Source organism: Globicephala melas, chromosome 21, assembly GCF_963455315.2.
Source record: "Globicephala melas chromosome 21, mGloMel1.2, whole genome shotgun sequence".
Classification (NCBI taxonomy): Eukaryota; Metazoa; Chordata; class Mammalia; order Artiodactyla; family Delphinidae; genus Globicephala; species Globicephala melas.
In genome coordinates this window covers 18053326-18125414 of record NC_083334.1, presented here as the reverse complement: position 1 = coordinate 18125414, position 72089 = coordinate 18053326, and positions in this window count along the sequence as shown.

The window sequence follows — 72089 nt, the reverse complement described above, 5'->3', positions numbered from 1 at the left end:
TTCCCTGCATCGCCAGGTGGACTCTCAACCACTGCGCCACCAGGGAAGCCCCAAATGCTGTCTCTTTAAATAGTAACGTGATGCAAGGTAGTGTCTTGTAAACCGTTTAAAGTTTATTAATTTATAATCTTCTGGCATACATATTTTTAATAAATTTTAAACATAATTATATCAGAAAATTATAATGAATGAAGAGCAGTATCACCTGTAGTCTTAGCACAAAAAAGTAAAACACTACTTTTTTTACTGTATGATTATACGTAAGATGTTTAAATCAAGAATTTTTTTCACAAGAATGTTAAGAACTCTAGTTTTAAAATAAGCACACATTTCTAAAGTTTAAAGTTTGCAAAGTTCTCACTTTGATTTACTATATGATTTTAGATTAAGTCATTTATAACCTTGCTTTTTAAACTTCTAAAATGTCATATTTAATTTTCCTATTTATTAAAGCAATAAATACTTATTTGGGAAAATACAAAAAAAAACATTAAGAAGCAAACTAAAACCTCCAGTTGTTATTTGATATTCAAGGCTTTGACTGAAAATAATTCTATAAGTATTTTAATAGAAACATCTCCATTTCAATATTCCAAAAGACAAAGAAAATGATGCAGTCAAAATTATTGAATAAAAATCGAGGCATTAAAATCAACAGATGCAGGGCTTCCCTGGTGGCGCAGTGGTTGAGAGTCCGTCTGCCGATGCAGGGGACACGGGTTCGTGCCCCGGTCCGGGAAGATCCCACATGCCGCGGAGCGGCTGGGCCCGTGAGCCATGGCCGCTGAGCCTGCGCGTCTGGAGCCTGTGCTCCGCAACGGGAGAAGCCACAGCAGTGAGAGGCCCGCGTACCGCGAAAAAAAGAAAAAAAATATCAACAGGTGCAAACCTGCAGCTATCACACATGTAAAGATAAACTTTTGGAATGGGAAAAGCAATATTTAAGTCTATCTGGATAGTACTTTCTGTACTATGGTATGTCTTTAATGCATGTCTGAATCTGTTCAATTAGCCTTCTGCTCTACTGTGAGGGGGTGGGAGAGGGAAGCAGATCTTTCGTAGGCAATACTTCATGGCAGATAATGACTTCCCTTATTCTACCTGAATCCATATATTTTTATAAACCAGAAAGATGCCAAGTGTTAACCTGGAATTTCAACTTGTTTCAAAACAGATCCATGGCTGAATTTGTTTCTTAAAGGCTGATAGGTACATATACATATAAAATACATGTGTACATATATGCATACGTACATGCATACATACTGTACAACTTCCTTCAGTAAATCATTCCAATACTGAATTCTTCTATGATTAAGACTTTTATTTTTTCTTATTACAGGTAAAAATTTGCACTCTTCAATTCAGGTATTGTCCTCTGACTTATTTCCCCCATACATAGGTCTTTTATACATTAAGACATGGGTTAGATACAGATAAAACCACAAAGGAAGCATATTTTGTCTTTATCATGTTCCTCCTCATATTTGATTCATTCTTTTTCCTTCAAATCCAAGAGACCCCCCACACACAAGCCTTTTCCTCACAGCCCCACCCAACTAATGAGAGGCACAGGTATCAATCTCAGTGCTTTGAGGTCCTTCTAGCTCCTAAGAGCTATTCTAAGTGCTTTACACACATCTCAAGTGAACCTCACAACAACATTTTGAACTATGTATCAGCTTCAATATACAATTTTTTTAAATGAAGCTTAAAGTATTTTAACTGCCCACGGTCATAAAAATAATTAGTAATAGTGAAGTTCATATTTGAACGCTGGTCTCTGTAACTCCAATATTTCTACCATATTGATTTTATTAAAGAATACTCCATGAAATGCATATCTCCACTCCTATCCCTCTCCTTTTCAAAGCATTCCTTCTGAGTTACATTTTCTTATGCTTTCCTTTGCTAGGAAATTAATGAGTGGCTCTTTCTAATATGGAATTAGTGAATGCTGGAAACCAAGGAAATGTTGTTCCAAGCAGTGAGTTTAATGATAAAAAAAATTAGACACAATGACAATTTATTTAGAAAGGAATAACTGAACATACTTGAAATCATAACACAAGGCCATTGTTTAGCCTGGTTTCATGTAGGTCCAAGTAACAATAACGCTTCCTTCAAAGATGTGTTTCCTCAAATTACTTCATAAGCCAAATGCCTGAGCCAAAGTATTCAAGGTAGTGTTTAAGGCACCAAGAGAGAAGGGCAGAGGGTCAAACTGAAGCAGACCAGAAAAAGTCTAAGAAATACCTCTGTGGATTCAAGTTCGGGAGCCCAGTAGACATATAAAGGACTTACGACGTGGAGGGTCATGCCACTATGACCGGAAAAAGGATTTTTAACTAATACACCCACAGATGCTACCTAAAAATGAATGTCAAAGAAAAGTACTATTTTCAACTCAGAGTGTAGGCAATTACCAAAAGCAAGTGAGACGTTAACCTAAGCTAAAAAGTCAGGATTGGGAACTACTATCATAATGAGAGCAAAGGAATTAAGGGTTTTGAACTCTCCATCTGAGTTTAAGTTTTGAGGAATCGAAAATAACTAGGAGTCAAAGCACAAGGTCAGACAGATGGGCTTGCAGTGGGTGATACGGTATTTGCACTGCATTATTACAGTACTCCACTTCCTCTCAAAATAGAATCCTATCAGTTTTTGCTTCATAACACACCATAGCAAAATGTGGGGACTTCAAACAGCACACATGCGTTACTCCTCACATTCTGTGAGTTCATCTGGAGATTCTTATGGTCCCAGCTGGCTGACTGGGGCTTAAAGGACAAGGATGGCCTCAGTCATTGCTGGGACAGCTGGGGTCTCTCTTCACATGATCTCTCATTCTCTCTGATCACACGGTGGGAAATGGGTTCCTGGCAGCAAGGAAGGGTTAGTGACAAAAGGTCTCAGCTTGCATTGCAGTTGCTAATGTCCCATTGGCCAAAGCAAGTCACTTGTCCAGAATTATAGAGTCAAATGGGATGAGTAGCAAATTCACATTGCAAAAAGATGTACACGCAGGGATGGGAGAGATCTGTGGTCATTTTAGAATCTAACAAAACACTCTAGAACCAAAAGCAAAATTTACTTGGATTTAAGCTATTTTTCCAACTAGAGGATTGAGAAATAGAGACCATAAAGAACACATATTCCATTTATTTCCTCAGTTTCCTTAGGTATTGCAAGAACCTTCTAACATCAGAACCAGTGTCACCACTTGAACATAAAGACAAAAGAAAAACATGATCATCCAGCTAAGAAGGCAGAGAATTTACAGAAATGTTTACCAAAGTCCCCAGATACTCCACAGTTGGAGAATGGCTTCAGACATTAGCATTAGATCAGAAATAATTCCAAATCTGTTTTAACTCATAACACAAATAACTCATAGGGTCAACCGTGAACAAGCACCTCCTCTAGGAAGGGGGTCAATTTATACGCGCTTTTCTGAATTTTTTCCAGAATATACATTTTAATATTTTTAAAAATCCAAAAGTAATCATACAATGCTGCTAAAGATAAAGACCATTGTGGGATATTACTGTCTTAGTATTCACTCAGTTATTTTACTAAATATATTATACAAAGTGATAATGTCTGTAGATATCAGATACTGCCCTTTTCACTTTTAGGGTAATTTTTTGAATCTTGTGTCATCTGATGACTCAACAATTCCTTGCACATAATCAATTGCAATCTCAGCTACCATATCATCTTCATTATTGGTCTGGCCGAGTATATGTCACAGTTTAGCACTTGTTTTAAATTTATATGTAAAATGTTCTGCACTAAAGACTTCCAGCATTCTATAAGAAAATTCAATTTGAATAACAGTCGCTTACAAATGCAATTTTTTTTGCATCACTACAAAGTAAATAACATCATTTGATTTCAATTAAATAAAGTGACACTAAAATCTTTGTAAGCAAAAATGTAACAATAGAAATACATTAGGGTAGAAATTCATAGGCATTGTAATGACTGCCAGCTGCTGCAATTGCATTCATTAAAATGCAGAACAAACTTCACTCACTAAATTCATGACAGAAAGGAATCATGAAAAATTACACTTCTTTACAATGTCTAAGTCCAATATGCTTTCAATTAGATAAGAGTTTGATTCAGATGAGGATTCAAAAAATATATAACACCTGAAAAACAGATACATGCAAGACAGAGGGTATTGTTCTATGAGAATAAAGTGATTAGATCACTAAATTACTCCCATTGTTTAATTCAATTCAATTTAATATATTCTCTAAACACCTCTGGTATTTTCAGTAATTTTCCTTAGTTATTGCAAAAAAAACAGAAAGTCAAGAAAGAGCTATCATACTGGATTGGCTAAATTCTATTTTATTCAGAGTGTTTTAGGAAGTATTTCTATCCCTTACTCAGAATCTGTGCCTCTGTCTTAAAACCCTATGCAGTTCCAAGCCAGGTGCCATATGGTCCAAGAGTCATCTATCCTGACAAGTACTGTCCTTCCTCCCCCCATCAGCATGACTTTGAGGACCTAGACACTCTGGATGAGTCCAAGCTCTGCCTGGGGCCCTGAGGTCTTCCTCTGAGGTTGCCAGTGGTCCCACTTGCCTATATGGCTTTTGTAGGCATTTTTTCTCCAGAAATATTGCTGGCCCTCTGCCTTCTCTGCTGGAAACCAGGGCATGTCCCCTGTGTGCTGAGACCCCCAAAACCACTCCATTTTCACCATCTCCCTTCACACTAGGCTGGAAAAACTATCTAGGTCCCAATCTTTTCCCATCTCTGGAATTTATGAAGATTCACAGGAGTCTTCTGTATTCTCTCTTGTCCCAAAACTCACTCAAAACAACAAACATAAGTCTAACCATGTACTTATATAGAATGGGTTGAGGTGGGAGTGTTCAGAAGAAAACAGAGGGAAAAAACATAATCCCTCAAAATATCACATGACCCACACACCAAGTTTGCAGGACTGTAGTAAGATTTAGAAATGATCCATGTAAAATTTCTGGCATATTCTAGACTTGCTCCGGCTGTTGTTATTATTATTATATAAGAACATGTAAAATTACTTCTTAGATTTCTGATATTCCTGAAACCTTGGAACAATTATTTGAACAAAGACTGATAATATTAACACTGAAATAAGTGTGTGTGTGTGTATACACATACATACATGTATACGTATCAATATATCTACCAGGTGGAACATACTGAAGCCCCAAGATTCAGAGAACTTGATTCAGCAGAAGCAAGCTATTGATACTTTGAAGATGCAATAAAGATTTAAATCCCAAAGACTAAAAATCAAATTTAAATCTAAACAATGATCAAGGTTGCTGACACATTTCTCCAATAAGCAATGTTCCCACATTTCTACTGATGTTTTCTTAAAAGTTTCAATTCTCACTGGGCTATTGACTTATTGAGTGCATAGTGAATATCTATATATTCTTCCAACTAATCCTTAATGGGGCTGTGCTGGTGTTATTCTGACTGCAATATAAATTGGCTTTGCCTTTATCTAGCTGCAATTTTTTCCATAAAAGTTTATGTCATCTATAGATCATGACTCTAGAACATATGTCCAAATATGCCCACTTTCTGAGAGGAAAAGCAAGGAAGGTCAAGATTTCATGGCCTCCATACAATTTGAAAAGGTATTTGAAGAGCATGAGGCACTATGCAATAGTACAAGGAACAGACTCTCCAATACAGGGTTTTATATATTTTAAGAATAAGACCAAAAGGCCCCAACACTAAGGCCATTCGCTGTTTTAACATTATTTGAAGTGAGATCATAGTATGTGTTTTACCACCTAAGTGAGGAGAAAGAGGCTGAGTCACAGGATGTGAACTTCATGGGTTGTGACAGCAACATCCCTATGGCAGCCACACCTGGAGATGAAACCATGAGCAGAATGCACTGCAGAAGAGGCCAACCTTATGCACCCAACTTCAATGCCAAGAGACCAGGCCTCTGGGAGTCTGCATGACTGAGCCTCTAACTTCTTCTGAGCCACAGTTCTCTCCAGGTCAGTAAAGGTCTTAGGGATAGAAAGTAAAAGACAGCCTTGGCCATCCTACCCATCTATGAGTCAGGAGGCCAAGAAAAAATGAATGAAGCCTTTTGCTCACCTTAAATCATAGCACATGATCAACTAATAATGAGACCCCACAGTGGTCAGATTCTAAATCTAAATACATTAGGAATGAATTATCCAGCGGAGTAGGTTAGGAATTGAACATGAATGAACGTGTTTATTCTAGCACTTTTCTCCTCTCTTGTACAGAATCGATTGGAATATAGTAATAGGGAGGAGATAATAAGGTTTACCCCTAAAATGTTGGAAATTAGGCAAATACAGGAGAAATACTGCCCATAATCTCTTGAAGCATCCAACATTTTTGAGAGTGGTAATTCTGAGATCGATTACAGAGGGAAGAGCCAGTGTGAATTGGATCAAGATGGTCATAGTGAGCAGAGAAAGAAGTAGATGAATTCTAAATATTTGGGGGTAGATGACTTTATGATTGATTTGCTAAGATCCTGTGTTGGAAAACAGAGATTGAGGAGCAAACGATCACCTACAGTTTCCAGGATGAGTAGCTAAGTAGATAGTGGGGTCCTTTGCTCAGATGGGAAGCAATGGAAGATCAGAAGGCTGTAGATAATCATCTGCAGTTTGATTAAAGATGTGCCTATAGCTATTTCTACTTATATGTCCCAATGACATTTCAAGTTCAATGTATCTTTAACTTCTGTTATGGACTGAATGTCTGTGTCCCCTCAAAGTTCATATATTGAAGCCCTAACTCCAATGTGATGGTAGTAGGAGATGGGGACTGTGGGAGGTGATTAGGTTCAGATGAGGTCATGAAGGTGGGGCATCTATGATGGGATTTGTGCCCTTATAAGAAGAGGAAGAAACACCAGAACTACCTCTCTCTGCCACTTGAAGATACAGCAAGAAGACAATGATCTTTAAGTCAGGAAGAGGGCTCTCACCAGAATCCAACCATGCTGGCACCCTGATCTCAGACTTCCCAGCCTTCAGAACTGCGAGAAATAAATGTTTGTTGGGGTTTTTTGTTTTTTCTTTTTTTTTTTTTTTGAAGTAAACTAATTAGCAAGTGTTTATTGATCATCAAATATGTGTAAGATATTATGTGAGGTATTTCCAGAGATTAAAATAAGTACAATTCATGGTGCAGTTATGTTGAAAACTTTTGGAATGTGGTGGAGAAACGAGCAACAAACAAATACTTGAAAGATGATTTCTGCTTCCAAGGGGCTCAGCCTTTACACATCTAGGTTTCCCATTAGACTATGAGTTCTTTTGTGACTGAGAACATACCTTACCTAACTTGCATATCCAGAGCTTAGAAACAAATATAAGATATATGAGAAACTTAATTAGTGATGTTTTAAATAATTTTTGATATTTATAAGTATTCATATTAATTTGTTTTGTGAGGGGTTAAAATACAATAGTTGCCAGCAGACATTTTCTTTTAGATCATGGTTTATGGTCAAAAAAGCATAGTCTTAGAGGCAGATTCAAGTTCATGTCCTCACTACATATTGCTTTCTCATTTTTATTTTCCTCCTTTTTCATCTCCGATTCCATGGTCCATGGCATATAACAACTTGCCTGCAAAGAACCTCAACTTCCTAAACCCTTGCATCGGTCCATGGTATTTGCCTGGTAAAACGCCACCCTAGGTAAACCTAAGCACCTCCCTCCTACATGCCTGCACTCCTGAATTATACTGGAGAGAAATCACCCAATCAGTCTTAGTTTTTTTTAACTCTGAATTAATAATTAAAAACTTCAAATGTACACCCAAGATTTTCAGGAATTCTACTGTTTATCAAGTAAACTTGATGTCCCACTCACAATGTTTTGTAACATCTCCTCAATCTGAGAGAAACAATCAGGTGTATTTAGTGCCGTCAAATCTATAATGAAGCAGTACAAAAAAAGCGCAATTCTGAATAACTCAACCACCTCTCCTCACAAATGATCTTCAGGAGGATATGGTAGGAGAAAAATTCTTCAACTGGAAAATTTTGTCAGCTTCTGCACCCACATCCCCTTCAAAATTCCAGGCCTGTCCATACTTGCAGGCCTCTTGGATGAAATCTCACTACAAATCAATTGGATGAGGGAATTTAATTTCGCTGTTAAAATGGCCAGCCTCAAAGCATGGCCTTACCTTGTAGCTGATGTGGTCTACCAACTATGTTTCCTGTCTTGATTTACCTACATCATCCTTGAGGATGTCAAAAGGCTTGCATCATCCATTCCTAAAACTGTTTATTGAGTGCCAACTTGGTGCCAGGTATTGTTATAGAAGATGGAGGAACAAAGTGAACAAAAATATAAAGTTCCCACACTTGTGAAGATTATATTCTAGTGGGGAGAGCTACACTTATATACAAGCAAGTATATGAATAGACCATAGATTGACAAGTGCTAGAAAGAAAAACAAAGGAAATATGGGAAATAAAGAGGGCCATGTAGTTGGGACTCTTTTCTATAAGGCTGGTAAGGAAGACCTCATGAATAAAACATTTAAGCAGAGTCCTAAAGAAAGCGATAGTGCAAGCCATGTGACTTAAAAGGGAAAGTCAGAGGAGGGGGGCAGAAATAGTAACACATGGTGTTCATGAATCCAAGACTACCAAGACTTTTACTCCATTGATACTACAGCATTATTTTGTGGCCCCTCATCCCCGTAATGCCCTAATTACTCTCCTTACATGTGGTTAAATATGATAGAGAATCCATTGGATGTTAACAAAACCCCCTTGCCTCTATCACTTTGACATAGCCCTTTGGTTAAACCATAACTCTAGTTAAATTTGGTTCCCCACATACTGTCTGTCTGCTCTCCTGTAGCTGAACGTGGCTGGAAAAAAGCACAAAGCCATGAAAACTAGTCTCTATAAACCCCATCACTAACTTCGGAGAGGTCCGTAATGTTGACACAAAGTCATTCTATATTTCTGAAATCCATCTATCCCTCCACTTCCTTTTCTTTTCAAATGTACAACACCAAAACCCATTCTCTCTATGAGATGGTGTTATTTCACTGAGAACACTGAGCCATCAGAAGAAAACCTCTACAAGATATCACCACCACTTACAGTTTCAGCATCTATACACATATATTTTGCTTTTTTTCTTCTAACTATGGATATACTGCATGTTCTACTACCTAAGGCTAAGCTGTCTACTTGAGTATTAGATCCCAACCTCTTCCCATATATACTTAGGGATGTTCTTCTAGAAATTCTTCCTTTTTCCCTACCATAGTTTTTCATAGTGATTAGTCCCCCCAAAATATTAAATTATTTCTCTTATCTTAGAAATACTGCATTGCGTCTCATTCCTCCTCTAGCTACTCTTCAATTTTTCTTTTAGAATAAAATGTGTACAAATAATCCAATTTTTGTGTCGTGTCTGATTTTAATCCCTCTATTTTCTACCTCCCACTGTAACTGTTTTTATCAATGTCTCTGGCATCACTAAGTCCCATGATCTTTCTCAGCCTTCTCCTCTCTTGACATACAGCAGCATCACACAGCACTTCTCACTCTCAGAACCATTTTCTGCTCCAGGTTACCAGGACTTTACACTAACCTGGTTCTTCTCTTTTGTGCCCCAGTGTTTTCTGATGGTTCTTCTTCCTTCCCCTGATCTCTATTGGGAGTATCCCAGTGTTTAATTCTTGAATCTTTTCTATTTCTTACCTAAACTCAATCAATTTCATGGCTTTGAAAATCATACATAATCTGTCATTTATTAATATATATGTCCTCCCTGAACCCTAGACTCATATATTCGACGCTTAGTCATCCTTAATTTGAATATCCAACAACCATCTTAAGCTCTACATATAGCAAACTAACTCTGAATATTACTTCCCACCAACAACAAAAGCACAAATGTTCTCATAATGTCAGTCATCTCAATAAAGGGCAACTGAGTTTCTCCAAGTATTAAAGCCAAAAGTACCTTGGAGACTTCTTTAACTACTTTTACTTACACGCTACTGCAAACCTCCAGCAAATCCTGCTGGCTCTGCTTTTGACATATAGCCAGAATCCAACTATGTCTCCCTTCTCACTCTACTACTGCTCTGTACCAGGCCACCATTATCTTCTATAGAAATTCTTGCAGTAACTTGCTGCCTGGTCTCCTTCTGCTGGCAGCTACAAAGCTACTAAACTTGTGGCAATTTGTTATACCAGCAAGAGAAAACTAATACACCTTTGTAAAAGTTCAACCCCGTTCCCAACATTCCTTAACCATTTCCTCCTTTTTATCTTCTCCATAGCATTAACTACTTGCTAATATACATTGGATTTTGCTCACTTATCCTGTTATTGCTGTGTCCTCAGTGGAATGCAAGTTCCACGAGGGCAGTATGAACAGGTATTTGGCCTTTTTTGTTCATTGTTTTATCCCCAGCTCCTAAAAGAATGCCTGGAATATGAGAGCTACTAGAAAAAGCTTGAATCAGTACATAAGTTATATATATATATGGGCATACATGTATATAAATTATGTATTCATTCAATGAATTTTGTATATTTATGCATGTATACATATATATGCATATGTATATACATACACATACTAATTAATTATATTGAATTTAGATTTTTCTCCATTGCTTTATTCTGTGCTGTTAAATGGCCTTCCTTTCCTATTAACTAGCCTAGTTATTGAATAATAACTACTTCTAACCTCAAATAAATAATCTTACAGCTGAGTCATCCCTTTCCCACTCCCAATTCACTTGATCCTTGTCACCTGTAATATCAGACAACATTCTGAAGCAAAAACTGGCCTCTAAGTCACCTATGAACCTGGACAGTATTATTAAAAACCAAGGCATTTAGTTACTGTTGATACGTACTTGTGAAACATTGCTAAGCAGTAAACCCAATGCTTATAACGGATTACATGGTGAAACACTTTCATCTTAATTTTAACTGATAAATAACAACAAAACATTCATTTCTAATTACCAGTAAGTGATAAACATAAACTTATACATAAATAAATGATTAATCCTGTTAAGTAGTGACTAAATATGCTGCAGAGGAAAGGCCATATACAGATGTCTTTACTACCTTTTCACTCTAACTATCCATCTTCCTTCTTGCCTAGACATTTTTTTCTTTGCTTTTGATCACTTTTCATACCTCAGTTTGTATTACAATAGTGTGTTCAGTCTCCTATATTATACTTCTTTAAAGCACTAGCTTCTAAGAAAAATAAAATTGAATTTACCTTTGAAATCATTTTTCATATGTATAATATCTATTTTATTCACATTATGCTAGATAGTAGGCCATATCTTTGAGTGGCTGATTGCCCTGTTCATGCTATTCCAAGTAATCTGAAGACAAATGCACTAAGCAAACTGAGTTAAACTTTATCTCCTGAAATTTGATGTTCATTTAATGACTTAGAGAAAAAAAAACAGATTGAATAAAAAGGCACTTTTTTCCATTTAAAAATCCTTATATACTCTGATTGTGATTACATGCAGGTTATTTTTCAAAATGTCAAATACTGCTTTATCAGAATAAGAATGACATAAGATGCACTCTGACTTCTGTGACTTTGAGTCTCAAAATAAGTCACTAAAGTAAATTAAAAAGAGAGATTTGAAGCAGGTTAGGCCTCTTCTCGAATTCTTCCTTGTAGAGTGTCATGATATATTGAACTATCAAGAGCATAAAATACACTCACAACAATTAATATTTCCACTATAATTCAGTGTAGTCCATCCTTAATGCTGAAGGTGAATAATTACAGCATTCAGAACTCATGCTGATTATTATGGTCATTTCTGTTCATAATAACATCTGTAACCTTTCAGTAACATTTGTCTCATACAAATAATGTCTCATATAGAAATGAACAAAACTAGGGAAAAATATGTTAAAGCAAATTGAAATTTTTATTTCCCATAAGTCAAAGAGTTAGAAAGTAAATGACCAAAATTTTAAAATAACATTTGCTCTAATTTTGTACATCATTTTAATTAGTTCTCAAATAGAATCCTAACTATACAACATAACCAATTCATTTACAGTGGTTTTCTAAATATACTTGTGATGATAATTTGTCAATATCAGTTAGCAGAGGCCACTTTCCATTTAATAGTTTATCTGTCTGACCCATGAGATAGCTCAGAAGCTGGGCTTTGGATGTTAATAACCATTTTGCAAACCATTGACTAAATGCTTTCTGTTTTGTTTTCTAATCCACATAATAGCAAAGTCATCATAGGGAGTTTAACAATCAATGTCACCGTTGATCAACCTATAGTGCCACATCATTATTACTCAAAGTCCATAGTTTACATTAGGGTTCACTCTTGGTGTTGTGTATTCTATGGATCTGGACAAATGTATCCACCATTATAGTGTCATACAGAGTGTTTTCACTGCCCTATAAATCCATTATGCTCTACCTATTTATTCCTCCCTTCTCCACCAATCCCTGGCAATAGCTGATCTTTTCACTGTTTTCCATAGTTTTGCCTTTTCCAGAAGGTCATATGCTTGTAACCGTACACTACATAGCCTTTCAGATTGGCATCTTTCTTTTCATAATATACATTTAAAGTTCCTCCATGTCTTTTCATGGCTTGATAGCTCACTTCCCTTTAGCACTGAATAATATTCCATTGCCTGGATGTATCACAGTTTATTAATCCATTCATCTACTGAAGGACATCTTGGTTGCTTCCAAGTTTTGGCAATTATAAATAAAGCTTTTATAAACATCTGAGTGCAGGTTTCTGTATGGACAATAATTTTCAACTCCTTTGGGTGAATAATAAGGAGTGTGAGTGCTGGATCATATTCTAAGACTATGTTTGGTTTTGTAAGAAACTGTCTTCCAAAGCAGCTATACCATTTTTAATTCCCCCAGCTATGAATGAGAGTTCCTATTGCTCCCCATTCTTCCCAGCATTTGGTGTTGTCACTATTCCAGATCTGGGCCATGCTAGTAGATGTATAGTGGTGTCTAGTTATTTGAATTTGCATGTCCCTGATGACATATAATGTGGAACATCTTTTCACATGCTTATTTGCCATCTATATATCTTCTTTGGTGAGGTGTTTGTTAAGCTCTTTGTCCTATTTTTAAATCAACTTTATTTTCTTATTGTTGAATTTTAAGAGTTCTTTGCATATTTTGGATAAGAGGCCTTGTTAGATGTGTCTTTTGGAAATATTTTCTCCCAGTCTGTGGCTTATCTTCTCATTCCCTTGGCACCGTACTTCACAGAACAAGTTTTTAATTTTAATGAAGTCCAGTTTATTCATTATTTCTTTCATGGATTGTGACTTTGGTGTTGTATATAAAAATGTCATTGCCATACCCAAGGTCATCTAGATTTTCTGCTAAATTATCTTCCAGGAGTTGTATAGTTTTTCATGTTACATTTAGGTCTATGATCTATTTTGAGTTAATTTTTGTGAGAGGTGTAAAGTCTGTGTCTACACTGTTGTTTTTTTCCATTAGGAACAACACTCAGATGTTCCAGCACTATTTCATAAAAAGAGTATCTTTGTTCCATTGCCTTGCCTTTGCTCCTTTGTCAAAGATTAGTTGATTATACTTATGTGGGTCTGTTTCTGGGCTCAATGTTCTATTCCATTGACCTATCTGCTTATTCTTTCACTAATACCACATTATCTTTATTACTGTAACTTTATGTTAAGTCTTGAAGTTAGGTATTTTCATTCATCCAACTTTGTTCCTTCTTCTCAATACTGTGTGGGCTATTTTGGGTCTTTTGCCTCTCCATATGAACTTTAAAATCGGTTTGTCAATATCCATAAAATAACTTGTTGGGATTTTGATTGGGACTGAATCTATAGATCAAGATGGGAAGAACTAGCATCTTGACAATATTGAGTCCTGTAGCCAACTTAATTTTTCAACAACCAAAGGTCAGTAGCAAAAATGAAAACTGGGACAATTGATTACACAGGGCTCTACAGAACTTTTTCTTCAAGTAAGGTCCAGCACAATGAGAGAAATGAGACATCTGTTGTTCTGTCAAATAGCTATTCAGAAGAAGAATACTGAGCAGTATCGATCAAGTCTGGTGGCCTCAAAATCATAGGTAGATACACCTGTACTACTTACAGGTGTATCATTTCCCATCTCAGCAATCTATTTTACACAGCTGACTCTTTGTCCCATTATTCACAAAGAGTTTTTCAGAACCTTGAGCCTCTCCTTGTGTTTCAAGTGGAGTCCACTTAATTTAGACTTTCCTAAATTCCCACAAAAACGTATATAGTCTTATGTTCATGACAACTTAAACATATAAACAATCACACACATCACAAAATACTTCAGAAATAAAGATTATTAGCTTTCCTAACATTCCTTTGGCCAGTATCTAGAAGATATTTCTCATATTGTGGAAAATGGAAATAATATTAGTGGACAACACATATTTTGCAGGAAAGGAGAACAAATCTGTGAACCTCTAAGAAAATAGAGTTAGAATTAATCTATTAATTAATCTATTGCAAAGGAGGACAGTATATACAATGTAGAAAAGACAGTCTCTTCGATAAATGGTGCTGGGAAAACTGCACAGCTACATGTAAAAGAATGAAATTAGAACATTTTCTCACACTATATACAAAACTAAACTCAAAATGGATTAAAGATCTAAATGTGACACCAGAAACCATAAAAATTCTAGAAGAAAATATAGGCAGATCATTCACTGACATGAATCATAGCAATATTTTTTCAATCTCCTAAAGTCAAGGAAACAAAAGCAAAAATAAACAAATGGGACCTAATTAAACTTAAAATCTTTTGCACAACAAAGAGAACCATCAACTAAACAAAAAGACAACCTACTGAATGGAAGAAAATATTTACAAGTTATATGACTGATAAGGGGTTAATATCCAACCTTAATAAATAGCTCATACAACTCAATATCCCCCCACCAAAAAAAGCAAACAAACAGACTTTTTAAAAATGGGCAGAAGACCTGAATAGACATTTTTTCCACAAAAGACATACAGCTGGCCGTCAGGGACATGAACAATGCTCAACATCACTAAATCACCAGAGAAATGCAAATCAAAACCATAACGAATTACCACCTCACAGCTTTAAGAATGGCCATCATCAAAAAGATCACAAATAAATGTTGGTATGGATATGGAAAAAAAGGGTACCCTAGTATGCTGTCGGTGGGAATGTAAATCGGTGCAGCCATTTTGGAAAACAGTATGGAAGTTCCTCAAAAAACTAAATATAGAACTATGATATGATCCAGCAATTCCACTCCTTGGTATATATCTGGAAAAAAACAAAAACACTAATTTGAAAAGATACATGTACCCCAATATTCATAGCAGCATTCTTTACCATAGCCAAGACATGGGAAGCAACCTAAATGTCTATCAACAGATGAATGGATAACGAAGATGTGGTATATATACATAATGGAATATTAGCCATAAAAAAAGGATGAAATTTTGCTATTTGCAACAACATGGATGGATCTGAAGGGTATTGTGCTTAGTGAAATAGGCAGATAGAGAAAGACAAATACTGTACCTTATCACTTATATGTGGAATCTTAAAACTAAAACAAATGAATGAATATAACAAAAGAGAAACAGATTCACAGACATAGAGAACAAATTAGTGTTTACCAACTGGAAGAGGGGAGGGGAAGGTGCATGATAGGAGTCACAGATTGAGAGGTACAAACTACTATACATAAAATAAGCCAGAAGTATATATTGTACAGCACAGGGAATATACTAATATTTTATCATAACTGTAAATGCGCATAATCTATAAAATATTGAATCACTATGTTGTACATATATAATATTATATATATTATTAAATATAATATTGTAAATCAACTATACTTCAATAAAAATTTTAAATAAATTTTAAAAACTGGAAGCATGCTTTACAAATCAAAAAATGTCATAGTGTTCTAATAATTAAAAATATGTTACCAGTGTAACAATTGATGGAACAATCATTTTAATAGTAAAATTAAAACAAAAATGTTGCAAACCAGGGTAACTTGATATAATGTTTCTAGTTAGTCATAGAATGCCAAAACCTTTTAAAATATTATGTATCCTAAGAAAATTATCAAAAGTGTGAATAAGGATTCATGTACAACACTGTTAACAGACCATAAAAAGGGTGGGAGTTGCCTCTAAATGTCTGTATATAAATACAAGAAGAGTTTTCAAAGTTTAAAAAGTAAATTAAACGAATTTTACATCTATTTTACCTCTCTTTTTCAGTAATCCCTGACCCACTCTATTTCTTGTCCTCATGCCACATGCTAAATCTAATGATGGACCAGGCACTAGATCTGCCCAGGCTCTTCCCCAGACTATCTCGTCTAGGCTTTCTCCCTCCTCCTAGTTAAATGTAGTCTATTTATTCTTGACCATTTATTTGAATGAATCCTAATCCTTTAACCACTATGACCTTCTGGACCAGTTCTTTAATCTCGATGAAACAATCTATGCGAAATCAAGCTTTCAACTCTTCAAGACCCTCTGTGACCTGCTAGTCTCAGAAATGTCTCCTGTAATCACTTGTTTCAAATAAGGTTTCAAAGACCAAGATAGAGACCGCAGAGACTTCAGGTATGGATTTATACATTGCTTCCTTTTCTGCAATTTTTCTCCCAATGACTGCTAATTAGGAGCTTGGGATTAATATGTACACATTATTATATATAAAATAGATAAACAACAAGGACCTACTGAATAGCACAGGGAACTATATTCAATATATTGTAATAACCTATAACAGAACAGAATCTGAAAAAGAAAAAATATATATATATACACACACATGTGTATGTGTATAACTGATTCACCTTGCTGTATACCTGGAACTAACACAACACTGTAAATCAACTATACTTCAACAACAAAAAGAAAATGGCTCTTACCAAGCTAAGGAGAAAAATACAGAAAATAAGAGAAGATTTTTTGTTTATACTGATATAGTGTTACAATATTTAGAATTATTATTAAATAAAGTAGAACAATCCTGCTAAAAATTTGGTATCTGAATCAAACAAACTGGAGGTTCTGATACAGGCAATTTTGGGGTAAGTAGTGGTGAATCTTTATTTTTAACAAGCTGCTCAAGATATTTTGAGGCTCTCTACAGTATAGGAACCAGTGGTATGGAGCTTGGAGAGAAAATTAGTAAATCCTGAAGGAGTTACGGGAGGTAAGAACATCTCATAAGAATGAGGCCTGATTGCTGCGTTAGGACAACTGTATTTTAATTCGGAACTGAGAAAGAATTGAGACGACACAGTGAAAGGAATGATAAAATATCTGACTCTAGAGTATCTACAAAATCTCTAAGTAGAATCTGCAGATAAAATAATGATTTCTACGTTTTTTCCCTCAAGGATCCTGATTTTTAATTCCTCAAAAGTAGTTTCAGCTGTGCTTGACTGCTCTACTAATTGAATAAAGTTATTAAGTATCCTATTTTTTCTACTCGGAATATTAATCAGATATTATGCCAGGTTGGTCAATCTGGGGAGATCGACAGAGAATAAGTGCAACCACTCTAAATGAATATGATTCCAACTGGAAGCAAATCTAGTAGAAGCTTATTTATCTGGTGCCATCAAGATGTGTAACTGACAGGTTAAAGGGAAAATTTTATTAAATGTGAAGTCTTTAAAAGTTTTTTATATAATATATATATATACACACTATATATACTATTATATATATACTACATATGTATATATGTTTTACATATATATGTGTACATACATAAGCATACACACTCTAAATATTTTACTTTAACCATAAGAATGTCAATTTGACCTTATATGACATTTTGCATAAAGTGGCAAGTTCTTCCCTTTTGAGTTCTATGTTGTTTTTTTTTTTAAATACACCATGGAAATCATAATCTACAGTCTTCAGTGTTGGTTCAGAAGAAAGACTTTTACAGAGCTACTTTCAGTGTAAAATCTTCTAGATTTTTATATGTCCTCCAAAATTTTACAGTTATTTTGCATAAATCCAATTTTGAAATATTTTTTCAGCGATTAGCATTTCTTTTCACAGTCATATTTCAATGGCTTTCCATAACATCTTATTAAGTTGCAAAATTATACTTAAAAGTACCCTTAGAAGGAACACGATTGAGAACAAACAAAACTAGTTCTTGGGAAGAAAATACTCATTTTGTGAAAGCAGAAGCACATAGGCGTAACAAAGAGGAATTAACTAACCTTTAGTTTTTAGAATGAACTAGACAAAAGTCAGCATGTTTCACAGAGAAAATAAAGCACATTCACAGTGAGTTAGTATGGAAAGGTCGGGTAAAAGATCTCGTCCTAGAGCTTCCCTGGTGGCGCAGTGGTTGAGAGTCCGCCTGCCGATTCAGGGAACAGGGGTTCATGCCCTGGTCCGGGAAGATCCCACATGCCACGGAACGGCTGGGCCCGTGAGCCATGGCCGCTGAGCCTGCGCGTCCGGAGCTTGTGCTCCGCAACGGGAGAGGCCACAACAGTGACAGGCCCGCGTACCGCGCAAAAAAAAAAAAAAAAAAAAAAAAGATCTCGTCCTGTAGAAGTAACAGCGAACCTCTGCTAAGGTCTTGTTGTCCTTGCACTGAGCTCCTTATATATGTTACCTTTTAATCTTCAAAGCAAACCTGTGAAATACTATTAGTATTACAAGATACTATTATAATCCCCATTTTACAGATGAATAAATAGGGGTTCAGAGAGGTTAGGCAACTTACTGAAGGTAAGTGCAGAGTCAGGGAAACTGTATCATTTGTTTTCAAAATTTAACTAGTTCCCCCATCCCCAGCCCCACTCTTGTTTTTAAAGTAATATTTGTCATCATTAAAAAAAATAAGGCAATTACAGATAAACTTGAAAGAGACAATAATTATCACCTGAAATGCTACGACCTACGTTGTCAGCGTGATCACGTTTTTCAGCCCAGTTTCACCACCTGAAAGGCACAGACCTTTCCAGCTTCACGTAGTAATTACAGGGAAAGGTAATGATTGGTCTATTTTCAGTTAGATGCTAACACCCAAACCTGTCAATTATAGTGCAAGGTAGAGGGTACTGTAATTGGCTTGATTTCCATAAGATGCCAACTTGTAATCACCATTGACAAAGGTTTATAAAATAAAGAAAATCACATTTAAATCACTGAAGCAGGTAGGAGGTGGATTTTTCAGAAGTGGATAGGATGCTGATTTTATACACACACACACACACACACACACAAACACACACACACACACACGTACAGCCATCATAAAAAGAATGGTTTGTAGAAATGATTAGAAAAAGTTTCTAGGCAGAGGCAGTAGTTCAGTTGGATCTAGAGTGGTTAAAAGTTTCATAGAGGCAAGATTTTTGGAAAAAAATCCAGGTAAAGGATTTATGTTTGCTAAGTCACGGAACGGATCTGTTAAATGACTACAGGTGGAATTTGGGGAGAAGTGAGTTGTATTTGTGACGTATGGTAAAAGGAAAAAAAACTGAAATGGTAAACTGAAACAAAATCACTTTGAGTGATCTAGCACAAGTCAGTATGTTCTCCTTTCATTTAAAGGCTTACTCAAAACTTTGAACAAAAATTTGAACTTTGGGACCATTTAAAATTTGTGAGCAAGACTGAAATGATACCTACAAAATAGTTTCTTGTTATTCAGAAATGTTATAATGCCAATAGCTGAACCTGTCAGAAAAAGAAACAAAAGAATCTATAAGTTGCTTTAGGATTGATTTATTGCCATGTTTAAAGTAGTTTTACCAGATTGAATTGTTTTTGCCTCATCAGTGTGACTGAATCAGTGGGCTGGAAAATAAAAATTTCTGAGTTCCATTTTTACTGTGTGCCAGCTAAGAATCTGAACAAGAATCTTTGCTGAACTCCTTTTATACATATACAAATTAAATTTTTTTTAAGTCTAGCTTCCTCTAATGATTAATGTTTCACTAACTGACCAAATCTACTTGTTAAACATGGAACTTCAATTCACGGAAAACTTGATAAAAGATTGCATATCAGTTTACAACTGCATTTCAACACTGAATCATTTATTTTCATCTATTTTAAGAATTATAGGAACATGGTAGATGAAGTACCATTTCATATGTTTTAGTTTACCAAGGAATACATCAACCATGGTCTCATTGAAGCCTTATGGAACACCTCTGAGTTCATCAGGCACCTCTTTTAAATGTTTTTGATAAACTCACTCTCCTACTCTCTGAGAGATGAAAGGTCTTTTCGAAACTCCAATACTCCTAACTCAGTTGATGACTTCATTTTTACCTTCTATTAAAATGAGAACTTTCACCAGATGGTAGTTTTCTTAACCTCCCACTAATCTATCTGCATTCCACACATCCTCTGTCCTATTGTCCTCTGGGTCCCATCTGCCCCTGACTTCTCAGAGAAATCACTCACTATGGAGAATTCCTTCTTGCCCTCTATCAGCCATCTATTTGTCTTTAGTGGCTACTTCTCATTACCCTTCACACCTATTTGTCCATCATTAAAAATTAAACACATCGTTTTTTCCACTCCACTGCCTCATCAAACTCACACTTACCTGAATCCTTATACCTAACTCATGCCACTCATTTCTGGAAGTCAAATAAGTAAGAGGTGAAAGATTCCAAGCACAATAGGAGTATGGACCCAAGCACTAAAATCTTGGCATGAGTACACACACTGGATGATGGAATATTATTACATTATTTTTCACATCTTCAATTATGAAATGCAGAACGAATCTATATGAAGAGCTTTCAGGATTTTCACCCCAATCTCTCTTCTATTTATGAATAATATCCCTTAATATTATACAAACCATCACCCTTCACAAATACAGAAATATACATATATATATGTAATTAAAGAAAAGATAGAAAGAGAAACTGATTTTGTAGGAAAAAAGATAGTACCCTGGATCCCCAATCCCTGAATATCATGTCTACCACCTGCTCACTCCCATTTAAGAAAAATACTTAAAATAATAATACCATACTATAAAAATCTGTCATATTAATAAAACAGAAAAATGCTATTATTAACTATATTCTTATTACAGAAAGCATTGTAGATAAACTACTCATACAACTATAATATTATAAAGCAAACATTGTATTGAAATATTAGATATAATGCTGTTCTAGATATACACTAAATATAACTGCATTTTAATATTGTAGCATTTATTAAGAATTATAGAAACATAGTAAAAGACATACTGCTTTAATATATCATTTAAAACTTTAATAGTATTTCATTTTAAATGATGGAATCATTACTTATGAGCATAATAATCAGAATTATCTCCAGGAATGTCTTTTAGATAAGTTGTAATGATGCTTTTTAAAAAATTTACTGAATACAGAATAACTTTGTTCTCAGACTTTCAATAATTCATTAGTGATGTAATTTTTCAAGTTTGTTTACTCATAATAAATTCAAGTACATATGCCAGAAAATGCATTTATATGAAATCGCATGATAGAAGAAAATTAGGAATGTGACAAATGTTTGAAATTGCAAGTCTAACCTAGTACATCACAAAATCACTACAATTTTAAAACACAGATCATAGTCTTATGGTATAGGAGATAATAGTAGACATAGTAGGAATTTTTTTCCTGTATTGTATAGTTTTTGATACTTAAAATTTTTGTGATCCCTTTATCTCCAAGATTATTTTTCTTTGTTGATACATAGCATCAAAACAATGGGATTTGCTTGCCATCAAACTGGAACATTTAATTTGTTTTCAGTGCATTTAATGAGTTCACTTATGCTAACATATTTTCATCAATTTTATTGAGGTATAATTTCTATACAATAAATGAATTCTTTTAACTGACAGTTCAATGAATTTTAACGACTGGTCCACCCATGAAATCAATGCCTCAGTCAAGTTACAGAATATTTTCTTCAGATCCCAAAGGTTTTCCTTCCTCCTTACAGTCCGTCTGTGCTGCTACAATCACTTATCAGCTTTCGTCTGTGCTGCTACAATCACTTAGCAGCTTTCTTTCACTACCAATTAATTTGCATATTTTAGAATTGTGTATAAAGGAAATTACATAGTAAGTATTCTTTATGTCTGGTTTAATTATTTTGAGATGGACTGTTTTGTGATTCAATATTTTATTTTACATTTTATCAAAAATATCCCATTGTTATGAATCTACAAAAAAAAATTTACCCATTCTTCTGTTGATAGACATTGACTTACTACCAAATTTTTGCTATTACCAATAAAGACACCATGGATAATCTTGCAGAAGTTTTTCTGTGGACATGAACTTTCATTTTTGTTCAGTAAATACCTATAAGTGAAATCACTGCTTCAAAGCGCAGGTATATGGTAGGTATATGATTAACTGTGTAAAAATATGTCAAACTCTTTCCCAAGTGGCAGTACCCTTTTATTCAATCACCAGCAACATATCTTCACAACATATCTTCAGCAACATTTAATGTTGTCAATATTTCTAATTTTAGTTCTAGTGGTGTAAGAGAATATACAGTTATAACTTAATTTATGTTTCCCTGATAACTGCTAATGTAGCATTCTTTTCCATGTGCTTTTGCCATTTGTGTATCCTCCTTTGTCATAAGTCCCATCCAAAGTCTAAATGGTTGCTCATTTTACACTGGATTACGTGTTAAACTTGCCTCCTCTGAGGAGCAGATACCAAGATGGGATTAGATGCCCAAGAGGTATATTACAGAAACACACTTGTGAAAGATAAAGGAGAGCCGCAAAAGGGAGGGAGACCTGGAGACCACTCTGCTCGTCTGACACTTGTGAAGGAAAGAGGAAGGAAGGAGAATTAATTGGGTAGGAGGAGTCTCAGCTGCATCACACTTTTAAAAAGGCTTAAGGGAGGCCATGGGGAGTCTTCAAAGCAAAGCAACCCATTAAGGAGCCCCCCATCTTACAGGAATGGGCCCGTGTTAGCACCATTGCCATGCTCCATCACTGCTGGGCACAGCCTGTGGGAAGCAATGCCTCAGCTGCAAATGTCAGTATGGTACCAGAAGGACAGCAGCTGTAGCCATTTACTCTTTTACTCTTCAAAGGTTGATGAGAACAGAATGAACTGTGTTTCTTATACAATATAGCATTCATAATATAAAAATATTGCTAAGGTCATTCAAACAGGATAAACGATGAACAATTCAACTGTATTTAATATAAAATCCCAATTTCCCAAAATTCCTGGGAAGATACCCTCTAAAGAACCGATGAGAACTGCTTGGACCTCTCTGCTGTTACATATGGACTTTTAAGTATAGCATTATTTTTCTCTACTGTTACAAATCCATAAGGAAAAAGGGATTTTGAAGAGATTTTGTGTTATCTTTCATGCATTTGATAAGCATAGGCCCCCCATATTCTGTAATACCTTTGTGCTTGTGTCCTTATTTTTATAAACAAGAAATACTACATGCCCATCATGATAAATGCAGAAAATTAAAAACTTGAGGGCAAATAAAGCAGAGGATTATTCTATGAGCCACATGACCATTTGCTGGGATCTTAGAGTATGTAAGTGATTGTTTTTCAAGAAATTAAAAAGCAAAGCTAGACTGTGATAGGCAGCCTCTAAAATGCACCCTTTTGATCCCCACTTCCTAGTATTCCTCTCCCTTGGGTAACATTTTCCCCTTGAATGTGGGCTGACCCTTGTGACTCACATCTAATGAATAGAAAACAGCAAAAATGATGGGACTTCATTTCTTAGATTAGGCTTTTACTGGTATTAGGTGATGTCTTCTTGCTCTCTTTACTGCTCACTCAGAAAGAAGCCAGTTACCATATTTTCAGCTGTCTTATGCAGAGACCCTCATGGCAAGAAATGAACTGAGGAAGGCCTTCAGCTAATAGCCGGCAAAGATCTAACATCTACCGGCAGCCATGTGAGTGAACTTGGAAACAGATTCTCTGAGATCCGCCAGGAAACAGATGAATCATCTTGAAAGTAATCCTCCACCAGTTGGGTCTTGAAATGACTATAGCCCAGGCCACCAACTTGATTTCAGCCTTGTAACAGACCCTGAGACAGAGGCACACAACTAAGCCATCTGCAGATTCCTGACCCACAGATTATGAAATAACAAATGTTTATTTTTTTAAGTTGTGAAGTTTGGGGGTAATTTGTTACACAGCAATAGGTTACTAACATATCTTGGTTCTCCTAAGAAGACATATCACTCCCACCAGATGCATAGTTCCTGAGTGATGGTATCCTATACCAAACTCTATTTCAGTACTAAAAAGACTAAAGCTTCAGCTGTTTCAGCCACTTGTTTTGGAGAACATGGTATTTAAAGCCAATTACTTTTTTTTTTTTGTAAGTCTTAGCTCATTTGCTTTAACTGAGAGTTTAGCTAATGTCAACAGTTTTACAGCAATCTTAATTGTTTTCATATTCTGTCAATAATGTCTTGGTTAATTTCTTGTAAATGTGCAGAGAGAGGCTAAATATTTTTGAGGATTAGTGTGGTTTCTCATAACTGGATAAATTAAATAGACACCTGGAAGATAAGTTAGGAAATTCTGTCTTCTAACTTTATTTTCCTAATCACTTGATCAAAACTGATGATGTGTCAGGGAGAAAACAGAAAAAGAAAAGCAAATACTCATTCCCATATTGGGTGACTGGATATTCTAGTCTATAAAGAATGATTCAGACAAATAACACAAGTACACTGGGAGCTTAGACCCTTTCAAAGGTATTCTCTGCTCCCCTGAGTGTACTTGTTGTCAAGAGTGTTACTTTGTGAATCGCCAAAGTTGCAATGCCCTGCCAGCCTCTTACCACCACACCTGTATTATTTTTAGCAGTTAGGCTTTAGAAGACAAACATGCACACTTAATTCCACTTGAGACTCGATGTAGCATTGGACCTGACCTTAGGAAAGCCGGTTTTTAAAATCCTGTTCATTGTCTTCAGTTTCTACTTTGAGTCATTCTCATATCTTGTCCCCTCTCATCAGCTCTTGCAACCAGTTTCTAACTCATCATTTCTTATTCTGTGCCTACATTCCGTCTTTCCAAACCCTCCTCAATTTGTAAAATGTAGCGCAAATGTGACATGCTTTATATAACTTTATCTCCAATTACACACAAAAAGAATCACTCATTTCTCAGTACCCAGACATGTTTCTAAACTTTACTGTAGCAGTTATAACATTTTTCTTGTTTCGGAGATACTGCTATGAACTGAAAGTTTTTTGCTCCCAAAATTCACATGGTAAAACCATAATCTCTTATACAAAGGGACATGAGAGATCTTGCTTCTCCCTCTTCTCTCTCTCCACTATGTGAGGATACAATGAGAAGACAGCTGTCTGCAACCAGGAAACAAGCCACCATCAGACACCAAATCTGCCAGCACCCTGATCTTGGACTTCCCAGCCTCCAGAACTGTGAGAAATAAATGTCTTTTTTTTTTTAATTGAAGTATAGTTGATTTACAATGTTGTGTTAGCTTCAGGTGTACAGCAAAGTGATTAAGTTATGCATATATATATATAAAAAAATATATATACCTATATGTATTACATATATATACATATATATTCTTTTTCAGATTCTTTTCCATTATAGGTATTACAAGATATTGAGTATAGTTCCCTGTGCTATACAGAGTAGGTCCTTTTTGTTTATCTATTTTATATATAGTAGCATGTATCTGTTAATCCCAAATTTCTAATTTATCCCTCCCCCACCTTTGGTAACCATAAATTTATTTTCTATGTCTGTGAGTCTGTTTCTGTTTCATAAATAAGTTCATTTGTATCATTTTTTTAGACCACATGTAAGTGATCTATGATATTTATCTTTCTCTGTGTGTAAATGTCTGTTGTTTAAGCCACCCAGTCAATGGTATTTTTGTTATAACAGCCCAAACTTACTAAGATACTTCTGTATCTGTGTATGTATGTGTGTGTGTGCATGTGTATCATTCTTTAACTTGTAAACTCTTGAGTTACTTGTAACTTGTGAACATTTTAATGTGCAAAGGCCAGTGATAGAGTTCCCTGTGATCTCTCTTTTCAATTATATTTCTCCCTTTAATCATATTAATAATAATAATCAATCACTGGGCTTCCCTGGTGGCGCAGTGGTTGAGAATCTTCCTGCCAATGCAGGGGACACGGGTTCGAGCCCTGGTCTGGGAAGATCCCACATGCCGCGGAGCAACTAGGCCCGTGAGCCACAACTACTGAGCCTGCGTGTCTGGAGCCTGTGCTCCGCAACGAGAGACCGCGACTGTGAGGCGCCCGCACACCGCGATGAAGAGTGACCCCCACTTGCCACAACTAGAGAACGCCCTCGCACAGAAACGAAGACCCAACACAGCCAAAAATAAATAAATAAATAATTAAGACCACATATTAAAAATAAATAAATAAAATCTTAAAAAAAAATCAATCACTGTATTTCCTTCTACCTTTCTTTTCATTCCTGTGGGTTTTTTCTTTTTAAACAACTTTGTGAGTCTTTGTAGGAACACTTACCCTCTCAATATAGCCTTCTTTTAGCAAGAGACACCAACTTGTACTTTCAGTGCACATAATTGGACACCATTTCATACACATGTTCTGTGCCATCCATGATCCTTCAGTGTCCTATGCCTGGGCCTATATATTAACCACAGATAATTCTGTATCTTTTCCTATCAGCTGCATAAATTGCCTAATTACTGTGCCCAATTCTGTGACTACTGGCCCAAGGCTATGCTGAGAAATACTGCCTTTGTCTGCTTAGCAACTCCCCACTACCAGCTGACTGTCCTTGCTTTGTAGTGATTGTGGTTCCTGGCTTCCCACAGGCACTGAACCTGCACATTTTCCCAAAATTACCTTGCCCAACAGTACGTGCCTCCTTCCACTTTTCCTGGGTTATCTTTCAGAGCAGCAATATGTCATGCACAAAGGGTTAAGTACTGTTGTATATAATTTTTTATAAAGAATAATTGATGTGACACAAAAACATGTTCTAGTTATTTTCAAAATTGGCAAATTATAAATGCCAAGTGCTTTCTGATTCAGCAATTAGGTTATAAAAATTAAATTCTGAACCTTATGTTTTACATCAATTTCATTCTCAATAGGGAATATGAAAGCTGACATTAAGACAAATAGGAAAGAGTACATGCGGCAGCACAGTGAACAGTTTATTAACAAGCACCTTGCATGATATACTCCCCTAATGTTAACTGAAACATAATTTACAAAGATGTATGAAGTGAGGGATCTTACATTCTAGGATAAGTTAACTGAGAAAAAAGACAATGGAATCATACACACACCGTATAAATATATATATGTATATGTGTGCGGCTAGAGAGAGAAAATGGATAGAGAAAGATGCACATCTGTCCCTGTTCTCCAAAGTGGTTAGAAAGTGAATGTGTTAAGTTTCATAAACCTAAAGTAAAGAAAATGTGCCTAGTGAACTCTTGAGATTTGTTCTTGAACAACATCCTGGAGGTGAAACCCCTCCAAATACCATGTTCAACCTTCGAGGGCAGGGAAAGCTGACATGTACAGCATGAGGATGAACAACAAATGGAGTGTGGTGAGAGAAAGGTCACTCTCTGCTCAGATAACCATCTCCAAAGGAAATTCTTGGCTTCCTGAGTCAAATGCAGGCTCAATTGGCTTTGTTTGGGAGCTTGGAGTCCATCATGTTTCTAGGATAAAATGGGCTTAGTGTCTGTGTGAGAGGTAGGACTGGCCTCGGGATTCTCAACATTAACACTCTACAACACTCTCTGGCAATGGCCAAGCAATAGTGAAAACAAGCCATTTCTTGCCCTTCACTGGATTCAAAGAAACCTTCAGATTCCTTCAACATTTGGACTATTGATGCCACTTGAGAGCAGTAACGTGTGTTTCACCCCACAAACCATTCTTGCAATAGTATCGTTTTAATAGTGCACATTTTGAATATTCCTTCTTCTCTGTATGTTGAGTACTTTAGTCACACCTCTACAGTAACACTTACCACATTATTGTAATTTTCTGTGTATATGTCTGTCTCAGGTGAGAGACTGCAAACTCTCAGGCATGGACTACATCTCACTTATTTTTCTATTCCTGACACAAAATCTCTTCCATACCTAGAGTAGGGACCCTATATTTCTGTTAAATAAATGCGTAAATAAATGGCTATAGAATATAGGCAAAAACACCTGTATAGATATTTATGTATACATTTATACACTTTACACATATTAATGTTTGTGCAACTGATAATATTCATATATTTGGTGGTATTTATTTTCAAAAAGTTTTTAAATAGGTGATAGTTTAGATATAATATGATCAATGTAAATATATATAATTGGAGGAGACAAATTATATAGTTATTAAACATTTTCATTTTGAGATCTTATAAATATGAGAGTGATAATAAATTTTTTGCACATTTGCTTAATTGCAAATGACAGCACATTCCATGCCATCAAATCACTGACAAAATGTAGAACTAGAAAGCTTCACAAATTATCTATTAAAGATAATATAAATCTGATCAATTTGAAGAGGACTGTTTTCAAGCCAAAAAAAAAGATAAACAAAGAAAGATGTTATAGGTACCAGCAGTCTTAAATTTATAGGTATATATAAATATTTTTAAAGTTTCAGAAACAGTGTTGCAAATTAGTTAGGAATTTTCAACTGAGTCATTTTTTTTCAGTGTTTAAGATACATTGTGTACGAATTATTCAAAGATAAACTTTTATAATTTGTTATTTCCTTACATTATCGAAATTCCTTACTAGTGTGAACAAATAGTACATTCTCCTTCTTTTCGTACTATATTTCTTTGCTCAAGACATAATTTCTTCTAACAATAATTTGTTCCTAGAGTAGTTATTAATGAGTTTCATTTTAATGTCATAAAGCAAACATGAAACTTTTAATTTTGCATATATGAGTCTAACTATACATATATACACACACACAACAGAAATATGCATTATGCACTTATTTCTAAACAATAAACATGGAAATCACATTAGAAGGAAAACAAAACTTATGAAACTCTCGAAAGGACAGTAAAATGCAGATTAAATGTATATTTAATATATTTTGAAAGAAATAAAAACTATTGCTAGATAGAATATTAAGAAAATATTTCCATTTAGGTTGTACTGTGTCAGTAAAAGGCAAATTTTTCATAATTAATTACTTTTATGGCATTCTAATTTATTAGATGATTTTAAATTATGGGAAATAAATAGTATTAATTACAGAATAATAATGTACTTTCATGTTTTTTGTGCATAGTGTACTTCAAAATCCAAATTTCTTTTTTGCTTAGAATATTTAAATATACTTCAACTCAGAGATGACTGTTACCTAAGACAATGCCATAAACCCAAAGAATCTTTTGATTTTGTTTCAGAAATAATAATAAAAGTAATCTAAGAAAGTGAAAATTAAGGTTTTCTTCTCCCAACCTGGATAGCCCTGCATAGCGCCATTTATTCATAGCCCCATTTGGAAATCTTTTTTTTCTTTCAAGATTCAGCTCACATAGCACCTCTTTCCTGAAGCCTTCTCTAGTTCTTCCTCCATTTCCCCTGATTTTAGTGGTTCCTTCCTCTGCATGCATATACCATTTAATTAGACTTCTACTTAGCATGTTGCTTTCTTCTTTGTAATACGGTTTTATGTTTCTCTTTACCACTAGACTGCAAATTCCAAAATGTTAGGGCCAACTCTTTTCTCTGTTCTCTCACATGTATCACACTGTTACACATAATTTATACAATGAAGACCTGCTGGATTCTTATTGCTATCTTTCTTCTTCCATTCACATTGATGAGGACAATATAAATTGTGCAAATGACTTTGAGTAATACAAAAAAGTAAAACAAAGCCGCTACTTGAGAAGTTTATATACCGTTTATCTTGAGTGAAACAGAGAGGAGATAGAGTTGACAATATCATTACAAAGTTCATTTTAAAACAAAAACAGTATTCTGATGCTAATTACATGTTAATTGAAAAGGCCAGCATACTGAACTCCATCCATGCTATGATTAAAACTATATAATACTTATACGCATTTAAAAGGTTTGTAATATAAAATTGAAAGTTGGACTTCCCTGATGGTGTAGTGGTTAAGAATCCACCTGCCAAAACAGGGGACACGGGTTAGAGTCCTTGTTCGGGAAGATCCCACATGCGTGGAGCAACTAAGCCTGTGTGCCACAACTACTGAAGCCCGCATGCCTAGAGCCCATGTTCCGCATCAAGAGAAGCCATCTCAATGAGAAGCCCACGCACCACAACGAAGAGTAGCCCCGGCTCGCTGCAACTAGAGAAAGCCCACATGCAGCAACAAAGACCCAATACAGCTAAAAATAAATAAATAAATAAATTTAAAATTGAAAGCCAACGAGTCACTATAATAGTTACTGACTTTTTCTTGACTGTTCAAATGTTTATAACACAATTATGTAAAATATTTACACAGTTCATTAAATAAATTTCCAGAGGAGCCTAAGCATCTGTGAAAGCCTACCTCCACAGAGCCTTATCTCTAGACTTAACAATTTGGGAATCTAAGATTCACTTTAAAAGGTGACATAGGAACAACATGGTGATTTCCTGGCATTCTTAGGACTTCACATGTTACAGTGCCAGGACTTTTTTTTTTTTTTCCTGGTTTCAAAACTATTTGTAATGTAGCCAAATCCTTGAAAAACACAGCTAGCATATGATGGATGGAAAACAAGTGTACCATATTCCCTACCAATAAGATCCTAAATTTGATTTTTCCTGTTTGGGTAGATACAAAGTTTCTGGCTTTTAATATAAAACATATGGTATGTGACCAAGGCTTTGTATGATCATCTCTTTATTCCATAATTGTGTTTCAAATATAATGATCTCCAACCATAATCTGACCTCTTGCAGTAAAATAATTAAACCCAATCTCTCAAGTAGTATCCCAAGATAACAATGAAATGTAAATCTCAAAAAATACATGTCTCCTATGGGCATTTAGCTATTAACATTAGAAATGTTTAAAAGAAAAAGGAAAGTAAATTTGGAATGCTAACCACAACTAAAATATGCCACATATAAAATAGGCAAAAGGGGTTGGTGTGATGAATTGGGAGCTTGAGATTGACATATATACACTAATATGTATAAAATGGATAACCAAGAAGAACCTGCTGTATAAAAAAATAAATAAAATTCAGAAATTCAAAAATAAAATACGCAAAAGGCCCAGTAAGTATAACAAAGGAGAGTAACACTATTCACAGATATCAAAATTAACTAAAGTTGGAAGTTCTAAGTCTTAATCTATGGTATAGATTTCTTTATTTAGGAAGGAAGAGCAGCATAAGGGATCAAAAGAAACTTAGTAAAACCAAAATCTTTGGCTGCCTCTACAGTAATGAATTAAGACTGCTGTGTTTTAGCATATGGTTATCTCCAAATGAGTTGGCATTTTATTTTTCCAAAATTGCTATCACAAAACACTGACATGTACCAAGATGCCTTTGGCAGCAGTAGTAGATATACTGCTATTTTCTTCACCACCAGAGTAAAGGTCAAATAATTTAGTGAAAATGATGTAGGGCTCTGTCGTAACTGGTTAATTCACAGGTAAAAGGGGAACAATAAAACATAAATTTATGGGGATATAGTGTCAATTAAGTTGTCATATGGCTGAGTGGGTGACATTCTTTTTTTTAAAAGTACAAAGTTTCAGAACATGCATCTATATCTGGGAAAACACGCTAGCTAAAGAAGTGATTTTTCTCACCTATAAAATGGGAATTATAAAGCTTAGCATATCAGGCTCCATAAGATTACTTCTTGTTTTTTTTTTGTTGTTGTTGTTGTTCAAAATAGGTAATGTGGAAATCAGTATGAACTCTTTTTGAAAACACATTAATCTTGGTAACAGTGTCACAAGGTTGGCTTTAAGCAAAGCCAAACAGAGACCTTTCCATTCAAGGCAGACCATTCTATTAAAAACAGAACATTTTGGTTACTTAAGGCCTTTGAACTCAAATTCTATTACTTGAGGCTTGCTTCTCTTTCCTGGTAAACCTATATATACCTGCCTGATAGCAAAAGTTTTAACCTCCTCTTATTCCCATCAGGCACCCTAATGTTCATCTCTCTCTTTTTCAGCTATGCCAGGGTTCTGATGAATTAAAGCATGAAGCATTCAGAAATTCTCTCAACCTGCAAATATTTATGACTGTTACTTTGTACCAGCCACAACAGCAAACTAAGTCAACTCATGAAGCTTAGAGTCAAGTGTGGAGACAGATTTAAATGATAATAATGAAAAAAAAGGTGATGAGTGTAATCAAATAGTAATGAAGGATGCCATATGTTAGGAGCCCCTACATGGCTGCCTTAAACTTTGATGACTTCCCTGGGCACCCACTTAGCTTTCCTTGAGCATAATCTAGTGGTCATCAACAGAGATAATACTTTCTTCAAAGTGAGTTTAGAAATATGTGAGACAACTTTTGGTTGTCACAATGATTAGAATCTCTAGTTTGTCATTTGGCTGGAAAATCCAGGAATAATATTTTCGTTCCCCACAGGCTCTTGGATCTCCTGAATATAAGCCCCATTGGTTTTCAAAGCCAGACATGTGGGGGCTTATCTCTCCAGCACAGGTCCCAAGGGTTGGGGTGCCTGATACAAGACATGAACCCCTCCTGCAGCTTCAGCCTGGGGGGCAGGCTTCAGGTTCACCACACATCTAGAGGTTACAGAGTAACCCTCAAAGAACATTGGTGGGGCTTCCCTGGTGGAGCAGTGGTTGAGAGTCCACCTGCCGATGCAGGGGACACGGGTTCGTGCCCCGGTCCGGGAAGATCCCACATGCCACAGAGCGGCTGGGCCCGTGAGCCATGGCCACTGAGCCTGCGCGTCCGGAGCCTGTGCTCCGCAACGGGAGAGGCCACAACAGTGAGAGGCCCACGTACTGCAAAAAAAAAAAAAAAAAAAAAGAACATTGGTGGGTGGGCACCATTTATGCATTCTGCCTTGACCTCACTGTACTTCCTAGAAAGGAAATGGCATACCCATCAAGAGTTCTGACTTTTACAGCTATCATCAAGGGGACACCTGCAAATTGCCTGGTCTGGAAGCAAGCAGGGGTGATGATGGTGATCCCAAAGAACTGTATATATTTTTACACTTTAAAAGCTCCTGGCTGAGGGTCTGGTTTCCAATCAGCCTGAAGCTAGGTGCTGACTGAGATCCCTCTGTTTGGAACATCACCTGACACAATCTCATTTGGGGACCTACCAACAATCGATCAGACTGCTTAGACAATCACAAAGGTTTGAGAGACAACCAAGAGCTAGGGCAAGGTTAAACAATAAGCTTCATTGCCTACACAAGGCCACAACTTCAAGACTAGGAGAGGAGGTATTTCACCTAATACAGAAAAACAAACACAAGCAAAACGAGAAAACAGAGAAATGTGTTCCAAATAAAAGAACAAAAGCAACAACAAAAACAGAAAACCTTAATAAAATGAAGATAAGAAATTTAACTGATAAAGAATTCAAAGTAATGGTCATAAGATGCTCATTAAACTCAAAAGAATGGATAACCACAGTGAGATCTTCAACAAAGAGATAGAAAATATAAGAAAGTACCAAACAGAAGTCACAGATCTGAAGAATACAATAACTGAACTAAAAAATACACTAGAGGAGCTCAACAGCAGACAAGATGAAGCAGCAGAGTGGATTAGTGACCTGGAAGACAGGGCAGTGGAACTCACCCAAAAAGAACAGCAAAACCAAGAAAGAATTTTAAAAAGAGAAGATACCCTGAGGGAACTTCAGGACAACACCAAGAAGGATAACATTCCCATTATAGGGGTCACAGAGGAGAAGAGAGACAGAAAGGGGGTGCAAATCTTATTTGAAAAAAAATAATGGCTAAAAATTTCCCTAACCCAGAAAAGGAAGCAGATATTGAGGTCCAGGGAGCACAGAGAATCCCAAACAAGATGAACCCAAAGAGATCCATAACAAGACACATTTTAATTAAAATGTCAAAATTTAAAGATAAAAAGAGAATCTTAAAAGCAGCAAGAGAAAAACAACTTTTGATGAACAAGGGAACCCCTATAAGACTAACAGCTGATTTTTAAGAAGAAACTTTGCAGTCCAGAAGGGAAAGGCATGATATATTCAAAGTGCTGAGAAGAAAACACTTCCAACCCAGAATATTTCTACCCAGTAGGATTGTCATTCAAAACTGAAGAAGAGATGAAGATTTTTCCAGACAAGGAAGCACCAGTAAACTGATTTTACAAGAAATGTTAAAGGGTTGTCTTTAAGCTAAAAAGAAAGGGCATTAATTAGTAACAAGAAAACATAAGAAAGTAAAAATCTTACTGGAAAAGGCAAATATGTAGTAAGGTAGTGGATTATCACTTATAAAGCCAGTAGTAAAGTTAAAACAGAAGCAGTAAAATTAACTATAACTGCAATAATTAGTTAAGCGATACACAAAATAAAAAGATGTCAAATATGACATCAAAAACATAAAACATGGAAAGAAGGAGTAAATGCAAAAAGCTAACCAGCATTTCTAGAGAAAATACACAGATAAGAGCCACATTAAAGTCTTGAAATATTCCATGGCTATCATTCCAGTACATCTCCATTTAATTCCAACAGTTTAGCCCATGCTAAGGAGTCCATGGGTTTAGGAAATTAGCAGTAAATTATTATAATTTGAGTCAGGTGAACTTTAAGTGCAAATGTTTTAGAAGTTTTATGTTTCTTGCAAGATATTAACACAGCCCTTGCAACTGATAGATGAAGCTGTGAATTTGGCACATGCATTTTTGTCCTTTTCAATAAACAGAGACCATGAGAAGCAGTTGACTTTAATTGGTAGAAACAACTATACACCATTAACATCTGACAGCAGGGGGTCATCAGCACTTAGGTTCTGTGTTATAATCTGCAGGGACTTTAATTATCATCATCCCACAAGGCATGCTGTTGATGCACTCTATTGATAGCAACTTCCTTATAGAATCTGGAGAAAAGGAAGTAGAAATCACCCTAAAGGCCTTGATAAGACATACGCATGCCAAGGGTAGGAAATACATTCTCTGAAAATAGAAGAATCTGCCTAATCAATCAAGTTACAACTGAGAATCAATATCCTCAGGATATTTACCTCAAAGTGAGGAAAACTTTTTTCCACCTTGTACTCTAAGGGAGAAGTAACATACTTAGTAAATTCTTTAAAGTTTAAAAGCAACTTAATACCAATTTGGGTCTGCTGCTTCCGCCCAGATGCCAAGACGGCCAGAAAAGAGTTGTAGTGTGATCTAAAAAAATAAAGCAATAGCAGGTCCTGGTTGTGGTATAAGCATCCTATATGTGTTCCAGTCCCCATGACCCTGGATCATATTGCTTAGATATTTTGGTATTCAACAGGACAATTTTCAGCAAGGGACACAATGATGCTTCCACTAGACTGGAAACTGAGATTGCAACGAGGTAAATATTCAGGAAAAGATCTTTTGGTGTTAGAAGTGATTTATTCATACTTATAGGGAAAATAGGATTACTGCTCTAACACTGGGTCTAAGAAGTATACTGAGAGACCCTAGATGTTACCTGCTTGTCCCACCATGCCCAGAGCGGAGGTTTATAACTACTTTTGCAACTCTCTAAAGGCAGGTCTATCTAAAGTTCAGAACACTTCATAGGGAAAAGAACTATATTCAGCTCAATGCTCTGCCGGAGTAAATGGGTAATGTGAAGAGAGTAACATTTAATCATCCATTCAAGGAGATTTAAATTTTTGTAATGTGGTTTCTTTGTAACCAGTGATTTGGTTACATAATCCTAGGTAACCACAGGCACAAGAAAATGGAATTTGGTATGCCAAGATAAAGAAAACTGCAAATTCTGATTCAGTCATTCACAAAAAATAGGATTACATAGCTCTATAAGCTATGAAAAAATACTTCCAAATTCTATCATAATAGAGTTTGGAGATACAGCTCATTGGTTCTCCCATTGCTTAACTATAGTATCTCTATTTTCCATTAAGGCTTAGACAGCTATTGGGAGTGGAAAGATGTTAACACGAGGTAGAGAAAACCTGCTCTTTTCAGACAAAGGTGATTACAGTGACATGATATCAAATCAAAGGGCTATCTATACACTTATCTCCCTATTTCTCTTCTTTGGGACTGGGCTCACACAGCAGGGGAGTACATTGGATAAACCGACGAGAGCAGCAAGGACAAACCTTACTGTGTTTCAAACAAGGAGCACGCCTACATCAAATAAATTAGGTAAGCCAGCATGGTCATGGGCAGTAAGTCAGCCACTGGAGTTAGCTTCCCTGGGCTGTGTTCAGTGCCCTGTGAGAAGGCAGCAAGCTGTTTAACGAGCCAGTGGACCAGCCATGGGCTCTGTCAGAACAACGTGAGGTAGCTCCAGCAGATGCTGGAGCTGGGCTACCAGGTGAGGATAGAATAGAAGATATGCGGACCCCAGTGTCCGCAGTCAGTTGGAGTCAAGATGAAGCCACAGTAGTTTTACAGTAAGGCTAGTAATGGACCAAAAGAAGCATGATCACTAGTTACAAGCTTTAGGACCAGGAATATCCAGAAAAAGAAACTTCACTACAGTCACGGAAACCACCTTGTGCGTTCCCTGCCAGCAGGAGTCCAGGAGTGCTGCCCCTTGCCTCGTTCCCAAGCCGGAAGCATCCATACCCCTTCTTTCCTCACACACTGGAATATCAGGAGAGAAGCAGGGGAAGCAGAGAGATTTGAGCCACTGAGCCTTTTTATCTCAATGGAAGACTAAAAATAATCTTAAGAAACTCCTTTTACTGCAGGTTCAGACTAAACTTAATCTGGTTTGAATTTATCTAATAGTTCTGCTAATCAGAAGTGAGAGCCTACAACAAAAGATTTTTTAAAAACTTATGGTATGAGTTTATTCCTGACCATCCTTTCTCCCTCTTATTTATGTACATACTTCAAATTTCCCTTTGCCTTTCTTTTCCCCACTATTGCATATGGAATATATTTCCACTTAAGTTAACCAGAGTGGATTTCAGTTGCTACAACCAAAAATCCTTAACTAATAAAAACTGTCACATTTTTATTCTTTAAAAAATAGAACTATAGACCTAATTCAGTAACAGGTATAAGTCCTTTTACATATTTTTTTTTTTTTTTTTTTTTTTGCGGTACGCGGGCCTCTCACTGTTGTGGCCTCTCCCGCTGTGGAGCACAGGCTCCGGACGCGCAGGCCCAGCGGCCATGGCTCACGGGCCCAGCCGCTCTGCGGCATGTGGGATCTTCCCGGACCGGGGCACGAACCCGTGTCCCCTGCATCGGCAGGCGGACTCTCAACCACTGCGCCACCAGGGAAGCCCCCCTTTTTACATATTTTTAATGTATTAATCATATGGAATATATGTACTCCTTTCCAATGTCCTTGAATTTCACTCTAGAACATTCATAAAAAATGGAGGATGGATCTACTTATTTATTTAATCAAAAAGCCTTTGAGACCTGAATTATTGGTATAGTTACATTGGTATTTCTCCCACCATGATTCTTTTTAAGAATTTTAATCACTCATACTTTTGCCTGTTTAAATGAAATATTTCACTTTAAAAAATCCACATTTTTCTTCTATTATCTGAACTGTATTCTAAGATAACACAGGTACTTCAGCCTATTTTTTACAGAAGACAACCATATACATATTAATTACTATAAGGATTAATTTATTGCAATATATCAATAATTTTATTATTTTAAGTCTAGAACTTTTTTATAAGAGCAATCTATTAAAATTATGGATAAAATATAAAGTAACAAGAGTGAAACATTTTTAATTTGAAACTAAATTTTAGAAAAGGTCCTAAAGACAAATAGCTTTAATATTCTGAACTGATTTTCTTACAAAGAGTTTTGTATTTGTTTGTTTATTTTTATTAAATCCTATATCTTGCCAGAAATCTGCAATCAAAGCTACTTTTGGAGATAATATAGTACTGAGTTCAGAGCACCTTTATAGTCTCCTAAACGTAAGCTACAAAAATAACCTAAAATTTGTCTTGAGAAAGAACATGTTCTTTAGACTCTTTTCAAGATATGAGAAAACCAAATTTTTAGTAGTTTACTGTCACAGGGGGAAAAATAGCTAAATATCTAAAAGAGCCCTACATTAAAATCTAGCAACCTTTAATTATGTAGACGGCCATTTTTAAAGAGTCAATATGTTGGAGGAAAAAGATAATAGGCTTCAGAATTATATGGATCTGAGTTTAAATTGTGGGTCTAACCCTTACTGTCCTTCATATATTATACAACGCACATTTTTTTCACATTTTACAGAAAACAATCAACAGTTGCTGTCTATCAGTCTTAATGTAGTTGTCACTGCTTGCATATGAGCAAGCATCAAAAGTTTCAGAGTCAAAAGTGGTAGAACTTGTGGCTTGCAAGGCAAACGTGGATAAAATAGTAGAATACATTTTAACTCTAGGAGAAATGATTGTGAGGAAGAGGTAGGATCAGTGGTGACTTGATACGTTTAGTAACAGTCATAGAGAAGAACAGTTCTTGCAAAGCCAGCTTTAGAGTACAGTACAAAAAGCTTTGATTTCCTTTACGGATTCCTTAAATGCTGTTTAACTTTCTGGTGTAACAAAGTATTATAGAGCTACAGAAAAGCATAATGTGTGCATAACCATGGACACAGTTTATTCTGCATTAAAAAAATTAATTCAGGAGTCAGACTTACTATTTTACTTTCATATATGTAAAACATAAATATATGAACATTTATATGTCAAATTAAGCCTAAAAGAGATCCTTCAGTAAGTGTACAATTCCAAGAAAGTATCGTGTCACAGCAAAATTAACAGCATCATTTTCAGTAGTGGGTAAGATAATGGTACATCTTCCAATTAATGCACCTTAGATTGGATGAAACACAGTATTTGCTTTTTTACCTTAGTCAAAAATTTGATTTTGTCCTGCCTAAGCTTCAGGTTTCTTATTCATAGTATTTATGGGAAAATTAGAAGTACTATATCTTTTTAAAAAAGCCTATCATATGATATATCTTCAACATAGCTATTACTATTATTATCATTGATCAAAATGCCCATATTTCCCATTAAAAAATTAGCTGGTACCCAAGAAACAGTGAAAAAACAGATGATTACTTTTTCTCTTTTACTATTGCATAAATACATTGCTTATTGTCCCTAGGATAGTCTCTCATATTAAAAACCCTGGTGAACAGATGCTAAAATGGTTCCTATTCTTGTGTGATCGAATATTTCTACTTCAAGAAAAATGATAGTAGTATCAAGAACTACCTATAAGTAGTCACATTTTTGGTGGATAAATTATAATTTTTATGTCAACATTTTAAAAAGTATTAAGGCATATTTTTGTCTTTTCTTTAAACTAATAGTACTTTTTTTGAATTGTTACTTATTTCACATATTCAATAGGTAGTATCGATTATAATCTAGCTATTTCTTGCAATAAGCTATTTCAATATTTTATTTATTTCAACCTTTGGACTTCTTTTAGCTGCAAATTTCATTTTTTTGTTCTAAACTTAGATAATCAAATTTCAGTGATCAAGTATGAATTTAGAAAAACTTATTTATTGTTGAAAACAAATATATTATTGTCACCAAACAACATTCATAAAAGATGACAACTGGTAATATGACGACATAACATCACAGATGAAAACACCCTTTAAAAATGACAAATTCCTCCTAGAAAAATTAGCTATCAAAAATAGAAAGGATAGGGCTTCCCTGGTGGCACAGTGGCTGAGAGGCCGCCTGCCAATGCAGGGGACACGGGTTCGTGCCCCGGTCCGGGAAGATCCCACATGCCGCTGAGTGGCTGGGCCCGTGAGCCATGGCCGCTGAGCCTGCGCGTCCAGAGCCTGTGCTCCGCAACGGGAGAGGCCCCAACAGTGAGAGGCCTGCGTACCGCAAAAAAAAAAAAAAAAAAAAAAATAGGATAATTATGAATTATAGAATTGTCTAGGAAGAATTCATAATTCTATTTTCCATTCTTGCTAGCTGATCTAACTAGTGAAGGATGGAAAAGAGGCAATCATATTTATGACACAATAAAGGGTAACCCATTAATATTTTGTATTAATATATAGGTTAACATTGTATTCTCATATATTTTCCAAGAGTTCTTCAATTGGGCCACACACATGTCACTGGGGCACATCTTGGAGATGCTCAGAATCCTTTGAAGACTACAGGTTGAATGGTCAAGTTTTCACTTAGTATAGGTGTAAGTCAGTAATATTGAGAATATTATTGCTAATATTATATCATTTATACTCACTGGCTGGTAAATCTGGATGAAATTCAAATCATGCATGTATCATAAGACTCTGAATTGTCAAACTTTACACAGTTGAAGTAATTTTAACAATCATGAGCAGTTGCAGCAGCAACCTGTCTCTGGTGAAAAGCAATGCCTGTCACCCCTCGCCCCCAATTCCCCTGTGTAAATACGAATCTATGTTCCCGTTGTGCCAGCTGGCAGAGAATATGAAAATAACCCGGGTGGCCTTTGATACATTTCAAGTTAGAAAAGAGAGCATGTTGCCGTGGTAAAGAAGAGATGGAAAGAAATTAATACAGATTTTTTTAACTAGCATATTCACACCATGCTTTTATTTTCCTTTTTAAATTGATTCTTATAGTTTCTCTATAGAAAAATCAAATGCATAATAGAAAAAAATGGTAAAATAGAGAAGAACCAAAAACCACCACCTGCACATTATGTATTTTATAATCTTTTTCATTTATTATTCTTTCTAAAGCTAGAAGACATTACAGGATGAATTCTATTTTATATCTTATTTTTAACTTAATACTTATATCAAAGAATTTTTCATGTTTTCATCTTCCTGTTTTCAGTTTATAAGTGATATTATGATAATGCCTATACAAGACTTGGTATTTTCAAATTTTCACTCTTTACTAAACAAAAAGAATCACACTACTATTTTATTTTGTGTAATAAGATTCTAAGTGAGACTGAATTTGACAAATGTCAACAGGGGAGGGCTATGTCTTCACTATTGTTACCAAACTGTAGATTTGGGCAAGTTACTGAATCTCCCTTAGTTTCCATCTCTTTACCAATTAGATGGACATGTATTCCTAGTTCAGATGGTCTTTATGAAGCTTAACTTAGACTATGTACAGACCCCTATATCAAGAAGCTGATCCATCTCCTTTTCTTTTTGTTTCTCCTTTTAGAGTGTGCTCTCTTTGAGAATTGACTGATCATAAAGAAATGTTTTATTTATTTCTGAGATGTTACATCTAATAATGACACTAATTACATGTTACATCTTTGACAATTGTCTTTCAGTGTTAAACTTTTTATGTTTCTGAATGTAGACTGCTTGAAAGACAGATATTTAATTTTCTATAATAACTTCAGATGGTAGAAAATATTCCTCACTTGAAAGTTTTAATAAAAATTTGCTTTAATCTTCTTAATTTTTGCAAAGACTTAAAAATATAATCCTTTGACCTTTATAAAATTTAAATAAGTTTATAATGTCAAGGTGAGAATTTAAATTGCTCTGAGCAGTTTTTTTGTCACTTGGTTAACAGGTATCCTAGAGAATTTACTGAATAAGGATGCTCTTCTCTAATGACTTATGACGCTTTCTTTGAGTGATTCCAGGCTTTCTTTGGATCCACCTCTTTCATTTTGCACCAGTAGCAACTGCCTTTACCACAGCATTGTAAAAAGACCAGTCTTGCTTCACCAACATGAGAACAGTTTTTCGTTATTTCTATGATAGGTTTTATTTACTGTTGATTCATCATATATGGATCAGTGAAGGATAAACATAAAACCAGGCATCCCATTAAGAGTCACCTCAACTCATAGCAGTGGTGGCTGAATTGTTAGTCAGGAATTTTAGGAAGAACATTCCTCAGAGATTAGGGTGAAAGTTTTTATATTACCAAAGCCAAGACTGGATCATTGCTGGTCTTCCATAACAACAAGCTGATGTTTGTTAAGGATTTATTATGGTCAGACCAAGTAGTATTCTAAGTGCTTAATGTGTATTCTCATTTCTTCCCTCAAAACAATCTTGTAATTATCTCCTAATGACCTTTGAGGGTGCTCAAAGAGCCAGAGGATACCATGAACAAAGAGCTAAAGGACCAGGAGAGCAATGTCTCAAAAAAAAAGGCAATGTGAATAAAGAGCTAGAAAATACAAAAAGGAATCAAATAGAAATTTTGGAGCTGAAAAGGTACCATAACTGGAATATCCCATGAGGAAACTGATGTACAGAGAGTCAGGATCACATATCTGGTAGGAGACAGAGCCAGAACTGGAACCTACGTGAAGTTCATTGTCCACCGTCTTGTCTACCTGACTACAAAACTTCCCAGTGGGCATCAGGTTCCCTCTATTCCTTTCACTTGCACTGGCCAGCCCCATAGCCAGACATTTACATTGTGTAAGAATCTTCCTTTAGGACTTCCCTGGTGGCGCAGTGGTTAAGAATCCACCTGCCAATGCAGGGGACATGGGTTCAAGTCCTGGTCCAGGAAGATCCCATGTGCCATGGAGTAACTAAGCCCATGCGCCACAACTACTGAGCCTGCACTCTACAGCCCATGAGCCAGAACTACTGAAGCCCATGTATCCTAGAGCCCGTGCTACGCAACAAGAGAAGCCACTGTAATGAGAAACTGGCACACGACAACGAAGTAGCCCCCACTCGGCGTAATTAGAGAAAGCCCACGCACAGCAACGAAGATCCAACACAACCTACATAAATAAATAAGAATCTTCCTTTAAAGCCCTTGACCTGAAAATGACAGTTAAACAATCATCCTAGCAAAGAATTTTAATAGTTACTTAAGATATGGGAAAAGACTTAGACTACAAACAGATAAATGAAACTTAGTATAAGATATCATTTTGCCTAAAATATTTTGATATTTGTAAAAAATTTTACGACCCAATATTAGCAGAATACAGGGCTACAAATCTCTCAAGACCCTGATTTTGGGAATCTAAGAATATTCTGAAAAGCCATACGACAGTGCGTACTCTACCCACTGAAAACTCTTAGATGCATTCACCTGAACATATTCCAGTTCAACAAATCTATCATTTAAGAAATCAGAACTATGGATCAAGATATATAGACAAATAGCTTTGAACTTTGTAAATTTTACCAACCTCAGTTAAGGAAACGAGTGACCAAATGATTATGATGTAAGTTCCAATAAAAAAAAAGATTTTTATATTCAACAAATTTCAAATACTATAATTATAAATGTATTTTACTGAAAAAATACATCAAATGTTAAAAGTGCTAAACTCGGGGTGGTAACACTGTAATTAATGGTTCTTTTCTTCTTTACACTTGTGGATATTTTAAATGTTTCCACAAGAAGCATTTAATAATTTTATATATATTCAAAATATAATGGAAAATAGAAAAAACAGACAGCAAAACACATACTCAGTACTATGGTAATTTGGAGGACAAAATGTGAGCCTAGAAATATTAAGATTAGATGAATTATTTGTTCATATTCCTTTCCTTTGGCCTGCACATCTTCATGTTCTCTTGTTTTTATAATCAAAATAAATTATAGAATATTACAATCTTTATAATGACCAAAAAATTACCAAGATGTTCTTGAAAAGGAAATGTGATGTGAAGATGTGTTATTTTCTTTCTCATTATAAAACTAATTCTTGGCAACACCAAAATTGGGTGCTGATTGCTCCAGATCTCTGAGTATCAGGCAGGCTTTTGTCCCTCTCAGCTACTGAGTATTTCCAACACACAGCACACTGTTACAGAGAAGCTAGAACTTCAAAATTATTTGTTAAATTAATTCCAATACTCTGTCTACACCAATAGAAGGTCAAGTCCTGACTGGTTAGCAGAAACTCACTCATGTGATATTAGAGATCCTTCCCCTTCAGGCAAGCACAGACTCCAAATAAAATGGGGATTTTTCCATTAACTTCAATACTTATTCTTCTTACCTCTAACTTGATAGTATATAACCTTGGGAAAACTACTTAAACATTTTATTATTTCTCCCACTGTCAAAATGAAGACAGCATTATCTAATTTTTAGGATTACACTATTAAGTAGGTAAATGTTAATATAACATTATATGAACTGCAGGTTAGTTATATTAACATTTACCTACTTAACATAGTAATCCTAAAACTTCATCTGAATATATGATGAAACAAATTGAGTTCAACCATATTGTACACTTTTGTAACTCATTGACTTTTTTTTATATGACTGCATGTCTTAAATTTTAAAGGAGTAATCTTGTTTTATATTTTTATCTTGAGGAATTTGAAATAACAATACCTCATTCTTTTTTTGCGGGTTATTTTGGTGAATCACTCAGTGAAATCATACAAAATTTTTTTACACCATGTCCATTTAATTATCTTCTTGGCAGAAACTGTTAACAAGATTGTGAAATGCAATAGATTTTTAATAGCTAAATAAATTAAAATGCTGCAATCAAGGCCCTTCAATACATCTAGTTTCCATTGTAAAACAGAATTTTAATTAATATGCTATATATTTTCTCTAATTGTAGCACTGAATATGAATTGTAATAGGGATTTTAATTTCTATCACTATCATGAGGAAATAAAGAGATATGGGTTACTGTATATTTGTTTTCTTAATAGATCTTTTAAAAAAATGAAGAATATTTTATGAAATACTAATGTATAAACAGAAAATTGAGACTTCCTGTGATGAAAGAATTTATCAAGGCTTTCAAATGGTGATAAATTAAGTTGAAAAAGACAAAAGGAGCCAAAAAAACACTTTAATTTTAAATAGTGTGCATAGATATTACACACAAATAGAAACTTGTATAAGTGCATTGGGAATCAGCCTTATAGTCTGAGTCATAAAGCATGTCTCAAAAAAATTTCAACAGGTTGAATTTACATAGAGTATGTTCTATGACAACAAAGGAATAAGCTGGAAATCATAACAAAAAGATACCTAGAATACACTCAAATACTTGGAAAATAAATGACGTATGTGTAAATAATCCATGGGTCACGAAAAAAGAATTTCAAAGAAGAATAGAAAGTATTTTGTACTGAGTAACGACAATATGACATATCAAAACCAGTGTAATATAGCTAACATTGATTATTTGAAAATAAATCACAAAAAGTTAAGAACAAAAACTTTTAAATGAAAGAAGAAAAAAATGATAAAGAAAAGAGCAGAAATTATGAGGGGAAAAACACCAAATTAGGCAAAATATCTGAAGTCAGAGTTGATTCTATGAGAAGAGCAATAAAATTGATAAAACTCAATGAACAAAAAGCAGTTGCATTTCCACAAACTAACAATGAGCAATTTAATAAGGATATTAAGAAAATAATTTCTTTTACAATAGCACCAAAAATAATAAAATACTTAGGAATAAACTTAACCAAGGAAATGAAAGACTTATACACTGAAAACTACATAACAATGCTGAAACACTGACAAAAATAAATGGAAAGATATTTTGTGTTCATGGACTGGAAGAATTAATACTGTTAAAATACCCATACTATCCAAAATAATCTACAGATTCAATGCAATACCTATCAAAACCCAATGACATTTTTTGCAGAAATAGAAAAAATAAAATCTAAAATTCATCTGGAATCAAAAAGAACCCCAAGTAGCCAAAACAATCTTCAGAAAGAATAACAAAGTGGTTGTGTCACACTTCCTGATTTGAAAACACTGTACACCTAAAGTAATCAAAACAGTATGGCACTGGCATAAAAACAGACATACACATGAATGCAATAGAAAAGAGATCCTAGAAAGAAACCTGCACATATATGGTCAAATCATCTTTGCCAAGGGTGTCTAGTCTACATATAGAAAATGGATAGTCTTTTCAACAAATGTTGCTGAGAAAACTGTATATACACTTGCAAAGGAATGATTTTGAACTCTTACCTTATACCATATACAAAAATTAACTCAAAACGAATCAAAGACCTGAACATGAGACCTGAAACTATCAAACTCCTAGAAGAAAATATAGAGGAAAATCTGTGTGACACTGGATTTGGCAATAATTTCTTGTATAAAACCAAAAGCACAGGCAACAAACACAAAATAGGTAAATAGAACTACATCAAACTTAAAAACTGTACACAGCAAAGGAAACAACAGAGTAAAAAAAGCAACCTATGGAATGGGAGAAAATATTTGCAAACCACATATCTGGTAAGGGGTTTTATATCTAGAATATATAAAGAACTCCTATAACTGAACAACAACAACCAAGAAACTCAAATAACCCAAGTAAAAATTAGGTAAAGAACTTGAACACACATTACTCCAAAGAAGATATATAAATGGCCATCAAGCACATGAAAAAATGCTCAATATCACTAATTTCCAGAGAAATGCAAGTCAAAACCACAAACAGATATCACCTCACACCCTTTAGGATGGTCACTGTCAAAAAAACAGAAAATAACAAGCATTGGCAATGCAGTGGAGAATTTGGAACCACTGTTGGGAGTATATAAAACAATGCAACTGCTATGGAAAACAGTATGGAGTTTCCTCAAAAAATTAAAGATAGAATTACTACATGATTCAGCAATTCCTTTTTTGGGTATATATCTAAAAGAATTGAAAACAGGATCTCAAAGAGATATTTGCATATATGTGTTCACTGCAGCCTTATTCACAATAGCCAAAAGGTGGAAGCAACCCAAGGGTCTGCCGACAGATGAATGGATAAATAAAATGTGGTATATGTGTACAATAAAGTATTATTCATCCTTAAAGGAGAAGGAGATCTCTCATATACTATAACATGGATGAAACTTGAGGACATTATGCTAAGTTAAATAAGCTAACCACAATAAAACAAATACTGCATGATTCCATTTATACTGAGGAATGTGAAATGGTCAAACTCTTAGAAATGGATAGTAGAATGGTATTTGCCAGGAGCTATGGGGGAAGGGAGAAAAGAAAAGTCGCTGTTCAAAAGATAAAAAGTTTCAGTTTTTCAAGATGAAAAATTTATAGAAATCTGTTGCACAACAATGTACATAGATCAGTTAACACTACTGTTCACTTAACATGGCTAAAATGGTAATTTTGTTATGTGTTTTTACCACAATAAAATAAAAAATCTGTAAGGTTTTACCAAAGACCATAGACAGTAAAAGGCCAGAAAAAGAAATAAAGGATAGAATAATTGAAAATAAAGATTAGATTTTTCATTATTAGATATTAAAGATTTTTCATTATTAGATGCAGTCTTCTTTAACAAAAAATAGTCTCTTTGCTACCTAGAAACAATCCTAAGAAAGTTGGACAAGAACTTCCTGCCTAAAAATGATGAAATTTTGCATAATATACTAAAACACATTATAATAACTGAAGAGGTAGTCTGTGTGAAGAAACTGTAATAAATATGTTAGTTCAACCCAAATTGACTTACACTTTTAATGCAATTCCAATAAAAATTCCAATACAATTCTTTAGTTATTTGAAATTATGATTTGAAAATTTATTTGGGCGACCCCATGGTCAATAATTACCAACATACTCCATTAAGAATTGTTATGAAGGTTTACTACATAGCTATAGTAATTGTATAGAACCCCTGAACTTATATGGAAACTTGATATATAACATGTTGCAGATAATAGAGAAAGGAAGAAGGTTTCAATAATTAATGCTGAGACAGCTGGCTATCTACATGGGACAATGATGATGGTAATTGAACCCTATCTCACAGCACACAGTAGAATGGAAAAGTATACAAGAAATGTGTGGAATTTTTGGAATGTTTTCATGGGCTTGGCACAGGGAAGGATTTCATAAACATATAAAAATAATTATATTAACAATGCTTAAAAATTCACCGTGAAATTTAAAAAAGAAATTTGTTCATTAAAGTACACCTTTTAAAAGTGAAAACAAAAATCACAAATCGGGGAAAGATACTTGCAAATTAAATATCAACAAATAATTAATAGTAAGAAAATATGAAGTTCCCCATCAAATCAATAAACAGAAGACCACCCAATAGAAAGACTGGGCAAGAGACATGAATAAGAATTTTCACAAAAAAGGAAATACAAATTGTCAGTAAGCATATACAGATATGTTCAACCTATCACTAATTAGAGAAATGCAAGTTAAAACCAAAATGAGATATAATTTTACACTGAACAGAATAGCAAAAATGTAAATATCAAAGTTGGATAATATCAAATATTGGTGGGAATAGGGAGCACAATGAAAACTTTCATACACAGTTTGTGGCCATGTAGATGTACACAGCAACTGTGTATGCAGTTGGGTGGATCTGTACTGTCAACTTAGCTACCCTGGAGTTATGTTTCCCAGCACCTTCTTGTATAGTCGTGAGTTAACGCAGCCAAAAGGATCATTTGTGCAAGAGCTGGTAGGCAGATGAAAAGCAGCAGCTACAATCTTTTTATGTTTGAAAGATCAATTCAGAATACCTACCACCAATACAGTTTACACATACTGTCATGCTCCCTTACCTGCTGGCTCACCAGGGAGGTGTGGGACACCAGCTGGCCTGCAGTTTCTATGGCTCCTGTGGCTCTTGCAGGATCCTTACTGGGCCAAGTGCTTGGTTAGCCCTGTGCCGAAGGACACCATGTTCTCCTGGAAGATATTCTCATCACGAAAGGTGAGGTCCTGGAGATAAAGAGGAGGTTTCAGTTCATCCTCTGCTCTACTTAACATCACCTTCCCTTCCTGACTGCCTGCCCTGCTGGCTTTAGACTCTGATAGCAGACACAAAACAAGAGCTTTATAAAGACTGTTTAACCAGTTCCCACAAGTGCATAAGGTCAAATTCTTAAAATAAATCTCTTATTGTATATATTATATCACTTGTATGGTTCTGCTTGAGTTAAACTTGATTGTTTCAGCTGATTATGAAATGGAGATAATAATACAAGTTATATCAAGAATGGCTTAATATATCACTATTAATGAAAAATACCAACTTTGTCTTTTTTTCCTACTACATCTATTTAAGGACAAAAAATACACAAAATTCACCATTTATTTATAACTTATGCTTAATGTCTATATGCTGTCTTTCTACTGAACTTTACTCAGGTCAAATTTATCATTGGCAGGAAGCATAATTCTTAGTAATGCTAGGTTCTTCCTCCCAGAAAAGTGGATGCCACCAACAGGGGTGAAGTATCCAGGGAACCTGGGCCAATTTAGCTGTCACCTGATAGCCATAGAGCATTTGTGCAGATACCAAAGGATTCATCTTAGAAGCAGCATCCTACGAAGAAATCAAAGCCAGGCAGAGAATCTAATACCCAAAGGCAATCTAAAGGAGTTAAACAGATAAGAACACAAGTGAGACAAAAAGATTTAAGAGGAGGAGCAAGGAAAGAAAAAGAGAGTGTAAATTTGAAGGTGAGAGGTAAGCCTGGAGGAATCCTCTGAGGAAAGGGAGCCAGCTGTAGCCAGTAAGGGCAAGAGAAAAAGCCACAGCTGTGATTTTCCATTTTTACATTTTTTCATAAAGCGCCTCTACTCCTTACAGGTATCACAGAAGATTTTTGGGGATCCTAAGGACATGTTGACCTGAGGAAAGCATTACAAATATGCTACTTGTAAACTTAAGTGATAGATCAGTTAAACAATTAATAATGACCTACATAAACCTCATAAATGTGGATTTCAGTATTTTGATCAATGTATTGATTTTCCTAGTATTCTGGCATTATGCTATAGACAGACATCCATTAAAAAATAAGTGGAATTCCCTGGTGGTGCAGTGGTTAAGACACGGGTTCGATCTCTGGTCCGGGAAGATCCCATATGCCATGGAGCAACTAAGCCCGTGCGCCACAACTACTGAGCCTGCGCACCACAACTACTGAAGCCCATGCTCCCTAGAGCCTACGTGCCACAACTACTGAGCCCATGTGCTACAACTATGGAAGCCTGCGCCTACAGCCTGTGCTCTGCAACAAGAGAAGCCACCGCAATGAGAAGCCCTCTCTCCGCACCTGGAGAAAGCCCATGCACAACAATGAAGATCCAATGCAGCCAAAAATAAAAATATTTTTTTTAATTAAAAAAAAAAAGCAATTACTTATAATGTTGCAAGGTATGAAAATATTGTTTCACACTGGTAAGATGAGTTGTAACAATATGAATGTTTAATTCCAATAAATTTTGAAATATTTCTAAAGAAACACAAGTAAATACTATGATTCCAACTCTGACAAAAATACTATGTAGACTGTAACCAATACAAAAATGTCTTTACCCTGTATTTAGAATAAAATTTTTTTTTTAATTTTCAACTTTTTCTTTCAAATTTTTGTTTCCATATTCATTGTACTTTCTGTTTTGATGCAAAAATCTGTTTCTTAAAATTAAGTGCTACAGATAATCAGAATTCTGCATTGTATTTTCAATTTAATCTAGAGCTACTTTTTTTTTTTTTTAAACAGAAAGCCTTCATGTTTCTTATTTTAAGGACTCTGCACAGACCCATACTAGACTATTAGAGCTAGGATAGCAAAATGATAATTAGTGAGTTATCACAAATTTTTGTGATTAAACAACTTTAATGGCAGGTATTAAAATGTATGTAAACAATTTTCTATAAGAATCATTCCAAAAAATGTTGTCTCTAATGATGAACTTTTACATCCTCCAGTTTATAATTCCACAGTCATTACTAAACAAACCTTAGAATATTAAACAAAGGCCCACTGTACATTCTGGTGAACAGACTTAACCAGAAACTCAATTTCAGAATACGATTTAAGTATAAATTTTTTTAAGTACTAAGGGGAAAGAATTTTCTGTAACTGGGAAGTAAATACCTGCTAACCTTTTTTGTGTGTCTAAACAATGATAACCTAGACCTTTGCATTTTCAAAAGTATTTGTGACTCAGCTTCTCATAATCCCAAAAGTTCTCTAATAAAAATTTGTGAGTCTGGCTTCTACTATAACTTAATCAAGATTAAATAAATGATCTATGGTTTATAATAAATCAGACCCAGCGTCTACAACCTTCTTTTCTAAATAGTTCATCAATTAGGTTTTACACTGGATTAAATTCCTGGCTTTCAGAGCAAAAATTCTCAAGTATTAACCCCTGCAATTTATATAACAAAAATCAATACAAGTGCTCTTGTTAATGGTCTCAAAATGAGAAAACCAGAATATCTGGAACAGGAGACACAGGAATACCAGGTTCAAGGGTACTGATCTTTGGTTTCCAACATCTTAGGCCTTCTGAATTATAATTGATCTCACACCACCCTCTCATAAACTGCAGTATCTATTGGATTAGAACCCTGTGCATTGCAGAAATGTTTCTTTAACTCCCTAACTTTTTCACACAAGAACTGAAACCCCACAAGACAGTGCAACTAATACAATTCCATAGCTATAAATATTACTATAATTCAAGTAGTATAAATGTTAGAGAATTTCATAGATAGGTGAAATAAATAATCTATTTAAGCCCTCTGACCTTTTCATGAGGTAATTAAAGACCCAAAATGTAAAGTGGGCCTTAAGTCATGGACCTATATTAAAAATTTGAACTATGGGGCTTCCCTGGTGGTGCAGTGGTTGAGAGTCTGCTTGCCAATGCAGGGGACAAGGGTTCGTGCCCCGGTCCGGGAAGATCCCACATGCCGCGGAGCAGCTGGGCCCGTGAGCCATGGCCGCTGAGCCTGCGCGTCCGGAGCCTGTGCTCCGCAACGGGAGAGGCCACAACAGTGAGAGGCCCGCGTACCGCAAAAAAAAAAAAAAAAATTGTCCTATGACAAAGACACATGATTCCAGGCTTAGATTATTGAGCAGTTGGTCCTATAAGCATAGAATTTTAGAGCAGGAAATCATCTAATTCAATCCCTTAATTTTATAGATGCGCAAACAAGGCTACAGGAGTTCCTAGGTTTGCTTAATTAAGACTATTCACAGAGTTTGTCAAATAGTCTCTGAAATCCTGAAAACATTTTCTGTGCTGCCACATATAAGTAGAAAGCACTGCCTTAATCTATATTCCTTGATGAATCTTTTTTCTGGCAGTAGTTATTACTTTTCTATACTCTGAAGCCCAGATAATAAACTCATAGCTTTGTTTCAAAACAAGGTATATTTTCAAAAGCAATTTTCTAGTATCAAAATAGTAACTCAGTCAGCCAAAACCTACTTATTGAACCAGGCACTTTGTACTTGGTGTTCTTCTAGGGTCAAGAATAAGGCAAAGACTGAAAGCAGTTTTCATTCTAGAAAGGGAGACAGGTGAGCCAAAACCTAACTACCAAGCAAAGCAAGCGAAATACACACGATTAATCCAAGTAGTCATAAACGCTCTAAAATTCTAAACTCAAAATTTGAGTCAGATTTCTTTCTAATCTGGATGACTTAACAACTAAAAAGCAATCACTGGGCTTCCCTGGTAGCACAGTGGTTCGGAGTCCGCCTGCCGATGCGGGGGATACGGGTTCGTGTCTCCGTCCTGGAAGATCCCGCATGCCGCGGAGCGGCTGGGCCCGTGAGCCAAGGCCGCTGGGCCTGCGCGTCCGGAGCCTCTGCTCCGCGGCGGGAGGGGCCGCGGCGGTGAGAGGCCCGCGTACCGCAAAAAAAAAAAAAAAAAAGCAATCACTAGTAAGTGGCCCAATAAACAGGGAGTTTTGGGAAGAATGATTTCTGTAGCAAATCATTTAGACTACCAATAATTGCTAGAGGGGCTGTATGGGTTTTTTTTGGTAATAAACTGTTTATTTTCCATCGATCCTTATTTTCATTTTCTGTTAAAAGAGTCTACAGAAGAACAGCTTAAGACTCCTCAGTGGAAGTTCCTACCCGTCAGAGCTGCAGACCAGGCTTCAGTAGGAAATTGCTGCACAGGCACAGAGGGGACCAGCAGGCCTTCAGGCCCGTCTGCAACCTCGGGCTGGAGAGCAGTAAACTTGAAAGCTGCAGCAGTCCGTCCAGCCTGAAATTCCTCCTTGGGCGCAGCCGTTCAGCAGCGGCCTACTCTTCCTTTTCAATCTCTTCCGGTTTTTCTGCGGAAGCAGAGATTAGGCTGACCGCCTGAGGGAGGTCACGTGAGACGGTGCCCCGGCGCATGCGTGGAAACTCCGAGGCCGGCATCGCAACGTGGGACCAACTGGGTGGGCTCCTTTTCTGTTGCACTGGTGGCAGTGACCACAGAGCACAGAGGAGAGTATTACACAGAATGGTGACAAGACGCTTCTGTGAGCGGCTGGTTGTCAGCTCCGGGATCAGTAACCACCAGAAGTCTCGGTTCTCGGAAAGCTGCCTGGATCTGGTTACTGAAGGTTCCGGGAGAGTAGCGGCCGGGAATGGGAGCAGATCCCGTGGCAGCAGCAAACTTCAGCCCAGCTCACTGACCAGTGTTCCTGAAAGACATGGCCGTGACGTAAGCTGGGTCTTCAGTGGCAACCACGGCACGAGCTGGCAGAAGTTTCTCCAGGTTCTCCTCAGATTTATTATGTAAATGCCATCACGTTTCCCTTTGTAGATGTACTGTTTCATTTGGAAGTCACGGTTGGTGCCACCTAAGTAAATCCCCACTGCAAGGAATTTAAGGACATTCTCCTCCTTCATTTGCAGAACATCACGGGCTGCAGATATTATGAAAGTTTCCCTTTAAGTTATCACAGGAAACCAAGACACTGCCTGTAGAGACCCCTCTCTGGGTAGCGCAGAAAGGTGAGTCCATTTTTTTTAAGCACCAAAGAGTTACCAGCATCAGGAGAGCCAATTAAATGAAAACAGAAAAAAAAGTCCCTTGAATTTGAAACTTTGAAACAAAACATTCTCCCTCCCCCCACACACACACATACACACACACACACACACACACACACACACACACATTAATGAGCAAATAAGAAAACAAAAGCAAATATAAGGAAAGTGAGTAACCTCATCCCACAAGAAATGCTATAAGAAATCTTGAGTTCATTGAATCAGTGACTAAGGAGAATATCTGATTCCAAAGAAAATACTTTTGAGTATTTTAGTAGTATTCCTCCAAGATATTAGGTATATTGCACCATTTTTATTTTTCCTAATTTCTAGGCACTTTAAAAATTTAAATCTACAAATTATTTTAATTTAAAACATTCTATTTTCCTATTAAAATTAATATAGGTCTTTTTAGAAATACTTTGTATTAACCTATATTTTAACACTGTATTCTCATATATTTTCCAAGAGTTCTTCAATTGGGTCACACACGTCACTGGGGTACACCTTGGAGACGCTCAGAATCATTTGAAGACTACAGGTTGAATGGTCAAATTTTCACTTAGTATAGGTGTAAGTCAGTAAAATTGAGAATGGAATTGTTAATAGTATATCATTTATACTCACTGACTGGTAAATCCTGATGCAATTCAAATTATGCATGTATTAGAAGACTCTGAATTGTCAAACTCTACACAGTTGGAGTAATTTTAACAATCATGAGCAGTAGAAGCAGCATACTTCTCTGCTGAAAACAACACCTGTCACCCCTCGCCCCCAATTCCCCTGTGTAAATATGAATCTATGTTCCCGTTGTGCCAGCTGGCAGAGAATAGGAAAATTCTGTGGTGGCCTTTGATACATTTCAACTTAGAAAAGGGAGCATGTTGCCGTGGTAAAGAAGAGATGGAAAGAAATTAATTGTACCCCCTAGAGATACCCTATAATTTTTATAATCTATAAAAAGAAATTATGCCATATAGACAGCTATAGAAATCTTCACAGCTATATATTGAATTATCAGTATTTTATAATTTTAATATTCTGGCAACAAGGCCAACTGCAAATTATATCCCGATGGTTTTAACTGGCATCATACTGTCATCAAGAGTATAAACGAAATGGAGAAATTACTTTCTAGTCAATTGTAAACAATTTTGTAATTCATTATCATTCAAAACAATGAGACGAAGACCCAGGAAACCCCGGGAAATACTAGTGAGGATGGATAGAGGGTAATGGAAGAGAAATAAACATACAAATGTTAAAGAAAAAAAAATCAACTCTAAGACAAAAATAAACCAGTTATTAGGAGCAAGGTATGTTGAAATCAGTTTAACTAGAGCAATGGATAAAATTGAGACAAGTAGTGATACAGCAGGAACATACCCAATACATCCAGTAATCAAGACGACGCTGAAATGAGGCAACAGTGCCTTGGCAGAAAGGCTTACCTTTAAAGGGCATGACCGGCTCAGAATCATGTTTGAAGTAGAGGAACTAACACACTGGGATATCGTGGGTTAAATCCTATCTCCCTATATTCTGTAGAGCTATCTATTTAAAACTGGGCATGACATAAACAATTTGAGAAAACAATAATTACAAAATAAAAATATATATATGAAAAACAAAGTGTAATAACTGCTTACGGTTTACTGGTATCTTAGGGAATTTAGACAAGCACAGATAAAAATGCTTCAATTCTAAATTTGCAAATGTGCTGATGATTATTTCATTGAATTTAATTAATGCATTGTCATTAAACCAAAAGCAAATCTAACTGTATCATTTATGATTCTACCTCCTTGAGAACTGGGAAAAAGTTCATATTTAAATCTCATGCAGTATATCAGCCATTAGCTACAAAGTTAACCCCCAAATCACCTACTATTTGCATCGCAGTTTGACTATGCATTTACTCTTTGTTCCATATGCTTTAACATTTGTGAAAAAATGTTAATTTTTTAAAAAAGAAGTCAGCTCCCACTGTTGATGACTGAAACAAGGGAAAAGTTAAGGCATCTAAGAAAGTGATAATCTTTAGGCAGAAAACATTTTTTTGGTTAAAATAAAACAATGAAATTTTAAATTCTGCAGTGGCTCCAGTTAATATCCTAAATGGACTTGTCATTCTTTCTGATCTGTACAGAGACAAATCAGAAATTTTGTGAAATATCAAACGCTTGTGTCAATACTTTTTGGTAAGAACTATGTTATACGTGGTATCTTTTTTTTTTTTAACATCTTTATTGGAGTATATTTGCTTTACAATATTGTGTTAGTTTCTGCTGTATAACAAAGTGAATCAACTATATGTATACATATATCCCCAAATTACCTCCCTCTTGCATCCCCCTCCCACCCTCTCTATCTCACCCCTCTAGGTGGTCACAAACCACCGAGCTGATCTCGCTGTGCTATGTGGCTGCTTCCCACTAGCTATCTATTTTACATCTGGTAGTGTATATATGTCCATGCCACTCTCTCACTTCTTCCCAGCTTACCCTTTCCCCTCCCCGTGTCCTCAAGTCCATTCTCTATGTCTGCGTCTTTATTCCTGTCCTGCCTCTAGGTTCTTCAAAACATTATTTTCTTTTTTTTTTTTTTTTTGTAGATTCCATATATATGTGTTAGCATACGGTATTTGTTTTTCTCTTCCTGACTTACTTCACTCTGTATGACTGACTCTAGGTCCATCCACCTCACTACCAATAACTCAATTTCGTTTCTTTTTATGGCTGAGTAATATTCCACTGTATATATGTACCACATTTTCTTTATCCATTCATCTGTTGATGGACACTTAGGTTGCTTCCATGTCCTGGCTATAGTAAATAGTGCTGCAATAAACATTGTGTTACATGACTCTTTTTGAATTATGGTTTTCTCAGGGTATATGACCAGTAGTGGGATTTCTGGGTCATATGGTAGTTCTATTTTTAGTTTTTTAAGGAACTGCCGTACTGTTCTCTATAGAAGCTGTATCAATTTACATTCCCACCAACAGTGCAAGAGGGTTCCCTTTTCTCCACACCCTCTCCAGCATTTTTTTTTTTTTGTAGACTTTTTGATGATGGCCATTCTGACCCATGGGAGGTGATAGCTCATTGTAGTTTTGATTTGCATTTCTCTAATGATTAGTGATGTTGAGCATCCTTTCATGTGTTTGTTGGCAATCTGTATATCTTCTTTGGAGAAATGTCTATTTAGGTCTTCTGCCCATTTTTGGATTGGGTTGTTTGTTGTTTTGATATTGAGCTGCATGAGCTGCTTGTATATTTTGGAGATTAAGCCATTGTCAGTTTCTTCATTTGCAAATATTTTCTATCATTCTGAGGGTTGTCTTTTCACCTTGTTTATGGTTTCCTTTGCTGTGCAAAAGCTTTGAAGTTTCATTAGGTCCCATTTGTTTACTTTTGTTTTTATTTCCATTTCTCTAGGAGGTGGGTCAAAAAGGATCTTGCTGTGATTGATGTCAGAGAGTGTTCTGCCTATGTTTTCCACTAAGAGTTTTATAGTGTCCGGTCTTACATTTAGGTCTCTAATCCATTTTGAGTTTATTTTTGTGTATGGTGTTAGGGAGTGTTCTAACTTCATTCTTTTACATGTAGTTGTCCAGTTTTCCCAGCACCACTTATTGAAGAGGCTGTCTTTTCTCCAATGTATGTTCTTGCCTCCTTTATCAAAGATAAGGTGACCATATGTGCGTGGGTTTATCTCTGGGCTTTCTATCCTGTTCCATTGATCTATATTTCTGTTTTTGTGCCAGTACCATAATGTCTTGATTACTGTAGCTTTGTAGTATAGTCTGAAGTCAGGGAGCCTGATTCCTCCAGCTCCGTTTTTCTTTCTCAAGATTGCTTTGGCTATTTGGGGTCTTTTGTGTTTCCATACAAATTGTGAAATTTTTTGTTCTAGTTCTGTGAAAAATGCCAGTGGTAGTTTGATAGGGATTGCATTGAATCTGTAGATTGCTTTGGGTAGTATAGTCATTTTCACAATGTTGATTCCTCCGATCCAAGAACATGGTCTATCTCTCCATCTATTTGTATCATCTTTTATTTCTTTCATCTGTGTCCTACAGTTGTCTGCATACAGGCCTTTTGTCTCCTTAAGTAGGTTTATTCCTAGGTATTTTATTCTCTTTGTTTCAGTGGTAAATGGGAGTGTTTCCTCAATTTCTCTCTCCAATTTTTCATCATTAGTGTATAGGAATGCCAGAGATTTCTGTGCATTAATTTTGTATCCTGCTACTTCACCAAATTCATTGATTAGCTCTAGTAGTTTTCTGGTGGCATCTTTAGGATTCTCTATGTATAGTGTCATGTCATCTGCAAACAGTGACAGTTTTTCTTCTTCTTTTCTGATTTGGATTCCTTTCATTTCTCTTTCTTCTCTGATTGCTGTCACTAAAACTTCCAAAACTATGTTGAATAATAGTGGTGAGAGTGGGCAACCTTGTCTTGTTCCTGATCTTAGTGGAAATTGTTTCAGGTTTTCACCGTTGAGAACAATGTTGTCTGTCGGTTTGTCATATATGACCTTTATTATGTTGAGGTAAGTTCCCTCTATGCCTGCTTTCTGGAGGGTTTTTATCATAAACGGGTGTTGAATTTTGTCAGAGCTTTTTCTGCATCTATTGAGATTATCATATGGTTTTTATTCTTCAGTTTGTTAACATGGTGTATCACATTGATTGATTTGCGTATATTGAAGAATCCTTGCATGCCTTGGGTAGACCCCACTTGATCATGTTGTATGATCCTTTTAATGTGCTGTTGGATTCTGTTTGCTAGTATTTTGTTGAGGATTTTTGCATCTATGTTCATCACTGATATTGGTCTGTAGTTTTCTTTATTGTGACATGTTTGTCTGGTTTTGGTATCAGGGTGATAGTGGCCTCGTAGAATGAGTTTGGGAGTGTTCCTCCCTCGGCTATATTTTAGAAGAGTTTGAGAAGGAAGGATAGGTGTTAGCTCTTCTCTATATGTTTGATAGAATTCACCTGTGAAGCCATCAGGTCCTGAGCTTTTGTCTGTTGGAAGATTTTTAATCACAGTTTCAATTTCAGTGCTTGTGGTTGGTCTGCTTATATTTCCTATTTCTTCCTGGTTCAATCTGGGACGATTGTGCTTTTCTAAGAATTTGTTCATTTCTTCCAGATTGTCCATTTTACTGGCATAGAGTTGCTTGTAGTAATCTCTCATGATCCTTTGTATTTCTGCAGTGTCACTTATACATGGTGTCTTGCGGATATGTCTTAAATCAACTGTATCAACCCTATTATGCCAGTATTAGTTGTTGAGATTAAAGAATGTGCCTATATATTCAACTGAGATTATTCAGCAGGACCTCTTATTTTCAGGACAGTAGTCTATATGCTCATCAAGACTGTGTGAAATTGTTTCTGAGAATCGTATGTTCTGATTCGTGCTCTCATGCCCCAAATTTGAGAACAAAATTCAGGTATATGATTTGCTGACTACCTTGAGAATTACATTCTGATGGCACAAGTGTGATAGTCAATTCCATTTCTTTTCTAGAGTGTCTGCACAATAAAGGTGTCCTAGTGTTTCATTAACTCTCATAGGTGCCATTTCCATCACCACGTTTTGATTCTAAGATCTGAGTTACTGAAGTAGTGTTTACCCCCACTTCTTCCACATGATTTCCTATCTAATATGAATGATAACTGAAGTAGCTATGTCTACAACTTATCATTAATTTTTTTTTCCCAATCGATGAGCTTTGAGTTTTTCAAAAATGTTGTTTTCTGACTCCAAACTCAATGCTGCCTGCGTAAAACTTAATTCACAGTACATCAGAAGAATGTTTCTTTTTTTATATCTGCAATTTTGTTTGCTTTACTTTAAAATAGCATAGTGTGGGCTTCCCTGGTGGCACAGTGGTTGAGAGTCCGCCTGCCGATGCAGGGGACACGGGTTCGTACCCCGGTCCGGGAAGATCCCACATGCCGCGTTGCGGCTAGGCCCGTGAGCCATGGCCACTGAGCCTGTGTGTCCAGAGCCTGTGCTCCGCTATGGGAGAGGCCACAACAGTGAGAGGCCAAGCAAAAAAATAAATAAATAAAAATAAAATAGCATAGCATAGTGTTTTATATGATTGCTATTTTCAATTTAATGAAAGAATAAGAAGTCATTAAAGGCTGACTGTATTAAAATCTTCATGCACTATACATTTAAATTATTTCTGGATTAAGAAAAGAATGTTTAATAGTTTATCTGCTAATGTGAAGAAAGCAAAGGGAAGTTATATAATATTTATTTTCCATCTATTCTGTGACATTGATCTAGGTGCTTCACACGAATTACTTTTTTACCCCTCTCAATAAAGCTATAAGTTGGCATTATTTTCTTCATTTGCCAAAGGTGACAAGGCTAACTAGCTAGTATATGGAAAATTTCAAATTCAAAGCAGAATTTGAATTGATGTTTCCCTGGCCCCAAAGCCTGTAATTTTTCTAGTATGCTATAATGGTTTCCATACAACCATTTCACTTTTACTTACTATAAGGAAATTCAGTCTGCAGTACATATGAACTTACCCATCTAAACACATCATCACATGACTTTTTAGATCTGAAATTGTGGCTTGTATGGTATTGAGAATGAAGACTTAAAAAACAACTCTCTGAATTCCTACACCCAGGATATTTAAGACTTGTAAAATGCCTATGAAGCCTGTTTCACAGGTGAAAACGCTTGCATAAAGCAAGCATCGGTTTACTCCAGAACTATCCCTTAACAAGGAATGCTTAAGTGAGAGTAACACTAATAATCCAACATTATTACTGCTAATATATTATTTTAGTATACTTATTATACTGATAATATTAACAGCACTAATCTTATTAGTATTAGTACACTAATATTAATAACAAGTAGTTTGAAATCATTACAAACAAATTCTTGAATGATCTTGGACTCTAGCTACAGGGGTAGTAAGAGAAATTATGACTGTTACCAGGCTGGCACTGGGGACTTCAACAGGAAGCAACTCACAGGGTTTTTTTTGTTTTGTTGTTTGTTTGTTTTTTGTTTTGCGGTACGCGGGCCTCTCACTGTTGTGGCCTCTCTCGTTGCGGAGCACAGGCTCCAGACACGCAGGCTCAGCAGCCATGGCTCACGGGCCCAGCCGCTCCACGGCATGTGGGATCTTCCCGGACCGGGGCACGAACCCGTGTCCCCTGCATCGGCAGGTGGACTCTCAGCCACTGTGCCACCAGGGAAGCCCCAACTCACAGTTTTTAATTCTGTAGTTTACAAAGGAAGATTTACCATGAAGTTACCTTAGGTTTCACTTGGACAGGCCTTTTTAAGTCTTGTAGTGGTCCTAGCAATGTTTTTACATGGTAATATGTGTTTGTACTTTCTCCAAAACTAAGATATTAAATTCAGTTAAGACAAAGTTTGCTTCCTATTCCAATCCCCATCTCCACCCCAACCCCCATACAAATACTATACTCACACTATAGTAGAGGCTGTGGGCATCCTTGGTACCCAGCCAAGGCAAAGCTGTGTTGGTGACATAGTTGGTTTGGGTTTAGTGAACCAGGCTAGGACCAGAATATAGAATTCTGGCACATAGGACAACCATTTGCTTTCTGTTCTTTCTCACCTTCCAAGCATGTTTGGAAAATGTAATTAAAATCACACCGGAAGATCAAGAAGGAAGTAGCAATCAGACAGCATATACTTAAGTTTTCTAATCCATTCTTCCAAGTAACAGTTTCCAAATTCTCTATATTTTATGGGAAGTAAAAGCAGGAGCTTTTTTTGATGGGGAATGATATAAGTAGTTTTCATTTGTATTTCAAAAGGTGAGATCAGAATAGGCAAAAAAGATTAGGTCAGTTGCAGCTTTTTGGAAAACAAACAAAATCTAAGAAAAAAACAGAAATATGTGTTTAGCTGAGACCTCCTAAAAATGATATATCATTAGCAGTAAAGATGTGGTAGCTTATAAGAAAGATATTGATCGTCTTGTGAAATAAATGAGCTTAAATTTTCACTTCATTTATTACTGAAGTGATCATTTATTTGACATTGGTTTAACTTTCATGCTTTACTGATACTTATAAAAGCTTTTATTTTTTTCTATGGTATTTTAAAGGACCAAAACAGATTCTCATTTTCTCCCTAAAAGCTGTGATATTAGCAATAATTCTCTTTGAAAATGAACAGCCAAAAATATATGCAATTAATATGTATTTTAACAAAGATATTGACAAATGTACTTTTTAATGAAAATCTCATTACTTTAATGATGGTATTGAGCAATTCATTTTTTTAAGAAGTGATATACTGAGAACTTAACCTATTCTTAGCACAATGAAGTAACTTATGCTCTTTCAGTTTATCTTAGAAATAAATTTAAAGCTTAGATCTCATTTTATTTTCTAAAACCTCTTACCTCTTCTTATTACAGCTACCTGCTCAAGATTATACCAGTTTTTGCATTAAACCTACAGGTTCCAGTAAGCATACTGACTTTAGTATTAAAGTTAGTCATTTTACCTTACAGTTGAATTGTGTTTAATAGTTACTGAAGTGTTCGGACATATTATTTCTCTTGATGTTATGAATACGTCAAGAGTTAGCTCAGTTTCTTATAATATCCTAAAATGACAAAATCATGATTCTGAGTTATTCTCCAGTCAATATTACCATGTTCCACAATTCCAAATAAAGCCTAAAATACTCATAGATTTGCACACACATTACAGCAAAAGAGTAATATAGAATGTAGGTGAACTGTAATAAATCTAATATTGAATTTTTTTAATTGGAATTTATTGTTTTATTTGGAAAACAAAAGAGGAGTTCTTACATATGGACAGCACTGTTATGGACATGTAGAGATATATGATTTATATGTATATTTTATATATGTATATATTTTTTCATAGCTAAATAGAATCAATGTGCATCATCAAAAGAATATTGTGTTCTGTTTCACTAAATAGAAAAAAATAAAGAAGGGGAAAAAAAACATTAAAACATTGCCTGTAGTTGTCTTCATTACCTAAAAGTTCCAAAAGTCATCTGAACAGATTACTTCTCAGATACATGAAGAACTTCTTTAAATTGTATTGATGTATTGTGTCTTCAGAGATAATTAAATACAACACTAGTTTTTGCATGCAAAAACATATTTGTCTTGCCAAGAAAGTAACTGAGAAATAGAGTTGAGTGAGTGACTCAGCCTTGATGCAGAAACTTTTATCAGAAGAGTTTCAATCAGTTATGGAAACTCTGAGGACTGCCCACAAACATATGAGTTGATCCAGCTTCTTTCTGCATTTTAATTGAACATGCAAAAAGATGGCATACTAAAACAAATGTGTATTTCTCCCCAGGAGTTCACTCTACAAGAAAAGATAAGCCAAATTGGATTATGAAGTCAACTAAGAGTTGATGCTTTATTCACTTGGTATTATTCATCTGTTTCATTGTGATATTTACTCTGCTTTAAACAATCACTGTACTACTCAATTATACTTTTCCATTTTTAAATACAAATTACTGTCATATGGATGCATCCCAATGCTAATTATTGCTCTGAAGGAGTCGGTTCTACTGAAAAGATCTGCTGCACGTTCATCATATAGCTATGGTGATAACACTGTAGTTACTGGAGCTCACAATTGTGAGATTTCAATAGAAAACAGTAGAAAGGAAATCCAGGGGAACCCATCAGCCTTCCTAAATGTATTTAACAGACTTACACCAAGAATGGGTTTATTGCTATGCAATACATAATATCTTTTAAATCCTTGTAACCATAAAAGAATTTAGAAAAAAATGATTTTGTTAGAAGAGCACAAAGAGATTGACCCAGATTTTCAAAAGCTCTACTATACCAGCACTACTATATGACTCCAGATGAAGTTAAACAAGGCTACCCAAGAGCAAATATGATCCCAGGGCTTTATTCCGGCATCTTAGGTGAAAAGAAAAAAAAGAAAAAACTCAAAAGTTAAAATATCTACACAGGCCCTAAGCACTTCAGATAGTAGTTGAGCTCCTTAAGGACAGAGTTCAAAAGAATTATCAAGGAGTAGAAGAGAAGATAGCCTTCAGTAAGTGAGCAAATACTTGCTTCCAAGAGTTCATAGGTTCAACACCTATGCCATGTCCCAGTGGAAAAGTTTTTTTAAAGTTATTAAAAAACATTATTATTATTAAGACTTCCACTATTAGAGGAAGACGATTTTCAGTATGGCAGAGTACGAACCTCCAAAATCTGCTCTTCCATAGAAGCAATAAGAACACTGATAAAAATTGTCAAAATTAACTTTTTCAAAACTCCAAAACTTAACCAAAGACTTCCAACAATTCAAGGAGTATTTATTCAAGAAAACTAGCTAAATCTCAGTAAACACTAAAAGCCTTATGTCTTGGGACTTGCATTATCCCCATCCCTCTCTGCCCAGCTCCACAATAACCTTGAAAACCAGCAGCCTTGCAGCCATGGTAACAGTGAAAACAAGCTGCCTAGAGGTGATAAACTGAGTTTGAAACGCCTTAGAAAGCCCATTCTCACATGTTTGATGTTTGGTAGATTCCTGCAAAAGCTCCATTAGCAGGGCTTCTCACTATTTGACCTGAGTCAGAGTGTATTCAGTGGGATAAGCCTTAACTCTAGCACATTTATTGAAAACAATTGCTTAACATCTCCACTGCCTGAGTCAGTGATAACAGCTGGGGCAAAAAAGAGGCTAGCTTAAAAAAGGAAGATCTGGAGAATAAGATTTCATAATTGGCGTTGAAAAACTCCAGTGTATTATTGGGACTCCAGAAAGCCTCAGGCATGTACAGGGTTTTGTGCATTCCCAAGAAGACCTAGGAAGGCTCTAATCTCTCACCTGTGGCTGAAATTGAAGCCCTGAGCAAGCAGGAAGTGAAAGCTAAGGTACAATTTTGAAGTGCTTGCATGTTGAAGGCATGCTTCAACACACACACAGAGCCCCCATTGAAATGAGTGGGAGTATTATTACTTCTAGGATATATAATGGTTTAAGAAAAGTCAACCATTTTCTAACCAGTAGGCTAAACAAGCCATGACTTCAGTGACTGCACATGGCAGAGAATATAAACTTTGCAGAATTATTACAAGACAGTTACTAAACAAACAGAGAAAACAACAATAAATAGCAGGAACAACATCCCTGGAGAAGGTGGGGAATTTGGTTTCCACAATTGTCATATTATAAAATGTCCAGTTTTCAACTAAATATTATAAGACATACAAAAAAATAGGGAAGTATGACTCATACACAGGAAATAATGCGGTCAACAGATACTCCCTGAGGAAGCTCAGATGTTAGACTTTAAATCAGCTCTTATAAATATGTTGAAAGAATTTAAAAAAAAAAAAAACCTGTGTCTAAAGAATTAAAGTCTGAGGATAATGTCTCACTAAATAGAAAATATCAATAAAAATAAATTATAAAAGAAGCAAATAGAAATTCTGAAGTCAAGAAGTAAAATAACTGAAATTTAAAATTTACTAGAAAGACTCAACAGCAAATTTCAGTAGGCAGAAGAAAAAACTTGTGAACTTGAAGTCAATTGAGTACACCTTGTCTGAAATACAGATATAAAAAAGAATGATTAAAAATGAAGAGAGGACTTCCCTGGTGGTGCAGTGGTTAGGAATCCACCTGCCGATGCAGGGGACACAGGTTCGATTCCTGGTCCAGGAGGATCCCACATGCCGTGGAGCAACTAAGTACGTGTGCCACAGCTACTGAGCCTGCGCTCTAGAGCCCGCGAGCCAAAACTACTGAGCCTGCAGGCGACAGCTACTGAGGCCTGCGCGTCTGGAGCCCATGCTCTGCAACAGGAGAAGCTACCGCAATGGGAGGCTTGCGCACCACAGCGAAGAGGGGCCCCCGCTCGCCACAGCTAGAGGGAGCCATCATGCAGCGATGGAGACCCAACGCAGCCAAACTAAAAAAATAATTAAATAAATAAATTTTTAAAAAATGAAGAGAACCTTACAAATGTGTGAAACAGCACCAAGCATACTAAAATATGCATAATGAGAGTCCCAGAAGAAAAGGGAAAAGAGAAGGGGGCAGAAAACAATATTTGCAAGAATAATGGCTGAAAAGTCCCCAAATTTTATGAAAAGCCCTTTACGTTAAAACAGTATTTTTAAGTGCTAACTGCATAAATATTTGCTCTACTGAATTTCTAAAATCTTCTAGAACAAAGTTTAGTATGCCTGTTCACCCTTCTTAGTGCAATGGACAAAAAGGACATATGTTGTATTACTAAATCAAACCTACTGTATCTTACTCTGTAATTATCAGTTTATTGGGGAAAATATACCATAAGTATTTTAATATATATATTTGTGATTTTGTTGAAAAGTATATATTAAATAGACTTCTTATAACTCAGTTTTTAGCATTTATACAAATTTTTAATTTTCTGCTCTACAGCCCTTTAAAAAAAGTGGAATGACACTATTCCAAAGGGATGGTATAAGGGCGTATTAATTCATCTATTTATCCTCTCCAGGACTTAAAAAATATACCAAATCAAAATACTTCATGATGAGAATAATTGCTCATTCCAATGTCATTTATTACATATAATCTATTCTAGGCACTGGGAATATAATAAAACATGTAGTATTCATAAGCACTTGAACTTACTACATGCTACAAGCACTGTTATAAGCAATCTGTGTTAATTTATTTAAACTTTCCAAGACCATTAAGAAGTAAACACTATTATTATTTCTATTCAACAGATGATTATAATATTAAGTCATAAGGAGAGTAAGTAACTTGCTCAAGATCATGCAACACTTAAAACTTTCAAGAGTTAGAGCCACGCTATGAACTTACACAATCTGACTCTGGGTCTAAGACCTTCCCAGTTCTACTAAACATCAGTGAAAATATTCAGTGTTTCACCTGGAGCTTGTAGTGTTGAAGAGGGGATAGGCATGAATGTGGCAGTTGCAATTAAACACAATTCCAGGCATTCCTCATTTTATTGTGCTTCATTTCACAGTGACTGTGTTTTTTTTACAAATTGAAGGTTTGTACCAATCTTGCGTCAAGCGACTCTATCAGCACCATTTTTCCAACAGCATTATTTTTTAATTAAAGTATGTACATTGTTTTTTTTAGACATAATGCTATTCATACTTAATAGACTACAGTGTAATGTAAACATAACTTTTGTATGTAATGGGAAACCAAAAAATTGTGTGACTTAATTTATTGCAATATTTACTTTATTGTGGTGGTCTGGAAATGAACCTGCAATATCTTCAAAATATGCCTACAGTGTAGTTTTAGAGATAAGTACATAGCAATAGAAGAACACATAGGTGGGACGTCTAAGCAACCTTTTAACATAAGGGTAGTTCCCTGCAAGGAAACTCTTAGTGAGGGATGTATGACTATTTTCAGAGGCTTGAAGATGTTACAGGCAGAAAAGATACAATAGCAAAGATTCAGATGCAAGGAGAACATCAGGAATATGAGTAGTCGAGAAGAACTTTAGGAAGTTTAGTAAATTAGATTGCATCCTGTAATCAAAACTGTGAGAAGTGAGGCCATCAGTGTTAGAGAGTAAATATTGATAGTACTTTGTATGTTAGGTTAATGAGTTTAGGTTTGTGCTGAGGGCAATAGGTAATAAGTGAGTATAAAGGAAGTTAGTTTCAGATTTGGATACTAAGAAAATTCATACTGGTTGGAGTGGGAAGAACAAATTGGAGAGGAATAAGTGTAGATAGAAAGGGAATACTTAGGAGGCTGTTGTACATGATACAGGTGATGATATATTGAGAGATAATGACAGTGTATTATAGAATGGTGACTTGAGAAATATTTGGAACCGTATTTGGTAAATTAAGTGATGCTGAATATGAAAGATAGGAAGGAATCAAGAACAATTCCAAGTTACGTTAACTAATCTCAGAAATGCATATATGTGTGTGTATGTGTGTTACTATGTTTTAATATTTTACTATTAGCTGTTGCAGATGGGATACATTTTTACAGAAAATTTTAAAATCTTGTACAATAAATCTCTTTTTGAAATCAGCATCAAAGTTACATCTTCCTACCTGTTGAATGTGTATGTTCAATTTTATTACCAGGCAAAAGCACAACAAATGATCATGTGTTCCTTCTGGCACTGGATGCCAGCAAGCTCTAAGGTAAGGTGTGTTCTCAATTCCACTTATTTCTTTCTGCTTAATTGTCTTGAATAACTATCTGCACTCATTCTTTATCATTGTCATGTATCCATAATCTCTTGCTTTTGTTTTTGACATATGTAAATGCTAACCTGATGCTGTAAAATGACTAGTACTAATTCCCTTTGCTGACAGTATAATTAGGACGGAAAACAAGATTAGTATACTTAGAGTACAGTACTGATAAAATTAACACGAAGTTTTTATAAAATTTTAAAAGAATCAGGAATCAGAAAATCAAACAATGCAGAAAAATAAGACAAAGTTTTATGAGACTATTGATTAATTTCTAATATTTAGTCAGATTGAGCTAAATAAATTTATTGTGAAACTGGTATTTGATAATTAGAGAAGGAAAAAATAAAAACCACTAGAAATAGAAATAAATAATTATAAAACAGCCCAAGCTTTTTAGAATGCTAATAGATGTTGTAGAGAATGTTTGGTCCTAAATTTAGTCAATATTTTGAACATTTAACTGTTAGGAATGATAATTTATTTGTCAAACTGTCTCTTAAAACCATTATATACTTTCACAAATTGAGTGGAATTGGGATATATTTACAGCTTGAGATTCCTAACCTCTTTGAGTATGGATCTACAATATTAAGACCATTTAGAGGCGTGCCTCGGTGAATGATACTCCTCGCGCAAGCCTCTGACTACTCAGAGAGAGCCAGAGTATTCGGTCCAAAAGGAAAAGTCATCACTGGCCTCTGGCGACTCAACCCAGGACCTCGGTAAAAGAATGGAGGCAAAGATCGAAAAGATGCAAGAAATGTTTAACAAAGACCTAAAAGAATTAAAGAATAAACAAACAGAGATGAACAATACAATAACTGAAATGAAAACTACACTACAAGTAATCAATAGCAGAATAACTGAGGCAGAAGAACGGATAAGTGACCTGGAAGACAGAATGATGGAATTCACTGCTGCAGAACAGAATAAAGAAAAAAGAATGAAAAGAGATGAAGACAGCCTAAGAGACCTCTGAGACAATACTAAACACAACAACATTCGCATTATGGGGGTCCCAGAAGGAGAAGAGAGAGAGAAAGGACCCGAGAAAATATTTGAAGAGATTATAGTCGAAAACTTTCCTAACATGGGAAAGGAAATAGCCACCCAAGTCCAGGAAGCGTAGAGAGTCCCATACAGGATAAACCCAAGGAGAAACACACAAAGATACATAGTAATCAAATTGGAAAAAATTAAAGACAAAGAAAAATTATTGAAATTATTATTCAGGTGAAGGACTGAATCCTAACTGTAGTTAGGATTATTTTCAGGGTGTACCCTGACTCTGTGCAATGGAGTAGTAAAACAAAGGACAGAGAGAACTGCAGATCAACATGTCCCATCATCATGGGGCCCATGGTAAAGCGGATTCACAACCCAAAGTGGACCCTAGTAACAATCGGAAGATCCTATTGCTTCCTGCACCAAACCTGAGCTATGGGGATTAAGGAACTCTGAATTATCATATGCTGTGAGAGGCAGAGAAGCTACAGCAGAGAGAACAAAGAAATGGGGACCTGATTTGCTTACTCATGGGAACATGAACTGAAAGGTCAGCTTAGCCCAACTGAGTATAGTCAATCCTTGAGGAAAAGAGAAAAAGAGAGGAGCCACGTACTTCCTGAGTCAAAAATCTATTCTTCCTCCTGCAGAAAAAAAGTTGGAGAGATGGAGCGGGCTCCCTGATGCTGACTTTCACTTTGGGTGATGGTGTATAGGTTCAATGTTCACCCTGGTCCAGAAATATTCTCTGGACGCATCATGCAGGTCTCATTGCCTTAGGATATGGTTCAGTAGAACTATTCTATGTACCATACATTAACTGGAAAAAGTTGACGGAGATAATTGAAAGTGAAACAGGCTTTCTGTTTCGAAACTGAGAGGAGGATATGCTTGCCCTTTGGGGGTGACTTGCAGAGGTGTTACTCAGAATGTCACTCTCAGAGTAACCTGGATGTCAATTTGCAATTCCAAATGTCCCTTCTCCCCCTCGTACAAACACATGCAGAGTCACTAAAAGAAGGCTGTGCTTGGAGAGATAGAATCTGAAGTAATACAAGTAGCTCTTGCCAAGAGATGAATAAGAAAGTATTATAGTATCCTCTAAGGTTCTGGAAAACAAGTTCTGTCATTAGGGGGAGAAAATCCATTATTCACACTGTCATCAAACAAAATGAAATGTCGCTCGAATTTCACTTATATATTAATGTGTTTTTATATACTCTCATGTTTCATGTTCTTTTCTGTTACTAAGACTTACTAGTTTTTCCCCTTTGGAATATAAAAGTGCCAGGCAGTGATGTATAGAGTTAGGGAAGGTATTTTCATACTCCAGTCCCTTCCCCACTTCTGCCTTTGGTGCAAGACTGGGATTGTCAACCAGGGCTGCAGAAGCTATTAATTATGCTGGCATCATTTGGGGATGATTTCACTGTGGAAAGACCTAGAGAAATATTAATGTAACATAGCAAATTTAAAATTAACATAACAAACTAATGTCTCCAAATTCTCTTGGTCTTGCATTACTGAGCCTCATATCAACTCTTACTGTTCTGGATGACACTTCATCCAATTTTATTTTTATATCCTGCATTTACGTTTTTACATCCCAAACCTCTCACCTATGGTACAGCGGAATTCATCCAATACAACAGAACAGTAATACTGAAAATAAAAAGTTACATTTACTTTCTACCTCCCTCTCCTTGAACTCAACCAAAAGACGTCCTATCTATTTCTGTTCTGAATTCCAAGTCCAACCCTGAACTTTTTTATTGGATAAAAAGTGCAGTTATGAGACAATGTGATGAATAATTGAAAAGTAAATCAGAGTTACCTCCTAATCACATTCATGAGATTTTACACATTTGCCCTATTAAGCCATAAACCAAGTAACTAGGAGGTTACTCTCTTAATTCTTCTATGAAACCACTAAAATTCCAATCTTAATATTTTTATCTTATGTGAGAAAATACCAAAAAGTACAAAGGAGTAGAAATAGTCAGAAATAGAGGATTCGATTGAGCAGGACATCAAAATTACTTATAGAAAACTACATTTTTTTTTTTTTGAGAGAGAGAGATTTACTTTAAAAGAAAACTTCCAGGGAATGTGCCCTGTGCTTCACCTTGGGAGCTACTTCCAGCCCAAGTGCCCATATCATCAGTGTCTGCAATCCTGTGATCCCTGATGTCTAGAAATCATGATCCCAAAGCACTGAATGATCCCAAATCAAGAAAGAACAGTTAAATTACATGTAGTAATTACATGTAGTATACTGTGTTAAGAAAAGAAAGTGTATTATTATTATATTTTATAATAGTTTTCAACCAGTATTGACATAGGAAAAAAGGGGGTTTTCTGGCTAACGAGAAAACTTCTATTCCCTGAGCATCCCAACTACCTGAGGGTGTATTATAAAGAGACTGCTCTTTCTAGACAATCAGGGTTAGCGTTACCTAACTTGCCAAGAAGAATCTAAACCAATCAAAGGAAAAGATCTTCCCTCCTAACATTAAATGTGATTTTTTTCATTCTTAGAAACAATAAAAATGTCTGTATTACATAAAATCCCACATATATTAGAAAAAACAAATTATTAATTTCCAATCTTTCTATGTAATTGTTAGCTGCTCTTTGGGTCAATTAAATACTAAAACAATAAATTAAGATTGCTTGAGCAGAGAATAGATAGGTAAACAGTTGAAATAATACGGCAGGATGTTTCCATTCTGCTAGACTGCATGCTCTCATAATCCACAACACTGGATGTTTCAGGCGAC